At 49.3% G+C, this 70629-nt stretch overlaps 1 protein-coding gene across 5 annotated transcripts; it reads left to right on the plus strand.

Annotated features, from left to right (window-relative positions):
* The first annotated feature begins 6361 nt into the window (after window positions 1-6361).
* Window positions 6362-54408, plus strand: DNAJB6 (DnaJ heat shock protein family (Hsp40) member B6). Of its 5 annotated transcripts, none has more exons than XM_066385649.1 (10): window positions 6362-6509; window positions 20858-20947; window positions 24186-24295; window positions 27455-27517; window positions 28593-28703; window positions 33536-33664; window positions 36055-36196; window positions 37105-37175; window positions 47535-47750; window positions 53144-54408. In XM_066385649.1, the coding sequence occupies exons 2-10, from the start codon at window positions 20883-20885 to the stop codon at window positions 53224-53226; spliced, it is 990 nt and encodes a 329-aa protein (XP_066241746.1). In that variant the 5' UTR covers window positions 6362-6509; window positions 20858-20882; the 3' UTR covers window positions 53227-54408. The 5 variants fall into 5 exon arrangements, with proteins under 5 accessions (XP_066241746.1, XP_066241742.1, XP_066241744.1 ...); XM_066385647.1 differs by lacking the exon at window positions 53144-54408 and adding an exon at window positions 17286-17443 and having other exon boundaries at window positions 6377-6509; window positions 47535-47950; XM_066385645.1 differs by lacking the exon at window positions 53144-54408 and having other exon boundaries at window positions 47535-47950.
* The last annotated feature ends 16221 nt before the right edge of the window (window positions 54409-70629 follow it).

Here is a 70629-nt window from a genome sequence, read left to right on the forward strand (position 1 = left end):
CTCAAACCAGTTGAGCCCGTGCTCAAGCTGGTGACCTCAGGGTCTTGAACCTGGTTCCTCTACATCCCAGTCCAATGCTCTATCCACTGCACCACCACCTGGTCAGGCTCTTTGTTAATCTTTATTTTAGATTTAAAACTAAATGACCTATTGTTCTTGCAAGCCAGAAACTTCTACATTCTTCTCCCTCCCCTCCCCAAAGGAGGGACGGGACAGGAAAGCCTTACCTTACCTCCTGGAATATCAATATTAATTTTGCAGCTGTTTGGTACCTTACTACAATACCACCACAGGTCAGGCATCCACTATCTTATTGATGTATCTTGGTTGTATTTGCTGTCAATAAATATAATTGTGTTGTTATATTTATGGCCTGCAAGTTATTTCCTGGTAAGAAAGAACTGATTATCAGCAACGTTATGATAGATAACCTTTCAAGTACCTTTTTTCTTTCTTCATTTCTACTTTTAAACAACAAAATCCAATGGCATAAATTGTGTCCCAGTACAGTCCAAGCTCTACATCGATCAGGCATCCCTGATTCGACTTCCCCATGCAATGGGACACTCCTGCTTATTAGCAGGGCTGGCAGCCTCTTCTTGACTACTCTTGAGATGGCTATGAGGATGCTATTGATAAGTGCCGACGTTAACTGCCATTGGAGGAAAAACACAACCGACACACAAATTAGTTGCAATAATCACACAGGCAATTGATTACTCACAAATGCTTTTGGCGTGCGTAGGTACAGCCTAAGGGGGCCCCATCGGCGTGCTCCTCTCGGCTTTCTTTGGTCAGAGCTCAGAGTGGCATGAGACAGTTCATGTTCACGTTGGAGTCTGGGTGACTACTGCAGCAGTGGGCCTGTAAAGCCAGTAGCCACGCCCACCATCACAGCTGCCTGGCCTGTGCAGGATCGCATTTGATTCAGACAGACTGTAATGAAATAACAGAGCCAAAAACTGATGGGCCATTACCTTTTTAATCCTAGCTCACATTTGGTGGGCGAGAAATCCACACAGTGGGAAAACACTTCCCTTTCCATTCAGAGCTCTCAAAGCCACCGACTTATCCGAGTTTCCTAGAATCAAAGGTTCCTACCTCATCAGCCTTGTTCACCTCTGTTCCTCATCTCCTTCTCTCTGCACAAACAGCAGAAACTGGCTTCTCCTTCAGCACTCCGTCATCTTGGCTGCTTCTCCTCTCCTCCACGTGGCCTTTATCTGCTCTCCTCTCTAATGCTAATCTCAGGAACTGAGAGAGAGCAAGCTCCCGATCTGCCTCACTTTATAGTATAGAAATCAAAACCTTAATCCAATATATAAACAAGAGAGTCTCTGATATAAAGTCACTTATTTGAGGCATAATAGGATTCCTTATGAGAGTGCACCACCCCACACCATGCAATCAGTCACGGATGTGGGGGAAAGCTTAGTCTTAAGACTAAGCCTTAGGCTATAATGACCCTGCCTGCTTACAGCCTGTCCCCCATACCCAATGCAAAGTATAAGCAAGCAAACATATATATCATATTTACAAACTTATTTTACCAACAGGGTCCCTCAACTTTAGTACCTTTTCTGGTCAACACTTTCTAACAGGTGTCAATCTATAGGATTATCACCTCAAACCACCTTTTTAGGAGTTCCTGGTAGGGAACCCCTTTTATGTTAATGTACTGAAATGTTTACATCAAACCACTTTTTAAGATGTTCTTATTTACAATAAGTTACAAAGTTATGACACCAATTCACTTCTTATCCATGTATAACTTCACACACACATTAACTGAGCCCTGCTTCGAAGTCAGACTCTGTTTATCACATCTGCACTCACTGGATTAATTCCTATCCAGATGGCATAACATTATTTAATTTTCTTAATTATTTTTAATATTATATTTTAATTACTTTCATATATTGTGGTAAGGTACCAAAGAATTGTAAAACTTAGTATTGGCAACACCATTTTTTTTTTTTTTTTTTTTTACAGAAACAGAAAGTCAGAGAGAGGGATAGATAGGGACAGACAGACAGGAACGAAGAGAGATGAGAAGCATCAATCATTAGTTTCTCTTTGCAACACCTTAGTTGTTCATTGATTGCTTTCTCATATGTGCCTTGACCGTGGGGCTGCAGCAGACCAGTAACCCCTTGCTCTAGCCAGAGATTTTGGGTCCAAGCTGGTGAGGTTTTGCTCAAACCAGATGATCCCGCGCTCAAGCTGGCAACTTTGGGGTCTCGAATCTGGGTCCTCCGCATCCCAGCTCTAGCTACTGCGCCACTGGCTGGTCAGACTGGCAATGCCATTTTAAAGAGGAAAAGTTAGGCTTTGAAAGAATAAAGGTTATCTGAAGAACTTCCTTTCCCTTTCAATAAGAGACAATATTTACATATCCTATACTAATTTTAACTCTTCCTCCCTTCCTGGAATCCTGAGAGTAACAAAGGGATGGGAGGTAGACACTAAAAGATTTGTGAATGTCTTTGTTATGTAAAACACATCACTAAGTTGTTACCTTGTAAGTTTTAATATGTAGGAATGTTTTTTTTTATAGATGTTATAAGCTTGTTAATGATTGATTATTGTGTCATGTTCCCCTTTTAACTCCAACCTGTATGTGATCAAGTGTATATAACTAGCCTCAGAGCTATATTTGTGGCTACACGATTTGGTTCAGCTATACCCCGTGTAAGTCGTATGCAGCTGGCTTATTAATAAATCTCCTCTTAAAAATTCTTCTGGACTGACCAGGCGGTGGCGCAGTAGATAGAGCGTTGGACTGAGATGCAGAGGACCCAGGTTTGAGACCCCGAGATCACCAGCTTCAACGTGGACTCATCTGGTTTGAGCAAAAGCTCACCCGCTTGGAGCCAAGGTCGCTGGCTTGAGCAAGGGGTTACCCGGTCTGCAGAAGGACCGCAGTCAAGGCACATATGAGAAAGCAATCAATGAACAACTAAGGTGTCGCAACAAAAAACTGATGATTGATGCTTCTCATCTCTCTCCGTTCCTGTCTGTCCCTATCTATCTCTCTCTCTGACTCCTTCTGTCCCTGCCAAAAAAAGAAAAAAAAAAAATCTTCTGTATCCTGCCTTGCTGTCTCTACATAAATCGTGAAATTAAGGTACACTATAACAATATCTTCCATATTTTTGTTTTTATATTTCTATATATTTAATTACTATAACATTATATTACTACAACAAACTGGAAATCTAATTGGCTTTATTTTAAGCAACTAGAAGGGTGCTATAATGGTTAGACAAAACAGAAAGTTCTTATAGGACGAAGCATGGGGGAAGGGAGCAAAGGAAAAGAAAGGGTTATTTTTAGACCAAAGACATCATCTTTTGAGAAGAAAGGAATGGCAAGGGTTTTTAATCATGCAGACCGCCTCTTCTTTCCTTTTTTTTTTAAAAAAAAATTTTTAATTTATTCATTTTTTAGAGAGGAGAGACAATGAGAGAGAGAGAGGAGGAGCAGGAAGCATCAACTCCCATATGTGCCTTGACAAGACAAGTGCAGTGTTTTGAACCGGTGACCTCAGTGTTCCAGGTCGATGCTTTATCCACTGTGCCACTACAGGTCAGGCTGCCTCTTCTTTCTATAGGGTGTGGGGGTGGGGTGGGGAATAGAGAGGTCCCACATGACAGATCATTTCCTTGTTGTTGGCCAGAAAATGCCAGACTGCTTGATTAAGATTATGTTTCTGGGAGAGGTTGAAGTAGAACATGCTTAGGTCAGGTGTTAAGTCTAGGTTTGGCACCATGGCTTTAGCCCAAGTGAGGCCATTTTGGACTGTGGTTTTCTCTTTAACATTGCATTTATTGTCTTAGGCCAAATTCCTATAATCGTTATCCTTTGTCAAAGACACATTTCACAGTTGATAAAAAATAGCCAGACTGCGCCTGACCTGTGGTGGCGCAGTGGATAAAGCGTCGACCTGGAAATGCTGAGGTCGCTGGTTCGAAACCCTGGGCTTGCCTGGTCAAGGCACATATGGGAGTTGATGCTTCCAGCTCCTCCCCCCTGTCTCTCTCTCCTCTCTCTCTCCCTCTCTCTCTCCTCTCTAAAATGAATAAATGAAAAAATAAATAAATAAAAAATAGCCAGGCTGCCATTCAGGAAGGGCCTTCAGCTGAGGTTCCTGGACTGAGGATGGACTTGGCAGTGTATGTAAGCCTGTGTGTCCTACAGGTTCCCTCACATTACTGGCACATTTTGCTGGAGAGAAGTCCCCACCTTTTAGCAGTTTCCCAAAGGGGCCGTGACACAGAAGAGCTATCAATTTCTGTGTGCTGGGCACAATGTGAAGCATCTAACCCATTATCCCTACTTTACAAAAAGAGTCATAAAAGTCTCCCTCCTCGTTTGCTATTCATCCCACAGACCTTAGATGTGTCAGTGCTTGGCTTCCCTGGCCCACGACATAACATGTGAAGTTCTTGGCTTCTCCACAGGCACACACGCCTCTCTGCCCATGGTTTAAAACCTCTGCTTTCATCAACTGACATGTTCACCTAACCTAGGCTGATTTCGTCGCTCCAGTTTAAATCTTCGCTGTTCCATCTGAAGTGACTGTCCTCTGAATTAGGGTTTCCAGTAGCACCATCTGGGCTGACATTAATTTTGGAATGAATCTTTAATCTTATCTTGAAATGGTTTGTTGTTTCACAAAGAGTTCCTTAAATATTTCCATGTTATTTTTCCAGTTTACTCCTCCACTCTCCCGGAAAACCATGTGTGTTCATCAGGGTTGGCGGCGTGTTTTGGACTAGTTGGTTTTTCTAATGATACAGTTCACTGCACTGACAGATGTTTTAATAAATATTTTATTTTTTGGAGGAAGAAGTTATTTGTGGCTAGCCTACCACTTACTATTTAAAATTCATGTCTGTGCTGTCTGCATTTCAAGATTATCTCACACTTGGTGCAGGGACTTATTTAAAATGCAAAACACTGGAAGGGAAATAAAACTCCACAGCCTTGCTGGCAGATATGGTTACATGTGACAGTGCCAAACTGTGCATATATCTGAATGAAATTCCAGTCTCTGTTGAGATTATCTTCGATTTTATCAAGATGTCTTGATAAAACCAAATACTGTATTATTTCTTCCTTTTGACCAGGCATTTGTCAAACCTACTATAAAAAAATAATATAGAATTGATTCATACAAAAAAATTTTTTTGACTTCTTTGCAAACTGTCATCTTCTAAAAACTATGTAATAGAAGAAGGGTTCAAGAAACATGAAAAATAAATATACACAATATAAAGCAACCTTTATGTATTGATCCTGATCAGGGAACATAAAACAACCAACCAGTGAATGTAAAACTAAGTGGAACAATAAATTGATGTTTCCCTCTCTCCCCCTTCCTCTCTCTCTCAAATCAATAAATTAAATAAAAAGTAAAGCTATCTTTTTAAAAAGTGTATTTTCCAATTACAGTTGGCATACTATCATCAGTTTCAGGTGTAGAGCATAGTGAGCTTTTGTTCTGAAGTAGATTAGACTAGACAGGGGTCTCAAACTCGCGGCCCGCCCACCAATTTTGTGCGGCCCGAGTGGGCCGCGAGTTTGAGACCCCTGGACTAGAACCACGGTAAGAGCCCCAATATGAAGGCTATTGTCAGCAGTTGCACATCCGAGTGTCAAGTGTCAAGGGTTCAGATGAGCGAGGCTGGGCAGGTCGTGTTAGCTGAGAAGATGGCTGCGAGATAAGGCCCTGGAGCCGGCCACCGTAGCACTTAGGGTGCAGAGGGGAGCACACGGCAAGCGCTCATTTCCTAAAGAGCCGTGATTAGGCCACCGGTGCTCGGTGTCACGTGGGAGACGGCAGACACCTAGGTCAAGAACCGACCTCTGACCTCGCGCTGCACTTCGGCCACCACAACTGAATTACGGGGCGTGTTGACCCAGTCGACCCTACCGACCCAGGGTCACGGGTGACACAGGCTTCCAGTCCGACCCCACTTCCACGGGATCAGGGGTCACGGTTCCTAATCTGACCGCGGGTCCCCAGGGCCAGGGAGTCATTCTTTAGTCCGGCTGCACCTGGCGCAAGCTCCACACCGGTCTGCCACGTGGGACCCGTGGTGACCCAGGAGCGGAGGCGAAGGGACAGGAATCGGCGCTATCCTAATGTCCGGCCTGAGGACACACACCACGCGCCAGTTTTCTCTGGAACAGCAGCCAGGCCGCCCCGGGGGTGGGGAGGGCAGGGGGGGGCGGGGACTCAGCAGGAACTAGCTCTCCGCCGGCGCCTCAGGGCCGAGAACCTTCGGGAAATGCAAGGGCGGGCGGGGCGCATGCGCGGCTTCCGGTCGGGCGGAAGTGGGAGCGGCACGCCGCCGACGCGTGACGCAGTTCCTGTTTGTTGTTGGAGAAAGGAGAAAGGAAAGCGCGAGGAGCCTCCGCCGTCATCAGCGTCGCCGCACCGGAGCCGAGGAAACCGGGCTGTTGTCCCGCCGCGCCCTCCCGCCGCAGGCTCCGCATCCTCGGTGAGGGCCGCGCTGGCGACCGCGTGTGGGTCCGGCGCGGGCGAGTGTGGGGCCGGGCGCGACGCGGAGTCCAGGCCGGTCGCCTTCCCGCCTCGCCCGGTGTTCCCGGCCCGCGCCGGCGGTTGGGCCGAGGCTCGTGCGGGCGGCGGGCAATGGGGGCGTCTCGCCGGCCGAGCTCGCTCCGCGTCCCCCCCACCCCCACCCGCGAGCGGCCGCGGGTTCCCGGACGCCGCGAGTCCGGGCCTGGGCAGCGCGTTTTCTAGAATAAACTAAAGTTTGTAGCACTTCTGCCAAAGTAGGGACGGCAGGCAGGCAGGCCGGCCGGCTGGGAGTGCCGGGGGCGGGCTCGGCGACGCTGCGGGTGCGCTTGCCCGCGGGGAGGCCACGGGTGGGAAGGTCGCCGCCGCCGCTCCGGGCCGCCCCTGCGGCTTTCAGCATTTTCGTTCCAGTTGTGGATGCCGAGTCAGATTTTGTGGGCGGACCTTTTAATTAAGGCTGCGGTTGACGTAGTAGACGAGTTGAATGACCAAAAGAGGGAAAGATAAACCTTTCTCATTTGAACTTGTTTGCTGATCTTCCGGTTATTTAAAAAAAACTTATTTTAGAGGGAGACAGACAGACGTGAATTTGTTGTTCCACTTATTGATGCATTCTTTGGTTCCTTCTTGTCTGTGCCTTGACTGGGCGTCCAACCCCACAACCTTGGCGTGTTGAACAGGCTACAGCCAACTAACTAGGACTGTTGTTCTTCAGGTTTAATTAGTTACAGTTGTAAAAAAAAATTCTTGCGAACATTAAAAATATATATATTTTAAGGGATCACATACTTCTTCCCTTCCTCATCTTCCCTGGTCCACCCCACCCCCTGATTCTCTGGGAGGTTCAATACCACTTGTATGGTTTTCCAATAAGAGGCTTCGGCTCCTGTGCCCTTGGGACTTTCTTTGCATGTTCCAATGAAAAGGTGATAGCGCTCTGTGCACACGGCTTGATGAGCTGGGGAGTTTTTAGATGATGCAGAACATGGATTTGGGGAGGTGCTGATGACTTGCCAGGAAGTGGGCGGGGAAGAAATGGGCTTAGTGTGGAGCTGCAGGAAGTGAGGAAGTAGGGGGACACAGAGCCTTTTTAAAAAGAATGTCAGGTAAGTTCAGCCTTCTCTTCAAAATATCAGTGTTTTTTAATCCTGGATTTGGAAGTGGTTTGTTTGGAAGGTATTTCTGGCTCCAGGACAGGGTGGGGGGGGGGAGTATTGAGCAATGACTGAGTTATGGATAGGGAATTCAACTCTTGAAAGTTGGAGCTAAGTGGCCTACAATAGCTTTTCTCTTTAAGCAAACCCAGTTTTTTTAGGTGGTAGAACCAAGAACATTTTCTCTTGTAATCTATTTTGGACAGTTTTAGAGAGATGGGGGGGGGGGGAGAGGCATTCATTTCTTGTTCCACTTAGTTGTGCACTCACTCATTGGTTGCTTCCCAAATGTGTCCTGTCCTGCCCGCAATCTTGGTCTTTTGGGACCAATCTTTGACTGAGCTAACCAGCCAGGGCCTTTGGCAGATTATTTATAATTCATTTTTTCAGGATTGTCATGCAATCCTGACCATGTCACCTTAGTTGGTGTTACCAGTTTCTTGCTTTGGGGCAAAGGTCACTGCCTGGTTGGTTAATGTTTAAGGATGATTGCTCATCCTTTCTGATGTCTTGTTTCTAAGGAGTAAGTGAATTAGAATCAGCCCTTGTATTTGTAAGTTGATATTTTAACAGGATTTAAAAAATGATTTCTTTTTGCCTTTTCACTTGGACTTGATTCTAGAATTTAGGATGATGGTGTGTTAAAAATCTGGTTTGGGCCTGACCAGACGGTGGCGCAGTGGATAGAGCGTCGAACTGGGATGTGGAGAACCCAGGTTCGAGACCCTGAGGTCACCAGATTGAGCACGGGCTCATCTGGTTTGAGCAAAAGCTCACCAGCTTGGACCCAAGGTTGCTGGCTTGAGCAAGGGGTTACTTGGTCTGCTGAAGGCCCACGATCAAGGCACATAGGAGAAAGCAATCATTGAACAACTGAGGTCTCGCAACAAAAAACTGATGATTGATGCTTCTCATCTCTCATTGTTCCTGTCTGTCTGTCCCTGTCTATCCTCTCTCTAAAGAAAAACCAAAAAAAACCCGCCCCAAAAAATCTGGTTTGGTTTAAATTTATCTAGGACACCACCTCGTGGTGCAGGGCAGGTAATTGCAGGCTTATTAAGGAACTATGAGAGGATTAATGAGAAGACTGAACAAATAATGTAGTTTCTCTTTGAATAGAATTTGAGAGAACTTAAAACTCAATAAAAGGGAGAAGGCCAGCAAAGTTGAAGATAAGAACAGTGATAGAAATGATAATGTAGAATGGAAAGACAATTTTAAAGCCTAATTGGAGAAGTGACTTAATAGATAAGTCAAAATTGGTCAAAATTCAATGATTTTTTTGTGTATTGATTAGGTGTTTTTCCAAACTTTTTTATTTAGGACTTCTGAAATCACAGCTGACCTCTTTTGTTTTAATAGCCTGCCTAAGATGTAAATATTTTTTAAAGATTGTTATTTATTTATTTATTCATTTGGGGGGGGAGAGAGAAAGAAGGGGAGGAGCAGGAAGCATCAACTCCCATATGTGCCTTGACCAGGCAAGCCAGGGTTTTGAACCGGCAACCTCAGTGTTTCCAGGTTGATGCTTTATCCACTCTGCCACCACAGGTCAGGCCAGATGTAAATTTTAAATATTTATTTTTAAGGTGGAGGAATTAATTTCTGAAAAAAATAACTTCTAAGGTTTATAGTATATGTCAAAGCAGAGATTCTGTCTTTATATTCTTTGTCTTTGGTGCCTTATTTCAAAAGTTATATCTTATGTTAGGCATCGTTTGGTTTTCTCTTTAGTTTTATTACCTTATCTAAAGTCTTAAGGGATTTTCTGCCATTCTAAATGAGAAACAATGGCAGCCGTTGGTTATGGCTGTGAGGTGGTAGAACTATGTATCAGTATATTCAAATACTCCAGCTATGTTAGGAATCTTTTAGTTTTTTGTCCTCCCCACTGACAGCCATCTGTTCTTTGCGCCTGTTTCTGTGGTTTTGTTTATTCATTTGTTTTGTGTTTTTAGATAGCACATATACTATATTTTTCCATGTATAAGACCCTCCCATGTGTAAGATGCACCTTAATTTTGGGGTCCGAAATTTGAAAAAAGAAATGTATTATAGGGCCTGACCTGTGGTGGCGCAGTGGATAAAGCGTCGACCTGGAAACGCTGAGGTTGCTGGTGCAAAACCCTGGGCTTGCCTGGTCAAGGCACATATGGGAGTTGATGCTTCCTGCTCCTCTCCCCTTCTCTCTCTCTCTCTCTCTCTCTCTCTCTCTCTCTCTCTCCCCTCTCTATAATGAATAAATAAAATCTTAAAAAAAAAAGAAATGTTATTGAATTCAAGTTTTATTCATCATAAAATTCAGACAACTCATCACTGTCAAAACGTCTATCCCTTAGCTTGTCCTCATCTGTATCTGATAACAAATCACTGTCTTCAACAATGAGCACAAAAACAAGCGCGAAAAAGTGGGAAATGCAAGTAAAAAAAACTACAACCACTGTATAAGACGCAACCAGTTTTTAGAATCCAAATATTTTGGAAAAGGGTGCATCTTACGTATGGGGGGGAAATACAGGAAGTGAAATTGTGGTGTTTGTCTGACTTGTTTCACTGAATCCAGTACCTTCTAGGTGCTTCCGTGTCACAGTGGCGAGATTTCATTCTTTATGGCTGAGTAGTATTCATTGCGCACATGCACCACTATCCATCCATTCTTCATCAGTGGATGGCTACCTAGGTTGTGTCCATATCTTGCCTATTGGATTAGTAGGCTTAGTTATAAGTGTCAGTTGCCTTTGGAAGGGTGATTTCCTCAGGCAAAAGGTGATTTTGTGCCCTTTAAAATGCTCATTTAGCCCTGGCTAGAGTGGCTCGGTTGGTTGGAGCATCGTCTTGAAGTGCAGAGGTTGCTGGTTCGATCCCTGGTAAGGACACATACAGGATCAGATGTTCCTGTCTCTCTCCTGCTCTCTCCCTTTAAAAAAAATTTTTTTAAAAAAATTTTTATTTATTTCAGAGAGTAGAGACAGACACAGAGAAAGAGAGAGAGGGAGGAGCAGGAAGCATCAACTCCCATATGTGCCTTGACCAGGCAAGCCTAGGGTTTCAAACTGGCGACCTCAGCATTCCAGGTTGATGCTTTATCCACTGTGCCACCACAGGTCAGGCTCTCCCCTTCTTTCTAAAAGTCAATAAAAAATAAACATTAAAAAAAGTAAACATAGGCCCTGGCCGGTTGGCTCAGCGGTAGAGCTTCGGCCTGGCGTGCGGGAGTCCCGGGTTCGATTCCTGGCCAGGGCACACAGGAGAAGCGCCCATCTGCTTCTCCACCCCTCCCTCTCTCCTTCCCCTCTGTCTCACTCTTCCCCTCCCACAGCTGAGGTTCCATTGGTGCAGGGATGGCCTGGGTGCTGGGGATGGCTCTGTGGCCTCTGCCTCAGGCAGTAGAATGGCTCTGGATGCGACAGGGCAATGCCCCAGAGGGGCAGAACATCGTCCCCTGGTGGGCATGCCGGGTGGATCCCGGTCGGGCGCATGCGGGAGTCTGTCCGACTGCCTCCCCGTTTCCAGCTTCGGAAAAATGGAAAAAAAAAAAAGTAAACATAAAAAAAATGAAAATGCTTATCCTACCCTTTCCGCCAAAAGCATTAGTGTTTGCCTCATGTGCCTGTGCTTGGGCAACCTTGTGCACTTCCCATGACAGGCCTTGGAGCTTGGTGGTTTTCCGTTGTGCCTGCAGCGTTGCCCCCAGCTGGAGTGCTCAGACAGGACTGCTTGAGTTGGACTCTACTTCCTGGTTTGTCTGCATTCTGATTTCCCTTCTTCAATTGAATCTAGAGTTTAGGAAAGTTGGAAAAAAATATTTTCGCGCGCGCACACACACACACACACACACACACACTCACTCACTCTACCCTGGCTGGTTAGCTGAGTTGGTTAGAGTGTTATCCAGAGATACCAAGGTTGCAGGTTTGATTTCTGGTCGGGGCACACACTGGAAGCAACCAGTGAATGTACAGCTAAGTGGAACAGCAAATTAATGTTCTCTCCCTCTCTGTCTCCCACCTGCCCTCCCCTCTCCTGTTAGATATACAATGTGTCTAAAGTCATGGTGCACTTTTATTTTTTTTATTTTTATTTTTTTTATTCATTTTAGAGAGGAGAGGGAGAGAGAGAGAGGAGAGACAGAGAGAGAGAAGGGGGGAGAAGCTGGAAGCATCAACTCCCATATGTGCCTTGACCAGGCAAGCCCAGGGTTTTGAACCGGCGACCTCAGCATTTCCATGTCGACGCTTTATCCACTGCGCCACCACAGGTCAGACCATGATGCACTTTTGACTGGTCACAGGAAAGCAACAAAAGACGACAGAATTGTGAAATCTGCACCAAAATAAAAGGAAAACCCTCCCAGTTTCTGTAAGATGATGTGGCAGCATGTGCGCATGCGCAGATGACGACGTAACACCGTGTATACAGCGGAGCAGCCCATGGCCATGCCAATCGAAATGTGGACAGTACAGAGGAAAGTTCAGTGTGTTCAGTGGCTCGCTAAATTTGAATCTATGACCAAAGTGCAACGTGAATATTGGTGCGTTTATAATGAAGTGCCACCACATAGGAATAACATTACTCGGTGGGATAAGCAGTTGAAGGAAACTGGCAGTTTGGTGGAGAAACCCCGTTCTGGTAAGCCATCAGTCAGTGACAAGTCTGTAGAGGCTATACGGGATAGCTACCTAAGGAGCCCTAAAATTTGTGCGTGAGCCCACATCGAACTGCACTGAATAGGTATGAAACTGGGAGAGTTTTCCTTTTATTTGGTGCAGATTTCACATTTCTGTTGTCTTTTGTTGCTTTCCTGTGACCGGTCAAAAGTGCACCATGACTTCACGGACACACTGTATATATGTAACATACAGTTGAAGTTCACAAATATTAGAGACAGAGCTCTTGTGATGTGTTCTACTTTATTTTTATTATTTATTTTTTGTATTTTTCTGAAGCTGGAAACGGGGAGAGACAGTCAGACAGACTCACGCATGCGCCCGACCGGGATCCACCCTGCACGCCCACCAGGGGCGATGCTCTGCCCACCAGGAGGCGATGCTCTGCCCCTCCGGGGCATCACTCTGCCCCAACCAGAGCCACTCTAGCGCCTGGGGCAGAGGCCAAGGAGCCATCCCCCAGCGCCTGGGCCATCTTTGCTCCAATGGAGCCTTGGCTGTGGGAGGGGAAGAGAGACAGAGAGGAAGGAGGGGGTGGGGGTGGAGAAGCAAATGGGCGCTTCTCCTGTGTACCCTGGCCGGGAATCAAACCCGGGTCCCCCGCACGCCAGGCCGACGCTCTACCGCTGAGCCAACCGGCCAGGGCCTGTTCTACTTCATTTTAATGAAAGGAATCTAATAGGTGACAGTGGTCCCTATCTATTCATGAAGCCAGTAACTTCCTTGTGTTTCAGGAATGCAGGGGATATTGGGTAAAGACAAATATTTAAGTAGGTGATCTGTGATAAGGAAGGTCATGTCTATATTTGTTTCTCTCCTACCTGTGTATTTGGTCTGAGAGTCATCAGGTAATAAAAGGACACCTGGGAAGGTGCTCCAGATTTTTTTCTTTCTTTTTTTTTTTAAAAAAATTATTGATTATAGAGAGAGGGAGGGAGTGAGAAAAAGAAAAAGGGAGAAACTTCAGTCTGTTCCTGTACATGCCCTGACTGGAATCATACTTGAAACCTATGCGTCTTGGAAAGACGCTCTAACCAACTGAGCTACCTGACCTTCTTCTTAAACTTCTTGCCTACTTCTGTTTCAGTAGTAGTGCAAGAAATCAGTTTGACGCCTCAACATGAATCAAACATTTAAAAAACATTGTACTTAAAATTGCCTTTTTTCTGGGTTCATAGAAGTAATATGTATTTAACTTGTTTTCACTAAAGATAAGGAATGTCTTCAGTAGACATATGGCCTTTCAAATATGTTACTTAGAACAGTGTACAATGAGTACAAATCTGTGTGTGGGTGATAATGAAAGGCTTTCTGGAAGAAGAAACTCATTCCCCTTGCTTCAGCTCCATTTTCAAAGTGGAGTCTTGGGTTAGAAAGGAATGAAGGAATGTTTTTGTTTAGTTTTTTTGTTTTAGCACGCAGAGCAAGGTTTCTTCTTCAATTCTAGATGGAGAGATACTTGAGAAAGGTGTTGTGGGTGAATGAGGGTCACTTTTGTCCAATAAACACCTTATTGGTGTGGATGATCAAGATTTGGGAGATGGAGTAGCAGAAGGCCTCAGATATGGAGATATCTTTTTTTTTTTTTAATTTTATTCATTTTAGAGAGGAGAGAGAGTTAGTGTGTGTGTGTGAGAGAGAGAGAGAGAGAAAGAGAAAGGGGGGAGGAGCAGGAAGGATCAACTCCCATATATGCCTTGACCAGGCAAGCCCAGGGTTTTGAACCTGTGACCTCAGCATTTCAGGTCAATGCTTTATCCACTGCGCCACCACAGGTCAGACAGATATGGAGATATCTAAGCCCCCACACCAAGCTTGGGAAATTTAGGGACACTGTAAGGCCTCAGAGTGATATGTTTTTAACAGTTGTGTTGGGCACATACACTATTTTTTGTTACGAACACGATGCTTGGAGGTAGCTAGGAGGTTTGGGATCCTGTAGTGTTCTTTTAATGCTTTTTCCACTGAGACACAGGAAACAGAAGTTAAGTGATGGTGGTTCTGTTGGGAAATGTAGGCACTTTTTTTCCTCAGACTTAACAAGAGTGACCTAGACTTAATTATACAGAATTGTACTTTCTAGAACTCTAGTAATAAAATGTGTAAGTACACGTAATGATGGTTTAATTCAGGGGTAGTCAACCTCTTTATACGTACCGCCCACTTTTGTATCTCTGTTAGTAGTAAAATTTTCTAACTGCCCACCGGTTCCACAGTAATGGTGATTTATAAAGTAAGGAAGTAACTTTACTTTATAAAATTTATAAAGTAGAGTTACAGCAAGTTAAAGCATATAATAATAATTACTTACCAAGTACTTTATGTTGGATTTTCACTGTTTGGCAGAATAAATCTTTATAAAACAACTTACTATAGTTAAATCTATCTTTTTATTTATACTTTGGTTGCTTTGCCACTGCCCACCATGAAAGCTGGAACACCCACTAGTGGGCGGTAGGGACCAGGTTGACTACCACTGGTTTAATTCATCTGTATGGTAATTGGAGATGTGCAGCTGATTGAACTTTGGGAGTTGGAACTTGTGTTCCATGTGTTGATACAATGGTCTGCACTGGCTACAGTGCAGGCACCAGTTGGGAGGTGGCGCATGGACTCCAGCCTTCCCCAATGGTGGGTACCCTGGTTCATTTGCGTATCTATTTGGGTGGCCAAGAGTGGACCCTAGGAGTTAGAGAGGGTAGAGTGTTAATGTGCAGACTGGGAAGAAAAGCGTTTCCCACTTAAGTCAGCTGTGTTGGGAGGACAGACTGCAGATCATGGGGCTCGCTGCTGCATTGGAGGGACAGCTGGGAAGTGAAACGCTAGTGAAAACTGGTTGTATTTGTTTGGGGTGACCAGTGAATGGCTCTAGGCTTCTTGAGGGGAAGACTAGATTAGGATATGTAGAATTTAACAGTTATTGGTTTGCAGTCATATTTACTTAAAGATTTTTAATTGATTTTAGAGAAAGGTGAGAGAGAGAGAGAGAGAGAGAGAGAGAGACGGAAACACAGATCCATTTCCATATGTGCCCTGACCGAGTATTGAACCAGTAACCTTAATGTACAGGGATGATGCCCTAACCAACTGAACTGTCCAGCCAGGGCTGCAGCCACATTTTCATATTTTGCTAACTTGGCTTCGTTAATCAAAATTTACCTTGGTAAGTGGACAAGAGGCTTTGGGTCTTCTTGATCACCCATTGGAATATGAGGGAACTTGAGAAGCTCCCAGACATTCTGTAATTAAAAGCTTTGTTCTGTGTACCCACCAATTTGGTAAGCCACCTTATTCTCTGCCAGGGACTGTGTTGCTGAGATCTAGAGATTGAGTGGTGTGGGTCCTGCCCTTAAGGACCTTGTGGTCTAAAAACATTTTTAAAAACCTCAGGGATGTGTGATGATTATTGTAAAGGAAGGTACATGGAGCATGTCCTCAGGAGAGATGAAGTAGCTTAGCATTGGGGTGAGGGTAAAAATGCATCTGGGGGGGTGCGGGCTTAGGGGCTCCTGGCAAGGTGCACACAAGAGCACTGTCTGGAGTCTCCATGGGGAGGATGCAGTGCTGTGGAGCAGAGGATGGTTTTCTCTGGAAGGTGCTTTGGGGAGTACACTAATGAAATTTACTTCATTTCATTTATACTTTTTAATTAATTTTTTAGGGGGAGAGAGAGAGACATCAATTTGTTGTTGCACTTATGAATTCATTGGTTGATTCTCGTATGTTACTGTAGAACCTGCAACCTTGGCATGTTTGGGATGACACTCGACCCAACTGAGCTACTGGGCCAGAGCTTACTTCATTTTAATAGTTACATCTTGTTGAAGAAGAAATAACTTAGCATTTGTAATCTGTGACTTTTGTGATTATTACACTGTGCCTGTTAATAAAGTCAGTTTTTAAAAATGTAAACATAGTAAAGGAGATATGTGGAATAAGACTTGGAACAGAAATTGGTAAAACCTACTAAACTGTAGGAAATAATAGCTGAAGGGTTTGAATAACAGACTTAATGTGTGTTGTTGAGCTGTTCTGTAGTGGTGTGGTCGATAGATGTGAGGGTCTGACATTTGTTTCATTGAGAGGATGTTGATAGGAGAAACTGGTGTCAAGGTTTTGATTGGTTGGAGTGGGACAACATAACCAAGGTAAGTTTATGGGGCAGGCTGGGCTCATAATTGCATGTGGTCTGTTTCCCAGGAGAGGTAACAGGGACTAGTCTTCCACCTTATGTTGGTGACCACTGGACTGTTCCTGTAGTGTCGGTGTTGGGTTCTGGGTACTAAAAAGTTATAGCCTTGGAGCTTGCTCAGAGCCGGGACAGGACAGTATTCTTAGGAAGAACAATAGAAGTGTAAGGGTGTATCAGCATAGAGAGTAACAAGTCCATGGAGTGTCTCCCCCTGAATGCTAACCATGTGGGGGAGACACTCCGCCTGTGCCCTGGACCTAAACAAGGACCAGAGGGGGACAGTCCCTGGAGCCTTGCTGGGCTGTCTAGAGAGGTCCTCTTAACTGTCCAGATGAAGGGTTGCTCCTGGAGCATGTGCAGTCAGAGCAGGTAGTGCTCGAGAGGTTCCCGTAGTTGGGCGCTTCGGGAGGCGGAGTGTGTTTGAGGTGACTTCCAGGCACTCATTTAACAGGACCTGCTCACACTGCTGCACCTGGTCTGCATTGCCTGAGGCCCAGACTAGTCCCCAAGAGGAGTGTCTTCTGTGCTTGCGAGAATGTTGGCTCCCCACTATCTGTTGCAGATGTGGTTTGTAGAAAGGCAGGTAGTGAGGCCCTGGTTCTGGTGCTGGGTATGTGCACGGTTCCCTCTGGGTCCCCACTGCTCTATCAGTTTTGTTCCCTTGTCCTTTTGACATGCTGCACTTGTTTGTTTTGACTTATTTTTAATTCATTTTCGCTGTACAGAGAGCTGTATGGGTGACACAAGGGTTTTCTATCCCTTCCCCCGCTTTCCTCACTGCACCAGCTTGCATAGACATTAGAACTGCCACCGGACTCTTGACTGCAGACTTATATCCCACCCAGTTTTCACAAATGTCCTTTCCTGCCAGTCCGGAGCTCAGGTGGGTGGCATTTAGTTCTCTATTCTTAGTCCCCTCCAAGCTGGTGTACTCTGCTGTATTTCCTTGTTTGTCATGAGCACACCAGTCAGTTTTGCCAGCTGCTTTATTTTCTTGCCTGACTGCATGGCCGAGGCTTGTCCTGTGTCGTTTCTGTTCCAGACTGACCTGGCAGGAGCAGCACAGTCAGGCTTTATTCCACCTGCTGCCTCCCAGGAAAGGTGAGTGTTGAGGATGTCTGCAGCACTGTGCACTGGACTCTCGCATGCCCAGTGTCGTTGTTGCTGGTTTTGTCCAGTGCTGTTGTGGCGTCTACGCATGGACAGGCTTGCCGTGGCTTTGCGAGGGGAAGGTGTGCTACTGCAGTGTGTTGGGGTGGGAGGTGCTGGTGCTGTTGCGAGTGGGGGAAAGGGAAGGGATGGGCTTGAGAGGATGTGCTCCTAGATCAAGCAGAACTGTGGTCTAATTTATTTTGTATCTGGGGTGTAGCGAAGTTGGTGATGGTGACATTTCTAATCAGGCAGCTTGGGAGCTCAGGCTGGAGTTGACTAGAGAAAGACGAAGTGGGAGCGGAAGGGTCAAGAGTGAGAGATAGTCATGTTCTATTTGGGGTGTCCATCAGAGGTCTGGATAGCGGTGCCAAGTAGCCAGCCCCCTGTCTATTCATGTCTGATGTGCCCAAGAGAGACCTAGGATTGGAGCTTGAGTTTTGGAATCATTACTAATATATGCTATCTCAGCAGGGGGGCACCCCACGCTTTCCCAGCAGGGCCAGATGAGGGGCGTGAGCAGGCAGTGGAAGGCAGAGTGGGAGGCTGCCACCACCAGAGGCCCAGGTGTACTCAGGGTTTGGGGAGCCACTCAACACAAGCCCCCAAAATGTCTGTTGGATGCTGATGGGGGGGAGGCTCTTCCTCTTCACTTTATAAGGGGGCACTTGTGTTGGTGGGCGCTGGGCAGGGCTGGGCGAGAGAACAGAGGGGCAGCATCGGTGAAGGGGGACTGGGTGGGTTTGGACTCTCCACCAGCTGATTGGTCTTGTTCAGTTCACTTGCCTTTCCTTCATGGGATAGTCTTCCTTTAGGAAGGAGAGAAGTGGCAGCTTTGGAGTGCTGCCTATGTCTAGTTGACATGTTTGCGGGAGTCCCCATAAGTAGTTGAGCAACCACGCCTGCTCAGCACCTGGCAGGTGGGGCCTCCTGAGCTCTGCCCATCTTCCTGCTGCTGCCTTGACCTGGCTGCCACACTGCCATCACTGTGCAGAAATGTGGCCCAGTGTTGCAAATACAAGACAAACTGTTGGGACGTCAGAGAGCATGGGCTTTGACTTGGTAGCGAAGAACCCTAATCATGGCGTCTGATCTCCTGGCGACCTTGGGCCATGTGTGACTCAGGTGATGGTCCACCTGTTAGGAAGTGGGAGCTTTCTGCAGGGATCTATCTCTTCCTTGTTCTCTTTTAATAGTGGACTGGCATCATTCCCTTGTCTGTCACTGCTGAGATGTCAGGCAGACCCATGCAGCAACCACAGAGCTCAGCTGAAAGTAGCCATGCATAGTTCGTCCCTTTGAGTAGAGCCGAAGTGGTGCTGGTTTTCTGCTGCTTTCTGGCTGCTCTTGCAGTATTGTGGCTGGTGGCCAGGTTTTTAGTTCCTGAAGATTTCAGGTTGCTGTGCTTCCCGGGTCACAGGAACCAGCTACCTCCTCAGTGGTTAGTACATAATTTCCAGGCAGAACCTAACGCTCACCAGCCAACCTCTGCTTTGAATGATGTACCTACTGTGAGAAAACCTCTTAAAATTGTTTGCTCACTCCTATATCTTGTAACTGATTGTATTTAAAACAGTTTCATTCAGACAATGGAAAAAACTACAGTGAACAACCACTCACAGGCACACCCTCTACTTACCGTTGTGTGGGTTTTGCTGTGTCTCTGTCACAGCTTGTTGGACTTGAATGTTAAGTTGGTGGAATTACAAGAAAATAGTAACCATATCATTTTCTCCTCTAATTTGTAATTTAAAAAACATCCTGGGACTCTACTTGAAAAATAGATATTTTGGGGTTCTAAAAGGCAAATTTGCAGTCTGTTCTGTTCCTGAACTTATTTACAGCCATACACTTAGAGCATTTAAGGTTATATATTCTTTTTTGAATGGCACTTGAGTCAGTTGACCAAATTGATTGTCCTTAGTCAAAGATGGTCCCTTTTTTGCTCCAGGGATATATGCGGGAAGATGTGGTGTCTTGGTTCCATGCTGCGTTTGCCCTGGGCAGGGTTGCTGTTCTTCCTGGCACCCCACATCTGCCCAGGCCTGGCACAGGGATGCACGGAAGGAATGGGGCAGCTGAGCTCATGAGCACCCGAGGCAGGGAGCAGGGTGCTGAGCACGCCTGTCAGCTGCTGCTCAGGTCGCCCTGTCCTTGCCTGAGCCATCTGCTAGTTGTGTCTAGTAGGGCAGTGATTTTCAATGGGTGTGCCACACACACACAATATTATTTTTCATTGATTGGATGGGGGGAAGTGAAAGGAGAGAAAGAAGCATCAACTCATTGTCTCACTTATTTGTTCCGTTCATCTGTGCACTGATTGTTGTTGTTTTTTTTTTTTCTTTAAACAGAGACAGAGGAAGGCATAGATAGGGACAGACAGACAGGAACGGGGAGAAATGAGAAGCATCAATCATTAGTTTTTTGTTGTGACACCTTAGTTATTCATTGATTGCTTTCTCATATGTGCCTTGACCGTGGGGCTCCAGCAGACCGAGTAACCCCTTGCTCAAGCCAGCGACCCTGGGTCCAAGCTGGTGAGCTTTGCTCAATCCAGATGAGCCCGCGCTCAAGCTGGTGACCTCGGGGTCTCGAACCTGGGTCCTCTGCCTCCCAGTCCAACGCTCTATCCACTGCACCCCCGCCTGGTCAGCAGGTGCCCTGACTTGGGGTCAAACCCACAGCTGTGGAGTGCCAGGGCCACTATAAGAATTTTCAGACATGCAATACCTATTTAGACAGGGGCACTGACCTCTTTTCCTTGAGATTGTGAAATAAAAATGAATGACAATAGCGATTTGGTGTGAGTCAAAATTATACTTATTTTTTGGTCATGTCATCAAAAGTTTTTTTTAGGCGTGCTACAGAATTTTAGTAATTATAATTAGTTCATGTGTGCCAAGAGATGAAAAATGTTGAAAATTGTTGGTTTAGGTTATTAATTAGGTTTTTCAGTCCCCCCCCCCCCCATACCAAGAAAGGTCTGAGGTGCCAGTCTTGAGATGAGTTCCTGGACAAGTCCAAAGCCTGACAGGTTAGTGCTTAATGCTGAGAGGAGGGCCCCTCCCCTCCTCTCCTTTTCTCTCCGCCTCCCCCCATGATCACCCAGCCCTGTAGCATTGTCATTGACCACGGTCTCTGTTTGCAGGACTCGTTCCAGCAGCCTGTAAAACATGGTGGATTACTATGAAGTTCTAGGCGTGCAGAGACATGCCTCCGCCGAGGATATTAAAAAGGCGTAAGTAATTGTATTTTTGAAATAATGAACCTGTGCAGTTGGACACGGCTGACTGGATAGTATAACTATTGCTTATGAAAATGTTCAGTGTAGTATAACAGTCTTTGTCTGCATGCCCAGTTTAATTTCTCAGACTTGGCCCAGTGGTGGAGGATAAGGTCATATGGTTTCCTCTCTCCCTTGCTTTGGGGCAGTGGGCTCTGTTTCTGCTAAAAGTCTATCAGAACCTTCCTGAGGATGTGAGATAATTCCAGATAGCCCTGACATTGGACTTGGAGCTGACTTGGCACTCCTGGATGTGGTGCCGCAGCACCCTGTGTGGTCACCTAGTCCCCATTGCTGGAGGCCACAGCCTATCCCTCCAACAAGGACCCGATCCAGGTGACCTGGATTTAGTTACTGGCTTGATGTTAACATACAGCTAAACAAGTTATTAGATAGATTTTACAGAGTTGGAGTAGAGCTGGAGAGACGGATAAGGAAGCCTGGAATAACTGGAGAGCGGGTTCAGTTTGTGTTGTAGGGACAGTCTTGGCTAACTTACCACACAGTGAAATCTATGCTGCTAGTCTGAGTGGGTCTGCAGATGGAAATTAAGGGTTTTCAAATAGAACAGTTCATTTAAAAATACTGGACTAGCAGCAGGGTGTTGGTTGTTGTGTTGAGCACACTGGAGCTGTTTGCAGAGCATCCCTGTGTCACACCTCTGCCAGAAGCTGGGAGGAGTGGCTGGCTGAGGTGGGACCAGGCGGGCGGCGGAAGTGTCATAGAGCGGTGTCACCAGCGGGCAGTGGGTTTCTCACTCTGTCACAGGTCACAGCCAGGAGCAGCTTGGTGCATTCTCAGATGTGCTGCTCTTGCACAAACTTCATGTGTGTACAGCACTTATTCATGAAGGAAATCTGCCTTTCTGCCACCAGATGCACCTAGAAAGTGGAGGTTCCAGTTTGCCAGTGAGAGCGTGGGTCTGTCAGTGTCCCAGGGAGAATTCGAGGTTCCGATTTAGAAAATGTTGGTACCTTTAAAGAGGAACGAGAGTTTCCCAACTGACAGACTCAATTTAGCCTCATTTATTTTTTTAATTTTTATTTTTTTAGCCTCATTTATTTATTCATTTATTTTTTTCCTTTTTCTGTTTCTGAAGCTGGAAACGGGGAGAGACAGACTCCCGCATGCGCCCGACCGGGATCCACCCGGCACGCCCACCAGGGGCGATGCTCTGCCCACCAGGGGGCGATGCTCTGCCCCTCCGGGGGCGTTGCTCTGCCGCGACCAGAGCCACTCTAGCGCCTGGGGCAGAGGCCAAGGAGCCATCCCCAGTGCCCGGGCCATCTTTGCTTCAATGGAGCCTTGGCTGCGGGAGGGGAAGAGAGAGACAGAGAGGAAGGAGGGGGTGGGGGTGGAGAAGCAAATGGGCGCTTCTCCTGTGTGCCCTGGCCGGGAATCAAACCCGGGTCCCCCGCACGCCAGGCTGACGCTCTACCGCTGAGCCAACCGGCCAGGGCGCCTCATATATTTTTAATGAGCAAAATTGCCACCGTGGGAGGTGCACATTCTTAGAAACAGTCCATTCTGTAGACTCTAGCTTTGTTCATGTACAGTGACCAGGAAAACTTTGTTTGAGGACTGAAGGTGTGTGGCTGTCACATCCCCCTCCTGAGAAGACCCCAGTCTTCCCCATGTTTGTGTCACAGGTTCTCTGATTGGGGCCTGCTGCTAAAGCACGAGTGGGGAAAGAAAGCCTCTAGTCGAGATCAAAATGTCAGGTGCTCCCCCCTCAAAGATTTTACTTACTGATTTTACAGAGAGGAGTTGGGGAGCAAGGAATATCAGTCAGCTCAGAGCTGCTCCCCTTCAGTTCATTGATTGTTTGCTTGTCATGTGCCTCGACTTGGCAAGCCCAGGGCTTTGAACTGGTGACCTCAGCATCCCAGGTTGACGCTCTGTCCATTGTGCCACCACAGGCCATGCCAGATGCTCTTTACAATTCATATGACGCTTTGGCTCTGAGACCCAGTTGTCTTCCACGAGGCAGGTACAGGGTGTGGTCTGTGCTCCTGCGCTTCCTGGCTCCTTGTCACCTTCCATGTGGTCTGTTGTTTCTATGGGGACTGGGGCCTTGTAGAGATTTGGGCCTGCTACTGCATGGTTAGGTTACAGTGATGGAAGAGTACACTACTGTTTTACCTTTACAGATCGCAGCTGTAATCAGATCCTAATATGTTAAACTGAGATTTTTCATTAAAATGCTGAAATTAAATTGAGCCACACAACATTCATAAGTTGCCAGGTGTTAAGAGGATTGTCAGGTTCTTGTTTTCAGGGGCATGCCCCTCTCCACTTAATGTCCCCCTATTAGTGTATGCTCATGTTTAGCTAATGAGATGATGATTTTTTTTAATTATAAAAAATTTTTTTTAAATTATTATTTGTTTTACAGAGACAGAGAGTGAGTCAGAGAGAGGGATAGACAGGGACAGACAGACAGGAATGAAGAGAGATGAGAAGCATCAATCATTACTTTTTCATTGTGCATTGCAACACCTTAGTTGTTCATTGATTGCTTTCTCATATGTGCCTTGACCGCGGGCCTTCAGCAGACCGAGTAACCCCTTGCTGGTGCCAGCGAATTTGGGTTCAAGCTGGTGGGCTTTTGCTCAAACCAGATGAGCCCGCGCTCAAGCTGGCGACCACGGGGGTCTCGAACCTGGATCTTCTGCATCCCAGTCCGACGCTCTATCCACTGTGCCACCGCCTGGTCAGGCAAAGATGATTTTTTAAAAAAAATTTAAGAATCATGTGACTGTTCACTGGCACCTTGGAACATAGACTGAATCCAGAATGGTGTGTCCTTGTGAAAGATGTGAAATTCTTGACTGCGGTGGCCGAGAGACCCTCCTGTGCCACATGGACTGGGAGGTCCTGGTTGGCAAGGAGATGCCAGTCGTGTGGTGGCCTTTTCCTGCTCAGTGACCAGGACTGCCTTCTGCACACACTCCTCAACCCCATCACCTGAGCTCACACTGCACACACCAGGTCCACATACACTGAACACTTTTCTACCTCTAGAGGTTGGTTTTTATTATGTTCTCTGGATCTTAGGACTGGTGTATTTCATTCTTGGGGACGGGGATTTCATGACTGAAACCAGCCCTTGTCATCCCAGTCTGCAGCTCAGAAGCCATCGCCTGCCTCATCTGGACTTTAGTTGTAATCAGTGCCTTTTACTCTCTTCAAGGTATCGGAAACTGGCATTGAAGTGGCATCCAGATAAGAACCCAGAGAATAAAGAAGAAGCAGAGAGGAAATTCAAACAAGTAGCCGAGGCCTATGAGGTGCTCTCCGACGGTGAGCGTGCCTCCCTCTCGGGGTGGGCTGTGGGTGTGCTGCCTTGGGGATCTGGTTCTGACTGTTTTAGCCGTGAGTGGTGGGGGCACCCTGGTTTCCAGTGGCTTCTATTAGGTGGAACGGTACTGACACCCTGGTCTGTGGACTGGCAGGAAGGATGAGGTCATGGGGATTAGTGTGGGTCCTTGCTGGTCTGAAGGCACCCTTTGTTGTGTAAGGACTGCTCTTGTCCACTGCCCTTCTTAAACATATAGGCTTCTAGGACTGGCACCACTTGAAAGGACTTCTTAGTTACGACATAGGAATTGAGTGCACAGCTGCAACTAGATGTCTGAGTGTTCCAGCCTCTTTCTAGAGCAGCAGTTCTCAACCTGTGGGTTGTAACCCCGGCGGGGGTCGAACGACCAAAATACAGGGGTTGCCTAAAGCCATCGGAAAATACATATTTATTATACAATACATTTTTGTGTTTTTCTGAAGCTGGAAACAGGGAGGCAGTCAGACTCCCACGTGCGCCTGACCAGAATCCACCTGGCATGCCCACCAGGGGGCGATGCTCTGCCCATCTTGGGGCATCGCTCTGCCGCAATCAGAGCCATTCTAGCACCTGAGGCAGAGGCCACAGAGCCATCCTCAACGCCTGGGCAAACTGCTCCAGTGGAGCCTTGGCTGCGGGAGGGGAAGAGAGAGACAGAGAGGAAGGAGAGGGGGAGGGGTGGAGAAGCAGATGGGCGCTTCTCCTGTGTGCCCTGGCTAGGAATCGAACCCGGGACTCCTGCATGCCAGGCCGACACTCTACCACTGAGCCAACTGGCCAGGGCCTATACAATACATTTTTAAATAAAATATGTATTTTCCGATGGCTTTAGGCGACCCCTGTGTTTTGGTCCTTCGACCCCCGCCGGGGTCGCGACCCACAGGTTGAGAACTGCTGTTCTAGAGTGTAGCTGCTGAATGCTCTTTTTTTTTTTTTTTTTTTTTTTTTAAATTTTTATTTATTTACTTTTTTAGATTTTTTAATTCATTTTTATTAGAGAGAGAGGAGAGAGAGAGAGAGAGAGAGGGAGAGATAGAGAGAGAACAGTGGGAGGAGCAGGAAGCATCAACTCCCATATGTGCCTTGACCAGGCAAGCCCAGGGTTTTGAACCGGCGACCTCAGCATTTCCAGGTTGACGCTTTATCCACTGTGCCACCACAGGTCAGGCTGAATGCTCTTAAAGTCAGGTCCGCTAGCCTGGTTTCACAGCTTAGCTGTTAACCAGCTACAACCTATGGTTTTTGTTTTGTTTTGTTTTGTTTTTACAGAGTGAGAGTCAGAGAGAGGGATAGACAGGGACAGACAGACAGGAATGGAGAGATGAGAAGCATCAATCATAAGTTTTTCGTTGCACATTGCAACACCTTAATTGTTCATTGATTACTTTCTCATGTGCCTTGACCGCGGGCCTTCAGCAGACCGAGTAACCCTTTGCTTGAGCCAGCGACCTTGGATCCAAGCTGGTGAGCTTTTTGCTCAAACCAGATGAGCCCTCGCTCAAGCTGGCGACCTCGGGGTCTTGAGCCTGAGTTTTCCGCATCACAGTCTGATGCTCTATCCCCTGCGCCACCGCCTGGTCACGCCAACCCATGGTTTTTGGTGAAGAGGAGACTCACATCTGGGTTTGGAACAGGGACAGTGTGGGACCAAGTAAGAGACCTGGAAAACCACTGGGTTCACCTGTCAGGTAGCTAGATAGCTTGGTGAGCTAAGGTGGAGGCATGCATTTGAAAGGCTAGAGGCTGGTCTTAGTAGTAGCGCAGTCTTCAGCTGATGGTGGGCTTTTGAGCTGGCCTGACACATGGGCATCAGTCTTGTTTACGTGCTTCCTTTGCTCTCCCAGGGGCTGAGTTCCTCCTGAGAAGAACTGAGGACTAAGCCCACACTTGAGTTTCACAGAAAGAGAACCTCTATGCCCTCATTAAAATATTTTCTTTTATCCTCCTACTTTTTTTTTGATGATACGCATTTTTCATGGTCTTTTATGCAGCCTTGACCTTCACAGGAACAGTTGTTGTTACCAGGACTCTGATTCCCCAGATTCGCTGGCAGTGCTTTGCTTCTCTAGTTCTGGTTTCTCCATAACCCCTGCATTTTAGTGTGCGGTTTTGTAGAACATGAGATTTGGGGGAGGAGTGTGAGGTGTCATGTCAGGGGAACCTGAGTTAACAGGGCTGAGCAGTAGTCCTCGTTCTGTAAGGGACCGGGACGGAGCAGCAGGTCAGGAAGGCGAGGCTGGGCTGTCACAGGCCAGGGTCTCAAGTCCGGCTGCCAGTACACGCGCTTCCTACCAATGCGTCCAGGGCAGGGGTAATTCTTACCTTGGTGATGTGATTGAATGTAGCATGTGTGAGCTCTATGGGTGGTGAGTTAAATGAATATTTAATGTTCATGGTCAATAAATAACTTTTTTTTTTTTTCTTCTCAGAGACAGTCAGAGAGAGGGATAGATAGGGACAGACAGGAACAGAGAGAGATGAGAAGCATCAATCATTAGTTTTTCATTGCGACACCTTAGTTCATTGATTGCTTTCTCATATGTCCCTTGACCGTGGGCCTTCAGCAGACCGAGTAACTCCTTGCTTGAGCCAGTGACCTTGGGCTCAAGCTGGTGAGCTTTGCTCAAACCAGAGGAGCCCGCGCTCAAGCTGGCGACCTCAGGGTCTCAAACCTGGGTCCTCCGCATCCCAGTCCAATGCTCTGTCCACTGCGCCACCATCTGGTCAGGCAAATACTGTTTTTTTTTTAAAGATTTTAGTTAACTTGTTAGAGAGAGAGAGAGGGGTGGGGGGGAGACACAATGGGGGAGGAGCAGGAAGCATCAACTCCTATATGTGCCTTGACCGGGTAAGTCCAGGTTTTGTAACTGGTGACCTCAGTGTTCCAGGGCGAGGCTTTATCCACTGCGCCACCACAGGTCACGCCAATGCTTAAATGTTTTTAAAAAATAAGACTTTTCCTTTTTTTCCTTTTTATGTAAAGTAAGGTATGCCCAACTCTTTGCCACTAATTGTCAACACTGAGCACTGCTCTAGGTCTGACTTATAATTTGGGGAGAAACTATTCGATTTCCATGGGGAAGGAACCTGGCCTTTATTGATTCTTCTTTTTAAATTTACAGCTAGAAAACGGGATATCTACGACAAGTATGGCAAAGAAGGATTAAATGGAAGTGGAAATATTGGTATGTAAATGTTGATATTTCTCTCTGGCAACAAAAGATCTTAAAAGGGGATGGATTTGTTAGCTCTCTGACAGGGTTGTGTTTGAGTAAGCACAGGTGCAGCCTCTACCTGGGCAGAGTTGTGAGTGGGAGGACAGATTGATGGCATTTACAGAGCCGACTGCGAGTCCTGTTAGATTAGATGTGAAATAATGGTGTATTGTGAGTTTGTGCATAACACACCAGTATCTATTGAAAAAGTAAAACCACTGCCTCTGGTGGAAAGTCCTAGACTGCTGTATTTCTTTCTTTTTTTTTTTTTTTTTTGTGTGACAGAGATAGAGTCAGAGAGAGGGACAAACAGGAAGGGAGGGAGATGAGAAACATCAGTTCTTCGTTGCGGTTCTTAATTGTGTCAGAGAGAGGGATAGTTAGGGACAGACAGGAATGAAGAGAGACGAGAAGCATCAATTGTCAGTTTTTCATTGTGGCACTTTAATTGTTCATTGATTGCTTTCTCATGTGCCTTGACCGGGGGGCTATAGCAGACTGAGTAACCCCTTGCTCAAGCCAGCGACCTTGGGTCTAAGCTGGTGAGCTTTTTGCTCAAACCAGATGAGCCCATGCTCAAGCTGGCTACCTTGGGGTCTCGAACCTGAGCCCTCTGCATCCCAGCCCGATGCTCTATCCACCGCACTGCTTCCTTTTTAGGCTAGACTGGTATATTTTTGATGAAAAGTTTGTCTGTGGTCCTGACAGCTCCACGGTGAGCGTTTGGAAATCAGTGTTCCAAACCAGCCCTCGACCAGCTGTGAGTGAACGTTGCCACTCTTGGTTTGCATGGAGTTTCCTGACAGGAACCCAGCATGGGTGAGAGGCTGTGCTGATGACTTGTAGATGCAAGAAGGAGATGCCCAGCGGCCCAGCCCACGGCCCCTAGGCATGGGGTTCCCTTTGGGGTGTGGCTTGTGTTTTGAATGTCAGAGCCCCTGTTTATGAAATGCTTTCTTTAAGGCCTTGTATAATGTCCTATAGACACATAATTGCCCTCCGTACACAAGCATTCATGAACTGAGCGTGTGCTTTGCTTGTACAGGTGGAAGCCAGTTTGACAACCCGTTTGAGTATGGCTTCACATTCCGGAACCCCGAAGAAGTCTTCAGAGAATTTTTCGGAGGAAGGGACCCGTTTTCATTCGACTTCTTTGGTAAGTTCTTGTCTGGGCTGTTGTCTGCTTGGCCGTCTCCATGACTCATAGGAAGTGGTGATGCCTTTCCTGTTCATTCACTGTTGTCCTTGTCACTTCACTGTGTTTAAGTGGCATGGGAGTTCTTAAACTTTTTCCTCTTCTTTTTTTTTTTTTTTTGTATTTTTCTGAAGTTGGAAACCGAAAGGCAGTCAGATAGACTTCCTGCATGCGCCCGACCGGGATCCACCCGGCATGCCCACCAGGGGGCGATGCTCTGTTGCAACCAGAGCCATTCTAGCACCTGAGGCAGAGGCCATGGAGCGGTCCTCAGTGTCTGGGCCAACTTTGCTCCAATGGAGCCTTGGCTGCGGGAGGGGAAGAGAGAGACAGAGAGGAAGGAGAGGGGGAGGGGTGGAGAAGCAGATGGGTGCTTCTCCTGTGTGCCCTGGCCAGGAATCGAACCCGGGACTCCTGCACGCCAGGCTGACACTGTACCACTGAGCCAACCGGCCAGGGCCTCCTCTTCTCTTTTAAAATTTTTTTTAATTTTTATTTTATTTTATTTATTTATTTTTTTCCTGAAGCTGGAAACGGGGAGGCAGACAGACTCCCACATGCGCCCGACCGGGATCCACCCGGCATGCCCACCAGGGGGCGATGCTCTGCCCATCCAGGGTGTCGCTCTGTTGCGACCAAAGCCACTCTAGCGCCTGGGGCAGAGGCCAAGGAGCCATCCCCAGCGCCCGGGCCATCTTTTGCTCCTTTGGAGCCTTGGCTGCGGGAGGGGAAGAGAGAGACAGAGAGGAAGGAGAGGGGGAGGGGTGGAGAAGCAGATGGGCGCCTCTCCTGTGTGCCCTGGCCAGGAATCGAACCCGGGACTTCCACACGCCAGGCGACACTCTACCACCGAGCCAACCGGCCAGGGCCTCCTCTTCTCTTTTGAAGAGTCTTCTGAATTTATATCTCACATTAAAAAGATGAAGGTTTTTATGGATTCTGTCACTGTGTACGGTCTTCATTAACCTCCTTTTGCCTCCCTACTTAGTGGTCTGGACGCGGGTGGTGGGGGTCAGAAACACTCCTGGCTGCTCTCTGTAGAACACTGGACTCTGTGACTTGGCTGTGTGGGTTCTGATGAAACCCCAGGCATTACAGCACACAGTGTCTGGACCAGCTTTCTCTTTGGTGTGGTGTATGGTTGTGGTCAGTCAGGACCAGAGATTGTGGTTTGTGGAAAGAGCTCCACTCAGGGCAGCACAGTGTCTGTGGTCAGAGGTTGGGTGTTCTGGAGGAGGCTGTGATGCTACCACTGTTTCATTGTGAGAGGTGGCTTATTCCTTCACCCTGGTGGCCACGAGTGTCTCAGACACAGGCTTTGCTGGGACACTCGCCAGTCATGACTGGAGCGTCGGTGTGCCAGGGCTCAGTGTTTCCACCGTCATCTTCACCTTCTGGCTCATTGATGGGTAAGCACATCCCGTGTGAACCCTTGGATAGAGTTTTGCAGCTCTGAGAAGAAAACACAGTTCTGCAGCCAGATGAGGATGTGGTGAGGAGTCATGACATAATGATCGTGTGAGAAGTAGAAAAGTGTGATGTTACCTTGTTTTGTGGATCGCCTGCTGTTTGGTGCCAGGCGCCCCAGATGCTGGCTCAGCAGTGGAGATGGGAGACCCCCAAGCCCATCTCCTGGGGGGTCTCCAGTTCAGTGGCTGCCTTCTTAATTTGCTGCGGTTTCTGTTTATTTCAGATTTCTTCTGAATATCTTTTCTGCTTTTGAATATGTAAATAATAGCATCCTAAAATTAGAGTTGTAGTGGGATTCTGTGTCTATTTTGCGGTGGTACTGGGGTTTTCCTGGGCGAGCTCATTGAGGTGGATGGATTGATTCCAGGGGCTCCTTTTCTGAGGGTCATACTGTCCTTTAGTTTTGATACTGCAGTAGAGACAGAATGTTAGATTCTGTCTTGTCCTTCTTTGTGCCAGTGTTCTGTGTGCTTGGGGGTGACTGGTGTAGGCCTTGGGTCTAGGACTAAGGTTGCAGCTGGTCCGTGCTGGGCCTCATGCACTGGTGTGGGCTAAAAGCCGGGACATGAGTTGGTTTCTCTCTATTGCTCTCAGATGCTCAGTGTTGATGAATCTTAATAAAACGTGTGGGTTGAAGGGTCTTTTCTATTCATTTTTTTTTTTTTAAGGGCACGCAAGGGAGACATATACAGGAAGGGAGAGAGATGAGAAGCATCAACTTGTAGTTGTGTCACTTTAGTTGTTCATTCTCATATGTGCCTTGACTGGGGGGCTCAAGCTAAGCCAGTGACCCCTTGTTTAAGCCAATGACCTCAGTGTCCCAGGTCTATGCTCTATCCACTGTGCCACCACTGGTCAGGTAAAATGATGGCCACCTTAATTTAGTTGAGTTGTCAGGTCCCAGGGATTCTGGTGTAAGTTGCACCAAAAAGACATGCAAACCAGCCTTTAAGGGTTTAGTTGCTGTGTGAACCTGAAGACACTAACTGTGTTTCCGGCAGTGACCACAGGGTATTGCAGAAGGATACAATGTAGTCAGGCAGGTGTGTGCAGGACAGCATTGCTCACACCTCAAGTGGGGGTGTCATTTTCCTGCCACTGCACCCTGCCTTGCATCCTACTGCCTCATGCCCTGCCGACTGGCACTGCAGCCTGTAGTGGGCAGCTGGTCCGCCCACAGCATGTCTCTCTCGACTGTCTGCATTTCTTTTTGTTGATCACAGAGTTCCCATTTTCCAGAAAAAATATAGTACTGGTTAATTTCATAGAACTTCAGTAAGTTTAAGCGTATAATTCATGTTTTTAGTGACTGCTCATTGATAACCTGACAATTCAAAACTGTCACGCTAGTCTTGTTTTCAGGAGCATTTGGTATCTTCAGGAGCCACGTGACACCTGTTCATGTTAGTAGTTTCCTATCTTACCAGTGTCATGCTTGCATATTAATATTTATTCAGATTTGACTTTGACAGATTCTTTTATTTATTTAAATTGTACTTATTTTAGAGAGAGGAAGGAGAGATAGGCAGGGCAGGGGAAGAAGCAGGAAGCATCAGCTCATAGTAGCTGCTGCTTGTATGTGCCTTGACTAGGCAAGCCTGGGGTTTCAAACTTGCAGCTTTAGCACTCTAGGCTGATGCTTTATCCACTGCACCACCACCACAGGTCAGGCTCAACTAATCCTTTAAAAAATATTTTTGAGATGCCAAGTTTATGAAAAGTTCACAGTTCTTATACTTGAGGTCCAGAATTACCAGTTTCTCCCTGTGTTATAAATGAATATCTGAACAGTTCCCTTTCTTTTTTTCCTCTGAATTATGTTGGAGAAGGCAATCCAGACTTTATGGAGGATGATTTCCTATATACCTAAATGTGATCCATGCTGACTTTTTTGTGTCTGTGACAGAGACAGAGAGGGGCAGACTGACAGGAAGGGCAGAGATGAGAAGCATCAGTTTTTCGTTGCTTCTACTTAGTTGCCCATTGACTACTTTCTCATATGTGCCTTCTCGGGGGTGGGGAGACTTCAGCAGACCGAGTGACCCTTTGCTAGTGACCATGGGGTCATGTCTATGACCCTGCACTCAAGCTGGTGAGCCTGTGCTCAAGCCAGATGAGCCTACGCTCAAGCTGGCAACCTCAGGGTTTTTGTATTTTTTTTGAAGTGAGAAGCGGGGATGCAGAGAGACAGACTCCTGCATGCGCCCGACCGGGATCCACCCGGCATGCCCACCAGGGGCGATGCTCTGCCCATCTGGGCCATTGCTCTGATGCAACTGGAGGCATTCTAGCGCTTGAGGTAGAGGCTGTGGAACCGTCCTCAGCGCCTGGGCCAACTTTGCTCCAGTGGAAACTTGGCAGCAGGAGGGGGAAGAGAGATAGCGAGGAAGGAGAGGGGAAAGGGTGGTAGAAGCAGATGGGTGCTTCTCTTGTGTGTCCTGGCCGGGAATTGAACCCAGGACTTCTATATGCTGGGCCGATGCTTTACCACTGAGCCAAGTGGCCAAGGGCCGACTTTGGGGTTTTGAACCTGGATTCTCTGCATCCCAGTCTGATGCTCTATCCACTGCGCCACCTCCTGGTCAGGCTCCATGCTGACATTTCTCACACTGTGGCAGGGACAGTGTCTATAGAACATCCACAAAAGGATGTTCGGAACAGTTGTCAGTCCCCATGTGCGGAGCACATCTGTCAGCAGTCTGGTCCAGGGCATGCTGGCTCTGGTGGGATCGGTGAGCCAGTTCCTGGTAGAAGGCTCACGGCTCTGTGGATGAGCTGCGTCACCATGGCTTCTCTTAAGCTTGCTGTTCTTTTTTCTGTGTTTTTGTGTTTTGTTTTGTTTTTGTATTTTTCTGAAATTGGAAAGGGGGAGGCAGTCAGACAGACTCCCGCATGCGCCCGACCGGGATCCACCCGGCACGTCCACCAGGGGGCGATACGCTGTTCATCTGGGGGCGCTGCTCCGTTGCAGCCAGGGCCATTCTAATGCCCGAGGCAGAGGCCATGGAGCGGTCCTCAGTGCCTGGGCCAACTTTGCTCCAATGGAGCCTTGGCTGTGGGAGGGGAAGAGAGAGACAGAGAGGAAGGAGAGGGGGAGGGGTGAGAAGCAGATGGGCGCTTCTCCTGTGTGCCCTGGCCGGGAATCGAACCCGGGACTCCTGCATGCCAGGCCGACACTCTACTACTGAGTCAACCGGCCAGGGCCTAATCTTGCTGTTCTTAATGGAATAATATGTTATAATTCATTTTCTCTTATTGCAGCTTCCCCATAAAACAGTAAAGTTGAGCAAAGATTTCATAAAATGCCTGTGTGTGTTTTTAAGATGACCCATTTGACGAATTCTTTGGGACTCGACGGGGCTCCCGGGGGAACAGGAACCGGAGCTCAGGCTCCTTCTTCTCGGCTTTCAGTGGATTTCCATCTTTCGGAGGATTTCCTTCATTCGAAACAGGTATCAAACCCTCACATTTAGTTTCTGGTGTGTGAACAGAGGAAGTGCTCGTCAGCAGTGTCCCCTTAGGGCAGTGTCTTCCTTTCTGTAGAACAGCCTTGTACACCTGCCAGTATTTCTTTTTCCTTTAGTTGGTTTCAGAGAGAGGGGAGAGAGAAAGGAGTGGAGGAGTGGGAAACAACAACTTATAGTTGTTTCCTGTATGTGCCTTGATCGGGCAAGCCTGGAGTTTTGAACTGGCGACTTTAGTGTTCCAGGTCGATGCTTTAACCACTGTACCACCACAGGTATTTCCTTTTTTAAATTATTTTTATTTATTCATTTTAGAGAAGAGAGACAGAAAAAGAGAGAGAGAGAAAGAGAGAGAGAGAGAGAGATCGGGGGAAGGAGCAGGAAGCATTTACTCTTATATGTGCCTTGACCGGGTAAGCCCAGGGTTTTGAACCGGCGACCTCAGCATTCCAGGTCAACGCTTGATCCACTGTGCCACCGCCTGGTCAAGCTATATATGTACTTTAATCTTCCCAAGAACATTATACCTGAAAATCCGTTTCTGCTCTTGCTATTTTTTATTTATTTATTTATTTATTTTTACAGGGACAGAGAGAGGGATAGATAAGGACAGACAGACAGGAACGGAGAGAGATGAGAAGCATCAATCATCAGTTTTTTTGTTGTGACACCTTACTTGTTCATTGATTGCTTTCTCATATGTGCCTTGACCACCGGCCTTCAGCGGACCGAGTAACCCCTTGCTCGAGCCAGCGACCTTGGGTCTAAGCTGGTGAGCTTTTTGCTCAAGCCAGATGAGCCCGCGCTCAAGCTGGCGACCTTGGGGTCTCGAACCTGGGTCCTCTGCATCCCAGTCCGACACTCTATCCACTGCGCCACCGCCTAGTCAGGCTCTGCTCTTGCTGTTAATGAAATTTCTGGTTAAAAGTAGTAGTAGGTTTGGGGCTATTACTGCGAAAGCAGCAAAATAATCCACTTAGTCTCACCAAGTCTTTGTTTATTTAACCTCTTTGGCAATTAAACATAAAAGGAGGCAGAGTCCCAGGGAGGTTCACAGGTAGAGGCCAAGGCGGGGCAGTAACCTGGCCCATGCCCAGTGCGGCCACAAGGACTGACTGTCCACAGCACAGTGGGCAGCACGCAGTAAAGGCAGGTCAGCAACTGGGGAGTGGGCACTGGTGGACAAACTTTTACCCCAGGAAGGAGACTCTTCCCGTGGAAGCTTACTGAGATCCTTCTGTCTTTCCGAGCGTTCTATGGTAGGACACGGCAGCGCGCAGCCCATAGTGTTGTCCTGCAAGTGTCTTGCTGGTCACACTAGGAAGGTGGTTCATTTGATCAGATCTGAAGGCAGAGTGCTGTCTTCTAATGTGCTTTTCTCCAGCAGATAGATCCTCAGATGCCATGTGTTAGTGGTAGTGCTCATTTCAGGGAGAATAAAGCACAGCTGGCAAACATGGGACGCAGTCCTCCCTGTGAGAGGCCTTGAGAGTGTCCAGGCTCTCTAGACCTGTCCGGTCCTGGAATAGACGGTGGCCACAGCCACACGGAGATGCCGAGTGGGTAATGTGGCCCATCCACACCAACACATGACAAGTGTGGTGAAGCTTGTTCAGGTTTTTGTATTGCTTGTGATGTGGATAATTCTGGATTAAATAAAATAGTGTTAAAAGTCAATTTTACCAATTTCTTTTTAATTTTTTAATGGTACTGTAAGGAAATTTGAAGTGACGTGTTCGGTTCACATTCTGTTTCTGTTGGCCATTACTGGTTCTAGACAGCAACTGAACCTAGGTTTAGTTGTGCTTAGGGAGCAGGGGTGTTCATGTCAGTGTGAGCAAGGAAACCAGCTTCAGTGTCACGTGTAGTGTGCTTCAGTGTGACCCATGGACATCAGGGTTTAAAGGTGATGACATCCAGAGTGTGAGTGCCGTTTGAGGATGTTGTCTATGAACTACAGATCCATACTTTTAAGGTAATTATCTGTAGAATTCGTTCTAAAGTCACTTTAGTTTTTTAAGAATTCATATTACTATCCCTGTGGTCTCATTGCACAGAGAAGGTAAGCAAGTTGGGTTGCTCTTCCGTCTGCGGTGGGGAGTCTGTTCCTGTGAGAGGTGCCGAGTAGTTCTCCACAAGTTGGGGGGAACCCATGAGGTCCAGCGCAGCAGGTGTGAGGGCAGGAGGGGAGGTGACCTGAGCAGGAGCTGGTTGTCTTGGCCTCTGGACTCAAAAAAGAGTGTCCTCCGCAGCCCTGACCCTGCTGCCCCAGCTGATACCATGCTTACATCAGAGGCTCGCTGTGGGATTCTGAAACTCGGGAATTTTTGCACTAAATATGTAGTCTCCAATCTTCTTTCTCCCTTTATTTCCTATAGGATTTACTTCCTTTGGGTCATTAGGTCACGGTGGCCTCACTGCATTCTCCTCCACGTCCTTTGGTGGTAGTGGAATGGGCAACTTCAAATCCGTGTCGACTTCTACCAGAACGGTTAACGGAAGGAAAATCACTACAAAGAGGTACAGTTATCTCCCACATTCACGTCTGTGATTAGCAGGTGTAATGGTTTTTGAGCACCACATTGCCTTTCAACCCCAAGGGTGTCAGTATAGGTTATATGTTCAGTCTTGGCACCTGAGAACCTTTTTTGAAACATAATTCGTTTTTATTTTATTTTAATTTATTCATTTTAGTGAGAGGGAGGGGGAAGAGAGGGAGAGAGGAACATCTAGCTGCTTCTGTATGTGCCCTGACTGAGGATTGAACCAGCAACTTCTGTGCTTCAGGACAATGCTCTACCAACCAAGCTATCTGGCCAGGGCTTTGCTTTGTTTTCTTTTAATGTATAAATGTTTATTTATTTTTTGACTATAGAGAGAGGAAGGGAGAGAGCAGGAGAGATACAGGAACATCTGTTCTTGTATGTGCCCTGACCAGGGATTGAACTGGTAATCTCTGTGCTTCGGCATGATGCTCTGGCCAATCAAGCTATCCGGCCAGAGCACCTGAGAATCTTAATCTTTGAATTAGAGCCTTTCCTTTTAAGTTTTGTTTACTGTTATATATTAGTAGTCGTCTTCACTTAGAGCCACTCTGCACATGCGGTAACGTGGTGCTAGTGTTCTCAGTGTGCCACATTGCCAGGGTGGTCAAGCAGGAGACACCATAGGAGTAAACACTTTGCTGTTCTGATGACAAGCATGTGCGGGTAGGTAACGCTCAGCTACGCGAACTGGAGACACAGCATGTCTGTCCGAGGAAGTGTTTTAAGAAAGATTGTCAGCAGGTTGGTTTCAGCTTGTTTTTTTCCAACTTTGTAATTTCATGTATGGATGTCCATGGCCATTATGTCCTTTAAGATGCCTGTGTGTTCACACGTGTATTTACTTCAAAAGAAAAAGGTTTAAAAGTGCATTTTATCCTCCAGAATTGTCGAGAATGGTCAAGAAAGAGTAGAAGTTGAAGAAGACGGCCAGTTAAAGTCCTTAACGATAAATGGTAAGGAGCAGCAGCTACGCTTGGATAACAAGTAATTCAACGCACGCATGTAACAGACATGTTAACTGTAACAAGCATCACTTCAGGATTAACAGGAACATTTTTTTGAAGATTTCAAATGAACTCGACTTTCAGTGTAATGGTACCTAATCTAAAGTATTTATACACAGCTCATCGGAGCCCTGTTTGTCATAGACTTCTGAGTTTATTGTTGGGACCACATGATAGAATCTTTTTTTTTTTTTTTTTTTAAATTTTGACTTTAAAATTGTTGTAAATCTCTGTATGCACTTTGCTTTTTTATTAATGTAATCCAAGGTGGCCATGATTTCCGTACACTAACACCAGCACGGACCTGCTTTTCATTGTGTGTGAACCGTGAGCCACATAGTGTCAGCCTGCTGAAGTTAACATTGCCAGGACGAATCTTCCACAAAGTAATTTCAGTTCTTTCCAGTATTTAGTCGTGAGCGGTATTAATGCATCTATGGTACTACATTTCTGGTTTAATAAAAATTGAGGATGTGTCTAGTTGTGCATGAATGCTGGCAACTTAGTAAGTTTTGACAATTGTTTAAATATGTAATGTTAAGTTTAGGTTTAAAAAGTAATGCTGGTAATCTGGGTGTTTGTTATTTGCTTAAAAAAAAAATAAATGCGATGTGTTTGGTGCATTCTTTCCTGAGGGGGCCTGCAGCCTCCTGTGTGTGATTCTGTGCCTGGGCCTCCTCTGCTTTCTGTCCGTCCTGGCCGTGATCGTTTTTTCAGGATTTTTGGAGAGTGTGTGAAGACCTTCCTGTGTACATATAGAATGGTTAGCGATTTATGGAACGTTCCATTATGGCTACAGTTCTACAGGGAAGAGACAAACAACTAGATAGTTATTTTTGTTTTCCCAAAGTATGCTCTGGTTTCTAGGTTCATGTGATGCCAGCCTCAAGACGCATGGCACATGCTAGGGTGCCGTAGATGGGGCAGTCTCTGAGGTCTGACACCACCCCCTCTGATGCCTAGGATCCAGGCACAGGGGTGTGACTAGGACTTTGGTTATGTTTAAACCCCACCCGGTTTTGTTGTGGCAGCAGCATGGAACTGTTGGAAGGATTTTGCCCGTCAGATGTAGTCTCCATGGGAAAGCATGTGGAAATTGCTCATGGTTCTGTCCAGTCTGAATGTGTTGTCACTGAAAGCAAGTAAAAGTATTATAGAGTCTCATAGAGACTATAAGTATTAAAAGGCAGTTGAACTCAGGAAAACTAAACAGTGCTCATGTGTTGTCTCAGCCCGAGAACCTGCAAACAAGGCAGAGGTATGGGACCTTACGTGCAGGAGTGTATGGTGCCCATGTCACACACTAAAGTTTTATTACCGGTAAGCTGCTTTTCATTCATGGTGTTCATGTAGATGATCTCCCTGTTGTGTGAGAATCCTCAAGTAAACACCCAGACCACTGTGGAGTTTTATATTTTCCACGAGAGGGGGAAATAAACCCTTTGGTAGGGAGGTCAGATGGTCCCCCCTAGGTGGGGGTGAATGAGCAATCTGCCCCACGATGGTTGGATATTAGAACACATTTACGGTAGTGGTTTTCCATTTGTGGACAGGCTGGGTCCTTAAGACTGTCTTTTAGGCTGTACAGATTTTCCCCTATCCACTCCCTCGTGTTTCCTCATCTAACCGTTAGTATGGGGAGGCATCTTGCTCCCAGGAGTCTGCATTCAGGAGTTCCCGCTATGGGATTAGGCTCTTGCTGCTGCTGGTTTCTTCCTGTGGGAAAGGGCACAGCCAGGGCAGTGCTGAGTATCCGACGTGAGTTACCAGGATCTTGCCGTACAGGGGGTCAGGCCCAGGTGGTGAGTGTGTGTCTTTGCTCTGTTTAGAAGTCTCCAAGTTGTCTGGTCTTGGCATGTTGTCTAGTTACTGGTATCTTTCTTTTTGTGTTTTTCTGAAGTGAGAAACAGGGAGGCAGACAGACTCTTGCATGCAACCGACCAGGATCCACCCGGCATGCCCACCAGTTAGCGATGCTTTGCCCATCTGGGCCATTGTTCCGTTGCAACCGGAGCCATTCTAGCGCCTAAGGTGGAGGCCATGGAGCCATCCTCAGCGCCTAGGCCAACTTTGCTCCAATGAAGCCTTGGCTGTGGGAGGGGAAGAGAGATAGAGAGGAAGGAGGGGGAAGGGTGGAGCAGAATAGTGCTTCTCCTGTGTGCCTTGACCCGGAATCAAACCCAGGACTTGCACATGCTGGGCTGATGCTCGACCACTGACCCAGCCGGCTTGGGCCACAAAGGATTGTTTTATTTATGTGAATTGAGCTGTGTGTCTCGATCCACGTAAGTTAGAACGGTCCTGTGATGTGCCTTTTCAGGTTTGTTTCAATTGCTTATTGTGGCATTCTCAGTCCATCTTGATAAGAGTCGCACTTCAATCACAGTCCCATTACTTTGGCAATGGAGACCCAGCAAGCAAGCAGGTGGCTCACCTCTGGGGCCAGTGGATACCCTGCGACTGTTGGTCACCCTAGGTTCTAGAGTCATTTGGATGTTAATTGTACTTCAGTACCTGTAGTTGGCAGGAACCGGTTTTCCTCCTCTTTGTCCTCAGCAGTTCTCTCCATCTCCCTACTTCCTCTAAAACAGATTCTGATTCTGTCCTGAGCCCTGTCAGCTGAGGTAGGGTGAGTGGCCCTGAGATCCCTGGGAGAGGGTGTGGCTTCAAGTCCCAATGTGTTCTCAGCACTTTACTGCACTGTTCCCCCTCCAGGTATGTGCTGGGCGTAGGGACAAAGCAGGGCCTGAAGCTGAGGGACCTCAGACAAGTCCAGTGTTGGGCTTTGCAGGCAAATGGTCCACAGATGAGAAAGTGGAGGCTGATGTGCCTCTGTCTCCCATGGTTTTCAGCCCTGAAACCATCCCTGCCCTCAGAACGTGACGATGGGAAGGGAAGCCAAGCTAATAGGCCCATTCTAGGCACTGGTAACTTGGTTAGCACAATGGCCCTCTCTGGCAGAGCTGTAATTCCAGCTTTGCAGGCCCCAGGGGCCTGGCCTCACCAGGGCCTGTCTGTTGCTCATTCTGGGATCTGGCTGCATAGATGTCCTCGTGAGACCTGTGTCTAGAACTACACCCTGAGGGCCACCTGTCTGCATGTTGTAGGAAGTTGCCCAGCTACAGTCTAGTAACCAGCTTTTTGCCTTCCTGTGAGTAAGCGCTGGCTGTCTGAATACCCATGATGTTCAGGACAGACCAGTGGCTTTTATTTTTATTTTTTATTTTTTTGTATTTTTCTGAGCTGGAAACGGGGAGGCAGTCAGACAGACTCCCGCATGTGCCCGACTGAGATCCACTTGGCATTACCACCAGGGGGCGATGCTCTGTCCATCTGGGGTGTTGCTCTGTTGCACCTAGAGCCTTTCTAGCACCTGAGGCAGAGGCCACAGAGCCATCCCTAGTGCCCGGGCCAACCTTGCTCCAATGGAGCCTTGGCTGCAGGAGGGGAAAAGAGAGAGAGGAAGGAGAGGGGGAGGGGTGGAGAAGCAGATGGGCGCCTCCCCTGTGTGCCCTGGCTGGGAATCGAACCCGGGACTCCTGCACGCCAGGCCGACACTCTACCACTGAGCCAACCAGCCAGGGCTACCATCAGGCTTTTAGATGTGGACATGCAGTTGCAGGGAGGCCATGTGCAAATGCCCATGATGGGGCTGAGGAGTTCTGTTCTGGGTGTTTAACAAAAACGACACTTAGCCAAAGTACTGTTGGGGAAACCTGTAGATGGCCTCCTCATGGCACCTGCATGGTTTTATTGCTTTGCAGATGCAGAGGAGCTTGGGCAGGAGGGATTCTTATGTGTTCTAGACTTTCTTCCTCTTCCAGGTCTCTCCTTCCCTCCCTGTTTCCAGCACCACTGCCCTTCTCTAGGATGTGGCCTCCCCGTGGTGTCATTTGTGGCCTCCCCGTGGTGTTATTTCCCATGTGACCTTTTCCCCATTGTTTGGAGAGAGCAGTGGCATCGGTTCTCACTTCTGACCACTCTGCTTTGCCTTCTGTGTTTGTCGTCACCATGTCTTGTATCCACGATCTAGCTTGCTATTATAATCTCTCCACCTCCCCTGACGTGCGACAGGTTTTGGTCTTGTGCCTACGTCATCTTGTGTCCCACTCTTTATGTCTCCGTATCCAAGTCACATCACGGTCGGTACTGATTCCTATGCCTGGTACCCTGATAGCTGCGCGCTGGCCCTTCCACACATACTGTTTTTTCCCTCTGCATCCGTGTTTGCAGGGCCTGTGGTTAGCATCACTCACCTGTGTCAATGGGTTCTGTGTGCACCCCTGAGCTCTGTGCCAACAGGAGCACCCACGCTGGAGTGCAGTTCGTGGGCACATATCTGGCCCTTGGTATTTGAAGGCATCTCCCGATGGGCCCGTGATACATTTTTGGACAATGTTAAGTAATCTCAAATTGGGTGGTATTCAAACTCTGACAAAGTGTTGGGTTACTGCCCCACCCCCCAGGAAAAAAAATGACCCCCACACAACCATGGCTCCTGATTGTACAAATTTGGGAAGAGTGACTGTTGTTTTCTGTGGAGGTTTGTATTCATTTGCGTGTTATCAGCCATGCTTCAGTGCTGAGTTCTCCATTTGGGGAAAGGGCGAGACATTTGCTGTGATACTGAGTGTGCAACAGCTGCTGGCACATTCTTCTCATAGCTGCTTGATGACCGGAGTGTGCTCTGGCCCCACTACGGCAGGCTGTGTTTTTATTTTTAAATTTTATTTAACTGGGTGATACACAGCAAGGTGATTTCTGCTATATTAAATTTTCCAAATGCAAAAAACGACCTGTTAAGACCAATGTAAACTTTATATGTTTTAATAGTTTGTTTACACCCAGGAAGGGGTAGCAGAGATTACACCAACACAGTAAATTCTGTATGGGTTGTAGAATTAGATGTGACTTATTTTTGTAATGTGTATTACTGCCTTTCCGTAGTACAGTCTGCCAACTTTACACTTTTTAATGGTAAATTTCCATAAAAGGAGGGATGATTTAGTAATCAATAGGGTAGAATGGGAAACTGGTGTTGGGTGTGGCAGAGATCAGTGGTTTTATTTTGTGGAGTTTTCAGTTATTCTGAGAGGCACTGTGTGGATGGTGCATCATGATTTTGATTTCTTTACGGGTAGCATGCGGTGACGGTGGCTGGTGCTGGAGCAGTGAGTACGGCTGGGGATCCACTATTGTCTGCTCTGTGCCGCATGCACATTACCACTGCCAACACTGTCCACTGCACTTAACTTGAGAGACGGTTGTGAGGTTGATAGTGAGGCGCTTGTAATGGGGAAATGCAGGTGGATACTCTTGAGTTGGCTTGTCAAGGCGATCCTAAATTTCTCTAGAGGTGGAGCTGTAAGAACTAGCCAGTGTGGCTGGTACCTGGTTGCGGGTCTCTGCCCCAAGGGTGCTGACTCACCTCCTGCTGCTCAGCACACTACGAAGAGCAGTTGGGGGTCCCCACACCCCACACTTAGATACCGTTGAGCTTTGTTTGATTAGATGAGATGTCCATCAGGCCATAAAGACTTCCTGGAAATGGTGTGTGTGGCAGGTCTGCTATCCTGGGCCTGTCTGGGCTCTGGCTTCAGTGGCCTGTGCTATTTGCTTCTCAGGAAGTTAAGCAAGGCCAATAACCTGTTCCTTGCTTTGAAATTGTGGTACAGTGAAGTTGGCTTTGAACATGTGGGACTTACTCCTTTTGTTACCACGAGGCACAGGCAGTGGGGGCTGCTTCCACAGTGTCTCACACATATGGCGGCACCAGGACCGGTTCTGAGTCCTCACTTTTCCAGGTAGGCTCTTGTCTCTGATGACAGTTGTGTGGACTGTGCTCTTACATACTGGTGTCCAGACGGAGCAGGACTGAAGTCTGCGTGGCAGTCCATAGACATGGACTCTGCTCCCTGCTCTGAGGAGCCCTGTCCTCATGGGGCATGCTGTGTGCTTGCTGCCCATTGGGCTGGAGGTGCTGCAGTGGAGTTCTTACCTTTTGGGCTGGACTTCTGTCAAGGAGGCTGTCAAGGAGGCTCGGCCATTTGCAGCACCGTCTTGAGGGGGTGCTGTGGGTATTGCGTGCCAGGAGTGGGGTCGGTTTCTGTCGGCTGTCACAGGTGTTCAAGGGCTAAGTGCCAGAGTGGTGCGGGCTCTTATGGCTCACCTGTGAGATTGAGTCCTGAGTGAGGGGTGCTATACCTTGAAAGGGACATGCTGGTCTCCCCCACAAGTCCCCATGCACGCCACATCTCATCACTCCCTGTCTTGCTGGGGCTCTGTGGGACTTGGACCGAGCGTGCCGTTGAAAAGTAGGTGCTTTGCTGGATGCTGGGGTCTGAGGGCTGCAAAGGAACACTAACAGGGAAGTTCCAACTCAGACCCCGTTCTGGAAGCTTCTGTCACAGCACTAGCCTGCCAGGACTAGCACGTCCTTACTCACTAAACAGCAGGTGGTCCAGCTCCTAGGGCCCCTTGTGGTTTCTGGCCCCAGCCCCAGAAACTGTTTCCAGGCTGTGCTCTGGAAACTGAGGCAGAGGCTTGTTGCCACAGGAAACAGTCCTTTGTTCCTGGAAGCTTGCAGGATGCGGGTCATGTGGGAGGGTGGCCACATGGACAGTGGTTGGAGGGCGGTGGACAGGTGATTCTGGAACATGACTAAGCGTAAAACCTGCAGTCTCAGGAGGGTATTAGAAAGCCCGCCTTGTGCCCCTCTGCTATTATAGGCATGCTGTGCGGGCCTTCCTGTGCATGGGGCTGTCCCAGCACCACCCCCCAGTACAGGAGCAGACAGTGGTCAGAGTCAGTATTGTGCTGACACCCCCATCACTGGGTACAGGTGGGCCCTGGAGGCAGAGCCACCTCTATTCTGGCCACCCTGTTCTTGAAGAGACCCAAGGGGCATCTGTGGACAGCAGTTGGAGAATTTGTGGGGACCTTTACAAAGCTCTGTGCTGCCAGTCTGTGTCCTGGGGTAAGAAAACTAGCCCTTCATAATGGCCCAGGCTGCGGCGGGCAGAAACTGGGTCCTCCTTCATGTGCTGGGTGATGGGAGGTTGTTCGTCTGCAACTCTGGTCACAGCTGGGGTGTTCACGGCAGGCTCTCATGGTGAGACCAGGGCCTGCCAGTGCCACAGCTGCTGAACTAAGGGTGTGTGTGTGGGCCCTTGGCCTTGACACTCAAAGTGACAGGATCGTCCTTATTAAGACCCCTTTTCTCATTCTCGAGTGGAATACAGGCGTCACCTCAGCTCAGTAATGCATTGAGGCAGTGGCCTTTTTCATAAGCCTGTTAGCACCTAGTAACGTGCACACGGTGGCTGAAGTGGCCTGGTGGATCCATGTGGGGGTGTGTGCAGTGTCCAGCAAAGGCTTCTGTGCGAGGAGCGGCGGTTGTCTGGTCTCAACCTCCACTGCTACTTCCTTCCCCTAATGGTTTTCCTGGTACCCAAGATACTCAAGTTTCACGGGGAACCTTGTGGGGTCCATGACTTGATTGTCCTTGCTCCAGACTCCGGATCATTGGAGCTCCTAGCGTGGCTGGGAGGGGCCTGCAGAGCCAGGAGGTCACCATGTCCTCAAGGTTGACCATGCAGGTAAGTCAGGGGCACTCGGTGGTGTGTCCCAACCGTGCTTCTCTGGCTCATGTGGAGGCCAGGACTGCAAGCCCAGGTTTCAGCCCTGGCCACACCAAAGGACGCAGAATAGGGCCGGAAGGAAGGCAGGCTTTGCGGAGGTGGAGCTGGGACTGGACTAGGGTAGGAGGACGGGCCCAGGAGCAGAGGCGAGGGGACACTATTTCCTGTCACTATGAGACCTTGGGCAGATGGAACAAGTGAGATCAGAGGGCTGCCCGTCCCTGCCATGGGTCACCAAGGCCTGGCCTCTCCCAGAATAGCACACACCTGTCCCTCCTGGTGAGCATCTCTTCTAAAGGGGGGATGCTCTCCTGGGTCAGTGGTTTAGCTGCTGTGTGAGCGCCGAGGGCAGCCAGGTACCAGGCAGAGCGGGGAAAATGCCTCTTTTGCCCTTTCGTTGGGTGTTGCTGTGGAGTGTCTGTGTGTTTGTGTATTTGGGGTGTTTTCAGGTATCAAGCTGAGCATTTTCTAACAGACCGCAAACACAACATACACAGTGGCTGTGGCAGCACGTCTTGGGCCCGGTGAGTAGAGCTGGCTGAGCAAGGGGACACGTGATGGCAGAGCCGACCCCAAACTGGGCGTGTCTCTTCCAGACAGCGGCTCATGTGGCCTAGGCTGGTGAGTGAAGCAGCAACAGCAGAGCTTGTGGAGGTCACTGTTGTGTGTGCAGAACTCAGTGACAGTGCTCATGAACATTGGGCTCCCACGAGCCGTGTGGGGGACAAGGCCACCCCCTTCCTTGTCTGTGACTGAAGGGCTGCAGGGACCCCTGCTAGTGAGGTAAGTGGGACAGGTGAACTCAAACTCCTGGAAGGTCCCCCACGTCACACATCTCTTCTGCCTTTGTGCAGCTCGGAGCAGCCAGTGGCACAGCCACGCTTGATTTAGATACCTGAAACGTTAAATTCCTCTCAAATGTTACCCTTGGGCAGACCAAGGGTAGTTGTAAAGCTCATGGAAATTACTAGGTGTGACTGCCTAGAGGCAGGGAGTGGGTGACTAATCTTCAGAGGGGTAACCCAAGGGCCAGCACCTTCTGCTGTCATATCTGTGAGACTGAGTGTGTGCTTCCTACCTGGGTAGACAGGGCTGGACGTGTCACCTGGGTAAGGTTCTGTGTAAATTTCTCCTACTGTCTGCCCACCTTCGGAGAGCTACAGTGACAGGCCCTGAGCACAGGACTCAGCCGGAGCACCTGTAGCCACCATGTCCCTCCCAGCTCCTGACTGCACCTAAGATGTGGCTGTGAACGCCAAGTCTCCCCATGACTGCTTTGTTCACAGCACTGCCAGAGGCTTGGTGTCCCGGGAGTGGCCTGTACCCTGGTGCTGTCCTGGGCCTGGCTTCGCAGGCATGTGCTCGGGACCTGATCCGAGTGGGAAGTGTGTGCAGTGGAGTGGGAGCTGCCTCAGAAGGAGACGTGAGGTCCTGGGGTGTCCTGACACCAGTGACTGCCGGTGTTCCCACCCAGCGCCCAGATCTGCTTGCTGAAGCATCTCCTGACAGAACTGGTTTCCTTTTGTGCGGGGTGGGGGAGCATACATGTCATGTGCATCTGAGGTTGTATAAAATTGATATGGAGGCTTAACAGGAAAAGCCCTCAGCTGTAAGCCGCAGACTTTAGGCTAGCCGAGCTATTCTTGTTTCTCAGGAAAGAGCTTCTGTGCTTAGTGTGGGTGACATCTTGGGTAGCTCCCTTCTCAGACCAGCATGCTCTGGTCCCTAGTGCTGCTGCTGCTGAGGATGTGCCCTAGGACCCTGAGGGGCAGGGTCCTATGAGGACTTTGGGCATCCTGATGTGTCCTGTGGTAATGCTGTAGGTTAAGGCACCACCAAGGTAAGAGGTTAAGGCCTCTTACCAGCATTGTACCCGGTCCTCAGCCACTAACAGACCAGTTTAAATGACTGGAATTGTAAAAGCCCTTTAGATGACATTCTTTTAAAAAGTTCATTGCAGGAGGGTCTTGGTGAACAAACAGTTGTTCTCTGTGGAGGAAGTAGGGAGGGCAGGCAGTCAGTGTGGGACACAAGATGCCTGTGGGCGTCTTGCTTCAGGTGACCTGGGGCAGGGAGCTCTAAAAAGGGGGAGTCTGAAATGATGGACATTACCACTTATTCTTTTACTGGCTTCCTAGTTGCAACTGAAAGTGTAAAACTTATGGTTTTGGCGTGATGAGGACTGTCCCTGGCAGGATCTGTGTCCAGTGTGGCAGACTGCAGTGTTGTGGGTTCTCTGCATGTGTGCAGGTGGGGCAGGGACGTGGGCAGGCCTCCCCGGCTAGCACCTCCCTTCTCACGCTGACTTGAATGTTCAGTGGATGGGCAGTGTCTGTAGGGTGTGGGCTCTAGATTCAAAGTTGCCCAAAGATGAGACCAAAAGCCGGACCCAGAGCCTTGTCCAGGGTTGCACTGCTGGGCTGAGTCTGAGGACCTGGCAAAGGGATCCAGCCGTGGGTCTTGACAGGACTTCAGGGTTGGGGTGGGTTCCACTTGGTCGTTTTCCTCTCAGGTGACGTCAGGCCCCAGCAGTGCACCTGGGGCAGTTGAGGCCGCCAGCTCAGCGAAGGTGGCGTCCCACAGTGGCCACTCAGGAAGGGAGGCCGCAGCAGCCTGTGTGTGGCCCTCCCGTGGTGCCCACCTCATGCCTGTCTCTGTGTCCTTTCAGGTGTGGCTGATGAGGAAGCCTTCCTGCAGGAATGCCAGCTCCGAGGCCAGCAGGCGCTGCCTGCACAGCTCACCAGCACCAGTGTCCGCCCGCCAAGGGCCCATAAGCCCATCCCGCTTCCCAAACACACGTCCCCTCCCTATGTCGGTGAGGAAGAGGATGAACCAGGCCGACACAGGGCCACCAGCAGCTGGGATACCTCCATGTTCTCAGCAGGTGTGCAGAGGGGAACTGAGGCAGAGCGTCCCCACAGGGACACATCTCTTACCACCCAAGGCCAGCGGGGACAGAAAACGGTGCTGTGCTGTTGTGTCCTGACCTGAGGGGCGGGGGCGGGGCTGGTCAGCCAGCCTGGCAGGTGCTACAGGAGCACCTTCCACGACATACCTCACAATTAAAATGGGGTATCAGCCTTCTGTGACGGTATGAAGTGTGTTGTCTTGGTCACAGATGACAGATGCCACAGAATTGCCAGGTACTGCTTTACCCTAAAATGCTCCTTTTTGTAACTTCTTGGAACTTGGATGGGAACGTGCCTCGAACAGTTTTAGTGCCACCTTGTTTGCCATTCTTCCACCCTTTGTGCCTGTATGGTGTTTGGTTAAACATAGAACTACACAGCCTACTGGGTGTGGGCCTGGTGGCCTTGACCTCTGGCACTGCCCTCATCTGGTTTCTAGACTTGTAATCTGTCATGGCCCGATGGGTCTTTGATGTAATTTCCCATAAAAGGTTCTGGGTGGTCTCTGAGGGCACAGCTGTGCTTTAGGTTTGACCACAGGGAGTCACTGAGTTCACTGCGTGAGTTCATTGTGTGTTGGAGGAAGAGGTTCATGCTTGATTCTGTATCTGGGTGACTGTGAGGTGACCTCTGTGGACCTCGTTTGAAGCTGTGTTGTCTCAGAAATGAGTTCCTCTCCCAGAACTTCCTGTTGGAAACCAGTCCCTTAACACACCTTCTGGTCCTTCTCAGAGCCCAGGTCCTAGGGCAGAAGGGAACATCCATCTCCCTGGAGGTAGTGTCCTGGGGCTTTGGCCATGGCATAGAGCCTCCATCCCTGAGCCTTTTCAGTACGGTTGAGAGAGACGGACCATTGGAAGGGCCACGTGATCCAGGAAGACCCTGCTTGGCCTTGAGTGGACGTGGGTTGTTTGCCCCAGATTCATTGTCCCCTGTAGGAGCTGAGTGGCCCTCAGGCTGGGTGAGGGACCCCAACATTCAGGGGTCTTGCCCAGGGGTAGGATTGTTGCTCCATTTCCCTGAACAAGCTCCATTTGACAGGGACTGAAAAGTCTGTGGCGTCGAGCTGGAAGGACACCCTAAGTCTTCTAGGTCAGTCCTAGTTCCCAGGAGTGAGTGAGGTGTTGGACCTGCCTGGCAGTGTCATGGCTGAACACAGCCAGTCTCCCGGGACTAAAACTGTATCCTGAGCTCAGTGTGAGACCCCCATTCCCACACTGTGCTTGTTGAGTGAAAGACACTTTGTCACCTGCTGGAGCATCCTGAGAAAGTCAGAATTGGCAGGAAAAAGCAAGTCCTCTAAACTCTCACGTTTCTGTCAGTGTCACCGGGTCCCTCCTGGGTACCATCATCAAGTGGGGACTATAGTAGTCAGCAATGCTGAAGGGCTGGTGGCCTGCCTCACACCCTGCAGCTTCCTTGCTCAGTGGGGACTGGAGCACCTCTGGGAGTGTTTCTGAATGCTGTTAGAGTTAAGTATTTTTTGTTGTTTTCGAATCAAGTCATGAGAAGGCTGATTTGCAGATGTGACTCCTAGCAGTGTGCTGTGAGCACACGTCAGAACCCAGGGGTAGGATTCTTCATTAGACATGATAAAGCCTCCCTGAAGGAAGAGTCAAGAAACTGAGTCATTTGGGAAGACTGCAGGTAAAAAATTCCAGAGCTTGATGCTGAGCTGGTGATGGCTCGAAGGATGATGACACCTGGTGTCTGGGCATCTCTGTCCCATGAACAGGTGGGTTGGGCTCCCCATCCTGCAGCCATGGGATGCTCCTGCTTCAGGCTGGGGTCCTTCCATTTAGGTGGCTCCCATGTGACCTGGATGGGTCACCCATTCATCTTCTGGCTATGTTACCAGACTCGGGTAGTATTCCTTAAAAAAGAAGCACATATAAGAAACTTACTCAAGAAGTTATCCCTGCTTACACCACTTGATCAAACGCAGCGCAGATGTCCCTGGCGCAGGGACAGTGCCGCGTGGAGGCAGCCAGCAGTTTCTGGGAGGAACTATTGTGGGCAACAGCCGAGCTCTCAGGAGGTACACTCCCCAGACATGGACTTGGTTGCTGGAGTGAGCAGCTCCCGTGTTTGTAGTCATGTAACTCAGCGTTGGGTGCAGCGGGAGGGCTGGTGGGAAGTAGGGGGACTCTGGTGTGACTGCGTCCCCTGGTCGGGGTTCGGGCTGCTTGGTGGGGCATAGGCAGCAAACAGATGAAGCGGTGTGGGCCCCAGTTGCTGGCATTTATTGTCTTAACGTGCTCTTGCCTTAGAAGTCTAACCCTTTTAACTGGCTTGCTCCATTTGACATTAGAGGGTGTCCATGGTCTTGGCTCACCTCAGGAGCCAGCAAATCATAAAGGAACACGTTGAAAAGGGCAGCACTTTTCCCTCATGAATCACACCTTCCTACAGGTGTGGCTGTTGAGGGAAGCTAAAAACTATTCCACGTGAAAAAAACCCCAGGAAGGAAGAGTTGATCCTTAACTCTTTCCTGGGACACCTCCCCACACTTGTGAGGCTGGTTGGCGCTGCTTGGAGTTTGGGTAACTTCCCTCAGGGAAACTAATTAGTCTACGCTTCTCCACTAAGAGTGTAGAGCTGCTCTGGACAAACTTTTCTGTGAGGGCTTGAGGGCACTGGCTGTGACACCATCCCCAGAGGACAGAGCCTGCCTTTCCTAGGGAGCTCAGGGCACAGGAGGAACTGCATTTTCTTGTTTTGTCTTTCCAATTAAACATTGAACATTGTAAGTTAATACCAAAGTAATTCTGTCTTATAATAGACCTATGTGCCCTCTGCAGCCCCAACACCATCCCTGCGCCACCTCTCAGGGTGTTGGGGTTTTAACCCCTGCCTTGTGACCCTGTTTCTTTTTTTTGGATTTTATTTATTCATTTTTATTGAGGGGAGGCAGAGAAGGGGAAGGAGCAGGAAGCATCAACTCCTGTATGTACCTTGACCAGGCAAGCCCAATCAAGCAACCTCCGTATTCCAGGTCGACGCTTTATCCACTGTGCCACCACAGGTCAGACGACCTTGTTTCTTTACAATTCAAGATTCCTTCACATCAGAAAGGACCGGGTTTTCCCATGAGCACCTTACCTCTTGGTTTGGGGCACTGGTTGGAGCTGGTTTGGCAGATGGGTTAGGGACCCGGATGGCCACACTGGTTGGTAGAAGCAGGTGCAGGTGGTGTGACACACAAGACTGTCCCAGGCTTGGGAGGGTTGGTGGGTGCAGAGCCCGGAGCTCAGTCTGCATGCTCCCAGACACCAGCTTTCTACACCGTGCTCCCTTCAGCCTGAGAACTTTGACACAAGTGCTGTCGCAGGTCGGGGCTGTCAGAATCAGATGTCCGTTTCCTTACATGATTTTGAAGAAATCTGACCATTCAGTGGACTCCACACCTGCTGCTGGCTCTCTGAGCCTCTGGTCTGGAGCTGGGTGCCGTGTGTCCGTTGTGCCCCAGTTGCAGGGGATGGGTAACTGCTGGGGGAAGGGGTGCAGCTTCACGGTCATTAAGTTCCTCTGGTTTGTCTGTGGTCTCAGCACTGAGAAATGCCTGTTTAGTGAGTGGGGAGCCCATTGCCTGTCCTGTGTTCATGGCGCCTCTGCAACCCTACACCAGGAACCTTTGGGCACTCCTGTCCCATCAAAGCCAACCCAGGCTAGTTCCAGGGTTTTTTGTTTTTTTTTTGTATTTTTCTGAAGTTGGAAACGGGGAGGCAGTCAGACTCCCGCATGTGCTCGACCGGGGTCCACCCGGCATGCCCACCAGGGGGTGATGCTCTGTTGCAACCAGAGCCATTCTAGTGCCTGACGCAGAGGCCACAGAGCCATCCCCAGCGCCCGGGCAAACTTTGCTCCAATGGAGCCTCGCCTGCGGGAGGGTGAGAGAGACAGAGAGGAAGGAGAGGGGGAGGGGTGGAGAAGCAGATGAGTGTGCCTTGGCCGGGAATCAAACCCAGGATTCCTGCACGCCAGGTCGATGCTCTACCACTGAGCCAACCGGCCAGGGCCTAGTTCCAGGTTTTTTCCACAGAAGAAGGACCCTCTGGGCCCAGCTGTGGCCCACCTGACCCCAGCTCCATTCCCCCTCTAACCTGTAACCACCTCTGGTGCATGACACAGCGCAGGTTCCCTAACAGTTCTGCTTCCATGTCTGTCCTTTGGAGAGTGTTGTCTTCCTCTGTCCTGTTCTGATGTCACTGCTCCAGGCCCTCATGTCACCTCAGGGTTGGCGTTGCAAGCAGTCCTCAGGCATCTGCACAGCACAGCCCTTTTCTTCTGTTCACTCAAACTGTGAGGACCTTCCCTGAACGCCTGGTCTGGGCGGCACACTGATGGGCAGTGTGACACCCTCCTGTGGGCCCGCGGATGCTGGTGAAGGGCTGGCAAGAGGGGCCGTGGATGTCTCAGATGAGAGCCCAGGGCTCCTGGGTCCTGTGTTCTTGCAGCTGTCCCAGCACAACTGCGCCTTAGTCAGGTGGCTTCCAGCTGGCCGCAGGTGGATGGCGGACAGCAGCCAGGTGGGAACCCACGTGGCTGAGTGCGCGCTGACTCCCCAGAGTAGGTGGGCATGTCAGGACTGGGGGTGATGCTCTGAGGTGTCACCTGGGACTCAGAATCTTGAAGAAGCTTTTAGGGTCCACAGGGGCCCTGGCCTGGTCCATTACTTGGTTCTGTTCCATTTAGGCCATTTAAACAGCTCTTCTGCCCTGGCTGGGTGGCTCAGTAAGCGGAGCATAGTCCTGGCACACCAAGGTTGCAGGTTTAACCCCTGCACAGGGCAGATAAGAAAAGCAACCAATGAGTGCACAAATGGAACAAGTAGATGCTTCTCACACCAATCCCCCTCAAATCAATTGGAAGAATTTTAAAAATAATTTTAAACTGAGCTTTTCCTACCCAAATTCAAATTTCAACCCCCCCCCCCCCCAATGTCCTGGCTTGATTACTGACTTAGCACAGCTCAGCTATTTCTGCAAAAAAGCCAGAGGTCCCTAACTGGCCCCGACAGTCTCCAGCAGGTGTGTCCTGTGGCCTCCGTCCAGCACCTGGGATGGAAGGCAGGTGTTGGGGCCTCACAGAGCTGACTGGTGGAGGAAGCCCAGGGATACCAGGTGTCGGGGCTGTGCCCTTGCCAGGTGGGACCCAGAGCAGGGACCTCTGAGGTGGTGGGTGAAGGCTGTGGTGTCCTGTGAATTGTGTGGGATGTCAGTCTTTGTTCTGTTGAGTTTTAGGTGTAGACTTGGAGAGTGAGAATGTGTAACTTTGTGTGCTGTGTTCATGTGGTGACAAGACATGGTTGGCACTTGGTGGGGGACCTGTTGCTGTCTGCAGTGTTTGACAAGCCGTGTTTTCTTAGGATTCAAAGAAGGTGGCAAGAGGAAGAAGCAGAAGCACAAAGACGAGTCCAAGAAGAAGAAGTCAACCAAGGGGCTGCACTAGAGCGACGGGGCTGCTCCCGCGTCGCAGCGCTGTGTGGTGTGTGCACGCGACATGTAGGGCATCTGCTTCACCCGGCCCCAGAACACACCCTCTCACAGCCCTGGGGACGCTGATGGGGCCGGCCTGACAACCACAGGCAGCGGCAGCGGTGTGAGCCACCGCACTGCCCACTTCCCCAGCACTAAGATCGCATTTCCTGCAGAGCGCCTGGGCTCCAGCTCCTCCTTCCTGGCGGCCCAGCCCCTACCGGCACCTGACTTAGCTTTAGAGGTGACAGTGATGCTCAGGCCCCTGGTGGCCGTTCACGGAATGACTCCTCACGGTTGTACGGTATTGGGAGGATATTTGAGTGTAGGTGACTCACAGGGAACATATATCACACCTGAGCCGTGACCAGCAGGTACTTCCTTTCAGTTCATAAAGTAAGACCTTGGAGCACCTGGACTTGTCCATGGTGGCCTCGATGGGTCACACCAGAGGTCACATTACTCCCTGTGCTTATGGTTTTAAATCTGATGTTCTCTAAGTTCTCCCAACTTGACTTCTAAAGTTCTTTAGTTTTTACTAAATACCACCTCCCCCCCCCCCCCCCCCCCCATTCATAATTGTTCTTTTGAGCACGTACATAGGATTCTACTTCCGTAAAACCACCACCTCTGGCTCTAGGTTTAGGATCTTCTGGGGAGAAATAGGCTCTTTGCACACACACAGACACACAAACGTACCAGCAGGTGAGCTGACTCAGTACCCCTCTGCGGATGGAACCACCCACCCTCTTCCAGCAAGACTGGCAGCCTTGGCAGTGGTTTTTTTGCATGAACTGCTGCTTAACCTTTTGCTTCCTGAGCTGCAGTCTGGGTGCTGCCTAACCCTGCTGCTCCCCATGGCAACATTTCCTCCACTGACCCAAGGGCCTGCTGTGTCCCCCTCACCTTTCCCCTTCCCCCTTGGAAATAAGGGGACTGGGAAAACTGGGCGTGATGTAAAAATGCCAGCAACTTGAGCCCCGTGGTGCTGTGCTGCTGGATGAGTGTGACGTCTGTGAGTCTAACATGGCGGTCACAGGGAAGTTAGTTTGGTGGGGGGTGCAGGCTGTGGGCTAGGACCCTGGGGCGTGACACTTGTGGGAGGAATGTAGTTGTGTCAGGGTGACCTGTAGCATAAATAAAGTGTGAGCTTCAGTGTGCGGCCCATGTGCCGTCATTCAGACCGGGAGCCGCACTGCCTGTCACGGTGGGATAAAGGTAGTCCTGCATCATATGAAAGATGAAGGGATGTTTGGGGCAGAGAGCTGTATTCTGAGCTACATGCTACATAATGAGGTACCTGTGAGAAACCAGATGCCTTGGGGTGGGGGTGGGGACTTACCAGACTGAGCAGTGACCTTGCTGGGAGGAGGGGCTGTGGAGGGGCAGTTCCAGAGCCAGGGGTTGTCCTGAGTGGGACAGGGCACATCACTGCAGGGGCCATGTCTCTCGGCCAGGCACAGGAATAGCACTGGGGGTGTTGGGGTTGTGAGTGTCCTTTAGCCAGCATGTGACAAGTGTGCATGGGTCTGGAGGCCCGCCTCGGCCAAGGGGCCAGCTCCTCGGTGAGGGGGTGCTGTCTTGCACAGGTGGGTAGTGGGGAGTTGTGTTTTCTGTGCTACCTCTCACCTTGGGGTTCTCTAGCGGTGGGGGCATGGGAACCCAGCACCCATCTGCAGTGCAGTGGGGTTCATGAGACAGCTGGGAGGTGGTAGGGGAGTTGTGTCTCAGCCTCCAGCTGTTCCTTCACCGAAGGTGCCCCTCTAGGGACAGCGCTTGCAGGGCCCAGAGGGGACATCTGGCTGCTCCCTGTTTGGAGGAATAAGGGCTGTTACATTCACTTCAGACATACTTCAGAATGAAATGCTTATTCTGGAGTGCTCAGTCATAGGAAATTGCACCAACAGTCCCAAGAGATCCCATGTCTACAGGCAGCCAATACCCCCCCCTCATCCGCCTATCTCGGGCCCCCAGGGCCCCCTCACCCACACCCTGACCTATCATAGGCATCCAGGTTCCCTGGTGACTTCTCAGAACATCCCTGAAAAATGGCAGGTGACTGGCTGGCATGGCCAGTCATGGTCATTAGCATGTCACTAGCCTGATAGTGCTGGAAGAGGCCTTGTTTAGGCTGGTAAGCCTGAGCCCCTGGTCTTGCCTGACAGGAAATGACAGCTGCTTTACAGTGTGGCGAAGCCCTCCCCCTCCATTGTGATGGCACCATCGCCACCCAGCTTGGTACAGGGGCTGTTCAGTATGCAGGTGGGAGCATTCACCACCTTGTCCAAACTTCCCTGGGCTGCTTAGAATTTAAGTGGTGAGATACACAGGTTATGGTGTGAAGTGGACACTTAAGGGATGTTGGCACATCCACATTACTATGCAGCCATCACCATCTTCCCAAACTGAAACTCACTGGTAATATGCATTACCTGTGCCCTCTCCCAGCCCCTGTGCTCACCATCTCCTGTGTCTCCATGATTCAACAAATAGGTCCTCTGTGAAGGGCACCACACAGTGTATGTCCCTTTGCTGTCTGGCCCGTTTCACTCAGCACACTCCTATGGTGGAGGGACCACATTTGCTTGTCTGTCTACAATGGACAGACACCTGGGTGTTTTCACAGGGTTGCGCTGACTAGGATACGAGTGAGTGCGGCATCTGCTCTGGGAGTGGTGCTGTTTCTGATCCTGTCCCCAAATGGATTGCTGGGTGTGCCAAAGACGAGCAGGAGTGCATGTGGGGGGCCCTCGGCCACCAAGCAAAGTCATCTCCATGGTGCCTGACGTGTTTGCTTTTTCTAGCTTCCAGGGGTGGGAGGCAGGCAGGAAGATGGCCCTGGCCCCAGCAGCTGGGTTTGTTGATGGGCAACACTGGGTGCTAGGCCCCTTCCAGGCTGTGTGGTTCAAAGCTGCTTCCTCCCTGTGACCTACTCTCTCAGTCCCCCTTGCCACTGGCCACCTCAGAGGGTTTCCCAGGTTACACTTGCCTGCCCCAACCTCTGGGGTCCCACTGTCTCATCAGCATGTCCCAGGCAACATGGTTGTCACTGGAGGGAGGGGGGGAGCTCAGGAGCCTCCCTGGGGTCACGTTGAAGGCACCACAGGGATATGTTTCTGGATGGTCCCCAGTGTGTGATGGGCATTAAGGTATCTTCACCTTGGAGCCCATTCCAGTGATGACTGCCACCAAACAATAGCCTAGCTCCTCACTGCTGGACCAGACTGCTGCTTCTGACCCATGTGACCTGAGTGACCAGCTTCTCAGATGGGTCTTAATGTCAGGAAATCACCAAACACTCCTCCCAAACACTCCTCAGGTTCCCACTTCTCTCCAGGAGAGTCAGGAAGTAATGACACTAAATGTTCTGTCCCAGGTGGGAGTATTTGTCACCATGCAGCACTGTCCTGGCAGTGTGGACAGCTGGGACACGGGGATGTCCAAGCTGTAGCCACTCCCTTAGGCCTGTCCTGTCTTAAGAGGCCTCAGCACCTGAGGTCTAATGCCAGGTGAAGGGTCTGGCTGAGCAGTGGCGACCCTCTGCACTGCGTGTAGGCATGGCAGATCAGGGCCCCATCAGTAGCTGTGACACTGCCTTGGTCTCTGGGTTTTTTTTATACGTTTCCGCTTGACTGACTGCATTCATTCTCTGAACAAACGGAGCTCAGTTTTTTTGTTTGTTTTTTTCCAGAGACAGAGTCAGGGAGAGGGTCAGATAGGGACAGACAGGAAGGGAGAGAGATGAGAAACATCAATTCTTTGTTGCAGCTCCTTATTCATTCACTGATTTGTCATATGTGCCTTGACTGGTGGCTACAGCAGACCGAGTGACCCCTTGCTCAAGCCAGTGACCTTGGGCTTAAGCTGGTGAGCTTGGGGTTTCGAACTCAGGTCCTTGGCATCCCAATCCGACGTTCTATCCACTGTGCCACCGCCTGTTCAGACGGCGTTCAGTTTTTATGGCATAAAAATGATTGTTTCTCTGACTAGTGACAGTGACTTGGGGTGGCCCCAAATGACACAGGCCCATGAATCTTCCCGTTCCTGAGAAAGTGAACGTGGTACCTGGCGTGGCGCTGTGCCTGGGTCTGCACTGAGTGGGGGCATGCAGAAGTCCTGGGACTAGAAGGTCTTGATGGTACTCCAGATGGGATAAGGCTGGCAGGGCTGAGGCCCCCAAGTCCACTGCCCACGCCCCTGAGACGCTGTCTGTCCTGGGGTGGCAATACTGGGCCCTTTGACCTGGGACACCTTTGATACCGTGTCTTTAATCTCCCGCTTCAACTCGGGTGTCAGTGTGTGCCCCTGTGGGCCTCTGAAGGCACGTGGAGTTCAGGGTAGCCCTGTGAGCATGCTTCTCTGGCTTCCTGAGCCTAGCTGTGTCACTGTCCTTCTACAGTTGACAACGCAGACCCTGGGACATCACCCACATTCCCCAAGCCTCAAAGGGAGAAGCTTCCGCTGCCACACAGCTGGCCCTGCTGCCACTCTTAGCCATAGAACTGGAATTGGCACAAAGGTGGGCGGATTCAGCACAAACCTCCATGTTTTGGGGCAGGCGGGTGGGGAGATGATTCTGCCTCCCAATTTCCGCTGTTGCCCTTTCCACCCGCAGGCCCTGGGGTAGGTGGGCAAGCTCGCTCACCCCTCGTGCCTCCCCCCAGGGCTTGCCCATGTGGGTTTTAGTTTTGTCTCAATTCAATGAGTATGAGCATGTTATTATCATATGTATGAACAAACGCCTGAGAGAAGGGACTGCACCTCACTGATCACCTGGCAGGACAGACAGTCCATTCTCAGGGTTGCCTAGCCCAACTCTGCAGACAAGGCAACAGCATAAACGGTAGTCTGAGGGACAATTAGCAACTTGTGCGGCACCTCGACTCCGAATGAGTGTCTGTGTAGTGAGCTCCAGGATGTGATTGGCTACGGTGCCCACGTATGCCCATCTTGGCATGTGGACCCTGTGCTTAGAAATCCAGTAGAATATGGTTTCTGTGCCTTGATACTTAAGCGTCCCAACTTTTCAAACCCAAAGTCAAGTATTTTGTGAAAATTTTCCAAATAGTTCTGTAGCTTAGTGGAAATTTTTTTTTACTTTTTTTTGTGTGTGTGTGACAGAGAGAGGGACAGATAGGGACAGACAGGAAGGAAGAGAGATGAGAAGCAGCTATTCTTTGTTGTGGCACCTTAGTTGTTCATTGATTGCTTTTCTCATATGTGCCTTGACCCAGGGGCTACAGCAGACCAAATGACCCCTTACTCAAGCCAGCAACCTTGGCCTCAAGCTGGTGAGCTCTACCCAACGTCTTGACATAGAAAAACAGCAACATGAACAACATTGGCAAGGCAGCACAAGCAAGGTAGCATTTCATGGTGCAATACTATCTGTGGCCACAGGAGGGCGCCCCAAGAAAAGAAAGAACTGTGGCCAGGAGACCCAGCCTCCACACCACCTTATACACGCATGTGCACACACGCGCACACTTAATAAATTAGTCTTAAATTATGTTCAAGTTAAGGCTAAAATGAGTTGGAGGGAACCAGAGTGCTTCCACTACACCTGTTGTTAAAATAGTTTTACTGGGGAGTGAGGAGTTTGTCTTGTTCACTGCTTATTTAGTCTCATAACCTTATAACTAAAGATTCACGGCCCTGGCCGCTTGGCTCAGTGGTAGAGTGTCAGCCCAGCATGTGGATGTCCTGAGTTCAATTTCTGATCAGGACACACAGAAGAAGTGCCTACCTGTTACCCGTTTCTCCACCTCTTCGTCTTCTCTACCCCACCCTTTCCTTTCTCCTCCCCTCCCGCAGCCATGGCTAGATAGGCTCCACCCCAGCTGGCCTCCTGCGCTGAGGACGGCTCCATGGCCTCCACCTCAGGCACCAAGAAGAGCTCGGTTGCCAAGCATTGCCCCCTAGTGGGCATGCCGGGTGGATCCTGGTCGGGCGCATGCGTGGTCTGTCTCTCTGCCTCCCTGCTTATCACTTTAGGAAAAAAAATAAATTCACTAGAACACAATTTTCAGCACTAAAATCAGGCTCTACTGCCCTGGCTGGGTAGCTCAGTTGGTTAAGAGCGCCACCCGACACAACAAGGCTGTGGGCAAATACAAGAATCGACCAGCAGGCAGTGCCCTGCATCTGTCTCTTGCCCAGCAGTGTCCCGAGGTGCAGACACGACCGCCCCCTCCTGGCCTTGCCCGCCCCCCACCCTCCTTCCTGGCCGCCGCCTCCCGCACCAGCGCGGCCGTGACCCCGCGCTAACGCCAGTGTTTCTACCTTCACTTGTGGACGCCGGACGCCGCGATAGGATTCTGACGCCCAAACGGAGGCCCGGCGGCTTCGGCTCCCGCTCCGACCGTGACGGCCCGCGGGCCGGGCAGCTCCTTTCGGCTGGTCTGAGGAGAGCAGGAGGCGCCGGTGTCTTCTCCTCCAGATACCACCCCGGCGCCGCGGCCCAGTTCTCCTCTAGGACGGGCGAGGCCTTCTCCCGGGAAGCGTGGCGGGCACGCGGGCCGCCGCGGAGGCCGCAGTGGCCATGGAGAAGGAGACGAGCGGGCCCACGTGGACCTGCAGGCCCCGGGCTCCCAGGCCGAGACTTCCAGGAGAAGCATTTCCGGCGTGAGTAGGTGCAAGGCCTCGAGAAGATGGGCAGCCATGTGACTAGCCCGCGCGGGCTGTCCGGGACTTCCGGGTGAGCCACTTTCCGCATAAGCAGGTTCAAGGCCTCGAGAAGATGGGTAACCACGTGACCAGCCTGCGCTGGCTGCCGGCCCGAAGGCTGCGCCGCGCCAGTGTTTCTGCAAAAAGCTCCCCCTTCAAGTGCGACTAGGAGCCTTTGGAGCCCGGAGGACTTTGAGGGGCCCCTCTGCACCCCTCTTGTCTGGCTTCTGCCTGAGCCTCTTCCTGCAGCTATTAGGCATCCTTTTAACCTCCTTGGAGCCTTCTCCCCAGCATCGGACCAAATGCAAACTATAAAGCTTTTTGCAGAAAAAAAACCTCAACCAATAAATTTATAAATAAGTGGAACAACAAATCATGCTCTCAAATCAATCAATAAAAAAATTAGCTCGCCCTGGCTGGATAGTTTGGTTGGTTAAAGCATTGTCTCAAAGCACAGAGGTTGCTGGTTCCATCTCCAGTCAGGGCACATACAGGAACAGCTCAATGTTCCTGTCTCTCTCTCTCTCTCCCCCTCCCTCTCTCGCTGAAAAAAAAAAAAAAAGTCACATATTCTTTTTGTAAAAACTCCCATCTCTGGTAAGTGAGGTCTCTGAACTTTGCCCAGGTCACCATGGAATTTGCCCATATTGCACAGACTAAGATCTCCACTTTTACCAACTTTTGGTTGTGAGATTCTGTTCAGAAAGTATATTCGCCTTCTTGCCAAGATTTCCAAAGCACATTTAGGTTGAACTGTTAAAACTCTGATCATTGGAAGTGGCCATCCCCCATCTCCTGTTCAGTAAAGTATGTTAACTTATGAACTGACAGCATCTTCTGCAAATTCCAGAGTGGCCAGAACTTTCTTTATTCCTCCAATGTTAGATGTCTCCCAAACTAAAATCACATCTTCACTTTCTGCTAGAGGCTCTTTTCCTTCTTTCTTTGGGGGGGAGGGGAGGCAGAGACAGACTCCCTGCATGCGCCCGGACAGGATCCATCTGGCAAGCCCACTAGGGGGCAATGTTCTCCCCATCTGGGGCCCTTGCTACATTGTAACCCAAGCTATTTTAGCACCTGAAGCAGAGGACATGGAGCCATCCTCAGTGCCTGGGGCCAACTTGTTCCAATTGAGCCATGGCTGCAGGAGGGGAGGAGAGAGAGAGAGAGAGAGAGAGAGAGAGAGAAGCAAGGGGGGAGGGGTGGGGAAGCAGATGGGCTCTTCTCCTGTGTGCCTTGACCAGGAATCGAACCCAGGACATCCATATGCTGGGTTGACTCTCTACCATTGAGCTAAACGGCCAGGGCTATAAAAGCTCTTTTTACTGTTGTTATTATTATTAATTCCTTAGCCTGCTGAGCACTGCTGTTTATGAACCTCTCAGACATATGATCTCATAGGTTCTTAAAAACACCTGTGCAGTGGCACCTTCATACCTCACTGTATAGGTGGAGAAACTGAGGCTTACTGATGGTGAGTGAGTTGCCCTGACATTCCCCCAGCTGGTAACTGTGGGTGCTGTGACCCCATCGGTCTTTGTGACAATGGCTCCTGGGAAGACACCCCTCAGCTGGGCCCTTGATGCCCCGGATCTGGTATCCAGAACCCCACCTGGCTGAGGGTGTGTGTGTCTCGGCAGCTCTAATTAGGTTTCTACTTTAGAGAGGGGGGGACCTGTGTTGTCCTCCCCCCCCAACCTGCCCTTGCTCCACATGGTAAGCTGCCAGGGGAAAATCATGTCACTTGAGAGAGGAGGGAACCCAGACAGTAGTTACACTTTGGCAATTTATTCTTTAATCAAAACCATTACAATTCAGGTCCAGGAGTCCTGATTACACCTCTGCAGCAGGCACCCAAATCGTCCTTGATTTGTTATTTAATTTTTCCCACTTTTTGCTAATTTCTAGGCCAGAGCTTCAGAGACTCATTCTTGCTTCCAGCAGACTCGGCGGTTTGCCTGGGTGAGGTTTCCCTGCATGGGGACGAGTGGATGTCCTGCTCTTCAGAGCCTCTGAAATCCCACTTGATGTCATTTTTCATGTTCCCAGCCCCTGCAGGGAGGTCAGGGCTGGAGGGCCATTCTTCTTGACCTGTCTTGAACCCTTACCCCTGCAGCGCTGAGGGCTGAGGGTTGTTTTCTCGTATTCTTGGTTCCCCTCTGAGAACTGTCCTCTTTGGCCCTGGGAATGAGTGCAGAAGGCAGGGGGGCCTTCAGCTTCTAGAGTCAGCATCTGTCTGTCTCCTCTAGAGACAGACAGGGGACAGGACATCTTCCTGGTCCCCTGTCCTGATGCAGGGACAGTGGGAGCTTTGAACCCAGAAGATGCGAAGGAAGAGGAGAAAAAAAGAAATGGTGGTGCCTGCCCTGTGGTGTAGCAGTGGATATAATGCCAACCTGGAAAGCTGAGGTCACTGGTTCAAAATCCCAGGCTTGCCTGGTCAAGGCATATATGAGGAGCAACCACTATGAGTAGATGCTTCCTGGTCCTCCCTTTGCCTTTCTCTCTCTCTTCTCTCTCTAAAATCAATAAATAAAATCTTGAGTCATAGCCCCTTGGCGGTGACAGAGGGGGATTATTGCCACGGCCCCTTGGAGGGCCCCAGGGTGGCACTGCCCTCCAGTGGTGGGGCGGACAGGTGGTCTGAAACTGCGTCCTCTCTCATTTGGGAGGAGGCACTGATGGGCAGTTTACCCTGCCTTTCTCCAACAGGGATGATACCCAGGGGCTGCTTTTCCTTAGAAAATAGAGTCTGAGGGCAGTAAGGCTGTGAACACTGCTGCAGGACACCCCCTGGTTCTTCTGAAAAAAGCCCGGCATTCTTCTAGAATCTTCCGTCAGCCTCAGCCATCAGGCCACAAGCCAGAACTTTCTGGCAGAAGGCTTTTGTTTCTTAGTTGCATGCGTCCCCTGATAATGCAGATGCTCACCTGAGAAAAGTTGGAAAACATGGGAAAGTTGAAAGAAGACAAGCAGAGCTTTGATGACCTCATCACCAGGAGGCCACGTCCAGCTCGTCCTCGGTGTGTTGGCATATCTGTCCACGTAGGAATTTCATTAAAATACACGTGGAATCATTAATTTTATTAAAACACTCATGGAATCCTGTGTGCCCGAGCTGTGGACATTGTCATTCAACCCTAGTCAAAAGCTTTGTTGTTACAGTCTCCCTGACTCCTACCAACATGTTCAGCTGAGCACAGTTCAAAATAGGGGAATAGGTCCCAAAATATAGTTTGCAGTGTCCATGAGGAATATTCTCATCTTTGCCATCACCACCTGCACATGAGACCCAGGGCTCAAGCTGAGGGGCACCACCAGTGTCCAGGGTCTGGGGGACCCCTATCCAGTTTAGATTGGTGAACATTTCGTTTTTCTAGATGAGAAAGGCTGACGGCTCCCACGAGCTTGTCCTAGCAGCCTGCGTGAATGTCTGTGTGTCTGTGAAGTGTCTTGCAGAGCCCCTTGTATGTCAGCCAGGTCACCGATGGCATGGTGGCCACTGGGAGGGACTCACTAATGCTCTGGCCACAGCAGACAAGAAACTATGTCATACCTGCCTTCAAAGGAGCAAAGGGCGGTGTTAGTGTGATATGTAAGTTCAGGGCCACCAGATCAGATGCCAAGTCCAACCGTCCACCATGATGGTGCCTGGAACTCTGGGCCAGGGTGGCTGGGGCACCGGTGGGTGTGGGCCTGGTCACATGGTGGCAGCCCCATCACCTTTGCTGTCGGGAGCCGATCAACAACTGCTGGCTGACAAGGTCACAGCAGAAGAAGACCCACAACTGCTGGCTGACAAGGTCACAGCAGAAGAAGATCAAAAACTGCTGACTGACAAAGTCACAGCAGAGAAGACCAATGGCTGCAGGGTGACAAAGTCACAGCAGAGAAGACCAATGGCTGTGGGGTGACAAAGTCACCGCAAAGGAAAGGCACAACGATACTTCCCCCTTTGACTTTTTGAATTAATCTGGCCTTATATCCCCCCTTTTCTGGGTGTGTGCTATTAATTATGGCACAGGGATAATAGTACTGTGCTTTCCCTGTAGATTCGTAGTGATTTTTTTGGAAATGAGACAGAGTGTGTGAGTTCCACAGAAAAGCCTGTAAGCCCCTTGAACTGGGCTCATAGACATAAGAGGCTGGCTATGATATCCCTCGTAAAGGGTTAAGTTTGTAGGAGAATTCCTTCTTAATCATGTTAGAAAGAATAGATTGTGACTTGTGAATGGGTAGGAGGCAGTGGCTGTGCACAGAGCACCCTTCAGCCTTCACTTAATTCAACATTTTTCCTCCCTAGCCTTTTCATGTGATAGAGTAGAGAAACATTCCTTTCTTCTTATTTGATCTGCAGATAGTGGTACACTCTGAGAAGAATAGAGTTAGAACTTAACTAGTGTTTAAATACAATAAATAAGTAATATTTGACTAGACAATAGTATCTTAGGTAAGGTATAGTAGAATGGCCCATTGTGTGGCCTAGGACGAGAGCGTAGTCAGCAAGAAAAGAATGTTTTACTAAGAGAATTGTCTTTTGACTAAAGGCAATTGCTAGGCTTTCTCAATGAGATGTTCTCATAAGATTTAAAAATGTAGGGAAATCCATGGAAGTAATAACAGTTAATGTCTTGTGTTGCTGCTGGGCTATCTTGCAAGTGCACTCTGCATATCTTTGGATGAAAGCTATTCTTAATGTTATGTTAATTTCTTTAGAGGTAAGCCTTTTAGAATCTTGTGAGAAAAAGTAGGACACTGCATAAACTCAAGGCCATTTACCTGAGCAAGCTGTGGTCCATTGTTAGTTGTCTGCTAAATCTCTCTTTGCCCCTTAACTCACAACAGCAGTAAAGTTAGTTAACTATTAGTACTAATACTCTAAAAGCTTTTACTGATGTTGTTATCGCTATTCAAGTTATTTTGTATTTTGAATGATTTGCTACCTGGTTTGTGATTCATAGATGTAAATTAACTGTTATCTGGAAACATGCAAACATAGTGAAACAAAAGCAATAATTAACACCATGTGATTGTAACTCAGTTGCGTGTATAAAAAGGGAGCTATACTAGCATTTGGCAGAGATGTGTTGGTCAAATAAGTTTGTAAATATGATATATATGTTTGCTCGCTTGTGACTTATATTGGGTGTGGGGGACAGGCTATAAGCAGGCCAGGTCATTGTAGCCTAAGGTTTGGTTTTGGGACTAAGCTTTTCCCCACACCCTTGACTGATTGTATGATCTGGGTGGTGCACTCTCATGAGAAATCCAATTATGCCTTGGATAAGTGACTTTGTATCAGAGACTTCCTTGTTTGTATATTGGATTAAGGGATTTTGGTTTTCTACACTATAAAGTGGGACAGACCAGGAGCTTGGACACACAGTTCCTGCTATCACAATTGCAGGGGCTTCCCTGATCCCTGGCCCTTCATGGGAAGAGCTGGTTTTCTGCTTTTCCCTTGTCTTCTTTTGTGGTTTGCCTGTCTTGGTGAGACACCAATAAATAGGATGGCCCCCCATCCTCTGACTCCGCCATTTCTTTATCGTCTGCCTGAATCCAATGGGAACCTGCATGTGAATGGCCACGATGGCGGCTCCTGGCCTTACAACTGGCATAGTCAGCAGGATTCAGAGATTGGTATGGAGCCACCACCCTTGATGGGTGGGATAGAATACTGGTTGCTGCTCTGGCTCCCCATGGCTGTCCTTTTAGGGGCCATGGGCTACATGTTTTTTACTCAAGAGGAAACTGCCCGAGGTCAAAAGCTTCAGCATGAATTGCAAATAGAACGGCAGAAAAGGCTGGAATTGGAGCGAGCACTGGAGAAGGAATTACGGGTTCGCGAGTTGCAGTTTACCCTGGAAGCTGAACGTCTTCACCGGCAGTTGTTGGAGAAACAACTGTGGATTCAAGAGCTCGAGTCTCAGCTTCCGGCCAAAAGCCAGCAGCCACAGGAGCCTAAACGGTCACCAAAGGAGCAGCAGCATCCGTGCCGGTGGATTGGCTTTGAGTCAGCGGGAGCAGGCGCTTGCGACTCCTCTTCTGAGGATGAGAAGGCTCAGGCTGAAGCTGCCATACGCACACTGAGAGCCCAACCAGTTGTCGCCAAGAAGGTAAAAACCCAGCAACAAAGAGTCCCTCAGGGGCAGCCACAGCCTCCTGCCCAGGTAATGGAACACTCTGTGGTCCGGCCCTATACCCAGGCAGAGCTGATGGAGTTGGGGGCACAATTTAGGCAGAAACCTACTGAATCCCTGGTAGCCTGGTTACTACGATTATGGGATATAGGGGTGGATGGCATCATGCTCTCCGGAACAGAGATGGAGAAATTGGCCGCCATTACCACACACTCTTCCTTGAGGCAGCGTCTTCAGAACTGCCATGGCAACCCAGGAGACCATACCCTATTAGAATGGGTGATGGCTGCCATTTGTATGGTCTGGCAGAATGCTGGAGAACTGCTGAGGGCAATGAGTCAGTGGCAGTGCTACAGTGAGTTAGTAAAGGTCCTTCGAGAACTAGGTATGAAGAATACTGTTTTCAACCCTGGGTCTCGTGGGCCAGACGAGGAAGTGTTTACGGCCAAAATGAGGGAATTTGTCCTTGCTAGTGCCCCATCAGCCCTTTTTGGGTCACTTGTGGCTATCTTGGGCCCCTATGTGGGGCAGCCCATCAATGCAGTTACACAGATGGTAGCAGATTTGGGAGAGCTGGAGGCCGCTCGGGATCATAAAGCAGTGAGGGCTGCTGCCTATGTTTCCCCCCCAACTAACAAGGGAAACGGGCCTGTAAAGGTTACCCGAACGCAGATGTGGGTAGACTTGATTGCGGCTGGAGCAGATAAGGGGAAATTGGATGGCCAGTCTAATAAAATTCTTTTGGAGCTTTGGCGGCAGCTTAAACCAGAACAGAAGTTCCAGCCACTGAGACGAAAGGCCCCAGCAGCTACCAATAAAACGTTTGGTGCGCGCACAGCTCGGTTACAAGATTATATGATAGAGACGGCCGAGGGAGAGGGGAACTCCCAAGACCCATTGTACCAGTTTGAATAGGAAAAAGGCCGAGGGACCCGTCTAACGGGGATGGGCGGGGACCGGAGGCCGCATGTGGAACTGGCTATCCACTGGTCCCCTTCCAATGTACAACAGGTGTTGGCCTTGGTGGATACAGGTACAGAATGTTCCCATCTCTATGGAAACCCAGAGCGGTTTGCTGGGACCCCAGTGGCCATTGATGGTTATGGGGGCCAAACTGTTCAAGTGAAGCCAATAACTATTCCATTGGGGATAGGGAGACTGCCTCCTAAGCCATATAAGGTGTATGTATCTCCTATTCCTGAATATATTTTGGGGGTAGATGTCTTGCAAGGACTGTGGTTGGAAACTAGAGCTGGGGAGTTCCGGCTGCGGATCAGGGTCGTGAAGGCAGTATTGCGGGGACATGCATCACATTCCCCTTTGCAATTACCCGTCCCTCGGCGTGTGACTAACACCAAGCAGTACCGCCTGCCAGGTGGTTATGAAGAAGTCACAGGGACAATCCTTGAACTAGAAAAGGTGGGGATCATCCGACCAGCACACAGTCCTTACAACTCCCCAGTATGGCCTGTGCGCAAAGCAGATGGAACCTGAAGAATGACAGTAGATTACAGGGAACTTAATAAAGTTGTTCCCCCTTTGCACGCTGCTGTTCCCTCGATAGCTAACATGATGGATCGGCTAAGCCATGAGTTGGGGACATACCACTTTGTGGCAGACTTGGCCAATGCTTTTTTCTCTATTGATATAGCCGCAGAGAGTCAAGACCAATTTGCCTTCAGTTGGGAAGGGAGACAATGGACCTTTACAGTGTTACCCCAGGGCTATTTGCATAGCCCCACCTTGTGCCATGGGCTGGTGGCTGCTGACCTGGCTAAATGGAAACAGCCAGAGGCAGTCCGCATGTACCATTATATTGATGATATTATGCTAACTAGTGATTCTCTTTCAGAATTGGAGCAAGCAGTCCCTACCCTGCTATCCCATTTGAAAGCATGTGGCTGGGCAGTTAACAAGAACAAATTACAAGGACCTGGGTTATCTGTTAAATTCTTGGGAGTTGTCTGGTCGGGTAAGACAAAAGTTATCCCTGACGCAGTTATAGATAAGATTCAAGCATACCCCGTGCCCACTACGGTAAAACAGTTACAAGAATTCTTAGGTTTGTTGGGGTATTGGCGAGCATTTATACCGCATTTGGCTCAGTTACTACGCCCCTTGTACAACCTTATTCGAAAGGGGGTTCGCTGGGATTGGACTGAGCAGGCGCAAGGTTCATTTGCAGCTGCTAAGAGAGCTGTCAAGGTGGCACAGGCCTTGAATGTGTTTGATCCTGCCAGGCCCTGTGAGCTGGATGTTCATGTACCCTTGGAGGGGTTTGGATGGGGCTTGTGGCAGCGGACAGAGCGCCTACGGCAACCTATTGGATTTTGGTCCCAATTGTGGAAAGGTGCTGAAGTTTGTTACTCATTAGTAGAGAAGCAGCTGGCAGCTGTGCATGCTGCCCTCCTGGCAACTGAGAGTATTACAACCACAACACCAGTTACAGTCAAAACAACATACCCTATAGCTGGATGGGTGAGAGATTGGGCAACTAAACCACGTAGTGGTATGGCCCAAATGTCTACCCTGGCCAAGTGGGGTGCCTATCTGCAACAACGCTGTGCTCTTAGCACCAGCCCATTGAGGGCAGAACTGCAGGAAGTCTTGGGTCCAGTCACCTATGCGACCTTAGAGTCAGGTGCAACTGGGGCTCAGGAGGCAGAACCTGAGGTCAGTCCCTACCAGGAGGGGCGGGTGCCCATCCCCGAAGATGCCTGGTATACTGATGGTTCCAGCAGGGGCCAACCTGCCAAATGGATGGCTATCGCCTTCCATCCGGCCACTGAGACTATTTGGATGGACACGGGTACAGGCCAAAGCAGCCAATGGGCAGAATTAAGAGCTGTTTGGCTAGTTGCCCATAATGAACCTTCACCTCTGGTGATCTGTACTGACAGTTGGGCTGTCTATCGTGGACTGACCCTTTGGATTGCTACTTGGCACATTAACCAGTGGATGGTAATGCACCGTCCATTATGGGGTCAGGCCATGTGGCAGGACTTATGGGAAATAGGACACCAGAAGCAGGTGACAGTATATCATGTCACAGGGCATGCCCCTCTAGCCCATCCTGGGAATGATGAGGCAGATACGTTGGCAAGGGTGCGATGGTTGGAGACTGCACCTGCAGGTGATGTGGCACAGTGGCTCCACCGGCGCCTGCTCCATGCAGGACAGAAAACTATGTGGGCTACGGTTAAGGCGTGGAACTTGCCTGTGTCCTATGCAGAGGTACTTGCAGCCTGTGAGCAATGTGCAGTATGTTCCAAGGAACACCCTCGGAGACCACTGGTGTCACCTGGACAGATCCAGAGGGGTCATGTCCCACTGACACGATGGCAGATAGACATCATTGGACCCTTACCAAAGTCAGAAGGGTACCAGTATGCAGTCACTTGTGTAGATACTGCCACCGGGCTGCTTGCTGCTTACCCCGCTCGTAACCCTGACCAGAGGGCAGTCATACAGGCTCTGGACCGCCTGAGTGCTGCATACGGGCGACCACTGGTCCTTGAAAGTGACAATGGTACCCACTTCACTGGTTCAACGGTGAGGCAATGGGCTCAAAAGCTGGGGGTGGACTGAAAGTACCATGTTCCCTACCACCCCCAGGCTGCTGGTATCATTGAGCGTTATAATGGACTCTTAAATCAGGGACTGCGACAGGAGGGGGGCACCGGCTCTCTTACTGGATGGACACGCCGCTTATGGACAGTACTTCGGATTTTGAATGAGCGACCTCGACGGGGAAGCCCAGCTCCAGTAGAGGCCCTCCTGCATCGGACAGCTGCCCTCATTCAGTTGCAGATACGCACCAAGGACATTTTACTCAAGCCAGGTTTCGGACAGCAGGGCAATGTGCTCTTGCCTGCTCCAACAGCCCTTCTTAAAGGACAACGGCTTCAATGGACTTGGCCCTGGACTGTACAGGCCCCCCATCTGAGATGGGTGGCCTTGTTGGCACCATGGGGAAAGGGGTTAGAGGTGGACCTCCAGTTAACCCCTTGGGCAACCAGCACCTGGCCACCTAAGGTAGAAGTGTATTATCCCTTGAGTGCTCAAGGGGACAGCATTTTGAAGGGCACCTTTGTAATTTCTTTATGGCCAATAATGAGTTCCCCTATTTTACTACACATAGAACCAGCAGATGCTGGTGTATCGGCCAATAAGGTTTGGTATGCCCGCTCAGGGCGGCCTCTGGTGCCAGCTACGGTGCTGTCTGCAGACAAAACTCTGGCCTGTATTCTGCCAGAGGGAAAAGATTTGCCTCTCTTGGTGCCACTGACAGCTCTCTCATTTCGCCCATAGTTTTTGATCTGTTAATCCTATTGCTGTAGTTGGTACTATTTCTGTTTATGCAATGTATCCTACTCCTTGCACAGTGACCATCATGGAAGATGCTTGTGGTTTAGATTGTAAAGCGAGCAAAAGGGGTGGAATGTTGGTCAAATAAGTTTGTAAATATGATATATATGTTTGCTCGCTTGTGACTTATATTGGGTGTGGGGGACAGGCTATAAGCAGGCCAGGTTGTTGTAGCCTAAGGTTTGGTTTTGGGACTAAGCTTT

Source organism: Saccopteryx leptura, chromosome 5 (genome assembly GCF_036850995.1).
Source record: "Saccopteryx leptura isolate mSacLep1 chromosome 5, mSacLep1_pri_phased_curated, whole genome shotgun sequence".
Taxonomy (NCBI): Eukaryota; Metazoa; Chordata; class Mammalia; order Chiroptera; family Emballonuridae; genus Saccopteryx; species Saccopteryx leptura.

Bases quoted from the DNA above. Each gene is read 5' to 3' on its own strand.
- DNAJB6 (XM_066385645.1), top strand. From the start codon at position 20,883: ATGGTGGATTACTATGAAGTTCTAGGCGTGCAGAGACATGCCTCCGCC. The intron at 33,665-36,054 runs GTATCAAACCCT...TATTTCCTATAG, and splicing joins ATTTCCTTCATTCGAAACAG to GATTTACTTCCTTTGGGTCA. The intron at 37,176-47,534 runs GTAAGGAGCAGC...GTGTCCTTTCAG, and splicing joins AAAGTCCTTAACGATAAATG to GTGTGGCTGATGAGGAAGCC.